The following is a 60948-nucleotide window of genomic DNA, read 5'->3' on the forward strand; positions in this document are numbered from 1 at the left end:
CGTTGAAGAGGGACAGGGGGGGGGGGGGGTCCTTTCTTCCCTTCGTCGCGTCTGCAAGGCATGAACATACAAAGAAGGAAGAATGCCCTTACACCGCCGTGTTCTGAATGTGCCAAGACTCGAGTAGTAGCCTTTTCCGCCAGTTTGTCTCTGTTGAAGGATTTGGGTTTCTTGGAAAGAAATCTTGTTGTCGGCGTCTTCGGAATGTTCGGCGACGGCGCTGCGTATTCGGTTGAATGTTCTGACGTCGTTTTCATGTTGTCTGATTCTTTCTTTTAGATTTTTGGTTTCCCCGTTGTACGACGCCGGACAGTCGGCACAGCTGATTTTATAGACGACGCCTTTTCCTTTGGTGGACGGTCTTTTGGTTTAGGAATGAGGATATTCAAGGTGTTCATCGGTTTATGCGCGACTTTGAGGCCTTTTTTCAATATTCGGCTGAGAGCATCGCTGGTACCTTTGACGTATGGGATGGACACTCATTTCTGTGGTCGAGGGGGAGTCAACGGTTGAAGGTCTCGTAGCTTGTTTTTTCTTTTTTGTTGTCGGGTTATATTTTCAATGAATTCCGTTGTATTGAAAAAACAACCCGACAACAAAAAAGAAAAAAAAACTACGAGACCTTCAACCGTTGACTCCGTTGAACACAGCCGTTGAATTGGTTCCGAAACGTCGGGCTAATAAATTTCCTTATTTGGTTGGAGTCAATCTCTAAGTCTTAATCAATTTTCCCAACCAGACAGGTAATTCTGTCAAAATGTTTAGCTTCATTGTATCTGTGTATGCACTTGTATGTCCTTGTGTGTTGCAGCATTCTGTGTGGGTTATAGATTGATCAGTGTGCTGCTTCCTTTTTGACATTGACAGTTGTTCTTTAAGCATGTTTACGAAATGTGCTTTATTGCCGGACCGTTTGTTTTTATTGTCACCTCATATCATCCTTTGCTCATTAGACAATATATTGTTTGTAGTGAAGCCGGTGACGCAACAGTTGCCAACGTTTCTGTAGTCATCAATATAAATCACTCACTCACCCTGCGCTGCGATATGTTGGAGAAATATAATCGGCCCTGCTAAACCAATACACCAACAGAGATCTTCCACGATATTCCTGATCTGATACTAAAAAAAAAAAAACTTTTTTTTTTCCTTAAAGAGCGAGCACACGCCTGGCCACGATGGCAGGCTCCAGCATCGAAGCTAATGAGCCAATGAAGAGAACGGTCTTGAAACGAGCTCCTGGTACCAATCCCATAAACTTTTACAGCGAAGCTGTATATGGCTAAGTCCTGGCGGATCGCGTCCGCGGACAAAACGACGCGTAGAACAATTTTCGGCTCCATGTGCGTGGCGGTTTGGCTCCATGTGTGTGGTGGTTTTCCGCCAGTTGTGCCTTAACACAGGTGTCAAAACGGATGATGGATGGACCATTGTTCTGCCCCTCACCCCCGCCGATGCCCCTTTACCGAGTGTCGCGATACTCGGCGGCGGCACGTCCCACCAATCGGTGTGCCCATTTGTCTCGTGACGTAGTAGAGATCGCGCTAGCGCTGTTATGAGCAGTTGCCCTTTGGACTCGCTATTGGACGGACGCTCGTTTAACCACATCTTCCGGGATCCTGACGTCAGGATACTGACGATTCCGTGCAGTGCGCCGCGGCTATGAACGCTGTGGCTCATAAGCAAGCCTATGACGATGGGGCGGACTTGGCGCAGCAGTTGCACTACTTGGCCATCGCGCCGGGCGAAAACAAGACGCCGGAGTCCTTGCTTTTTGACGAACATGCCGAAGACGCTCAATACAGTCAATAATGATAATATATAAATTCACTATAGCAGACCCACCATAGTCACAGCTTCGCTGGCTTCCATCTTCACAGCAGTGGAAGTGCTCTGAATTTTTCCTGTTAAAGAGGCTAACTATATAAACAGTCATATTTTCTCGGCATGACAGCGATTCGCGAGATATAAAACGCAAAAGGTTTGGTACTACGATTTAGGAGTTCAGTTCAACAAACTTATGCACGAAGATACATATGAACTTGGTTTCAAATACAAGAGAAAAGCCCGCAATGTTTACACCAAAACAGAGTCGTGCCATCGCATTGTTGTTCGTTGCTTATTCTCACAACCTCCGCAAAATAGCCCTGGGAGTTTGTTGAAGTTTGACAAAGATTAATTTTATCATGACAAGTACCACATCCAAAGCTCACAAGCTTGTGAGAACTACGTTAGCACTCGTAGTCTTTTAAATCAGACATACCTTATGCAAGCGTCCTTTGCTTCGGCGCCTTCGTACAGGCGGTGAAAATCCGACCACGAAGACGGGTGAAAAATACAAAGAAAGCTGTTCGTTTTAAAACAACTAAAGAAACCAAGACCATCCTTTAGAACTTTCAAAATCCATAAAAGCATGTGTGCTTCTGGCACTTCTTACACCACAACGAGGATGCAAGGATGCTCAAGGTCAACTCTGACTCTCCGATTCAAATATGTAAAACGCTGAAGTGCTTTTATGAGACAACCTCCGCACATGCAATATGTTGCATCTGCGAGAGAAGGGCAAATTCTGTAGTGACTCGAAGAAGTAGAATGTTGGCTTAGGCCGAAAATCCTCGGAAACTGCTGAGTTTTAAAAATATCAGTGGGGGGTTTAGCCGTAAATGCTAGAGAAATGCGTTGGGCATTACGCCGCATTTCTTTGAAGTCCCGGATTCATGACTTAAACCGCGTTCACCACTCTGCAAAGCGTTGTTCAGGATCTCTCTCGACACACGTCCCGGCTCTTCGAGGAGCGAAGGGCAACTGTCGGCGTTGCGGCGAAGACCACCGTCAGTCGCGCAGTGTGTGTCCTCCGCACTGAAGACATCATGCTGAGTGTGCGCACGCTCGCCGCGTTCTTGTGCGCATGCGCTCTCTTTACGCGTCAACATTGGTCAGCCCTTTCCTTTCCGTAATGCGAGCAGGGAAAATTGAGCTTCCGGCAGTGCCGTACTGAGGAACCTTACAGAAAGAGCGTTTTGATGCGAAAGCATCAAATGGCCCGTTGAGCGAAAAAGCCGGCGTCTGTCGTCTGGAGCAGCGAAACGGCACCTAAATTCCCATTGGCGGCGACACCACGTCACGTGCGCGCCTCGACGGAGCAGAGCGGGCGAAAGGGGAGACCAGCTGCCGCGCCAAGTCTTTCATGAGGGCAGAGCGCATCGCCGCGACATCCTCGAAAGCCTGGGTTATTTGTGCAAGCTCTCGCCTGCGTTTTAACTTCGCCTCGGTAATCGCTATAAAGAAATTAATGCATAAAAGGACAGAATAAATTAGAAACGAACAAAAGTTGGCGGTAGTGAGTGTCGAACCTTCGACCCCACGTTCAGAAGCCGAGTGTCTTGCCCACTGGGCTAAACCAGTGCCTCCTAGATAGTATACCTGTGCACTCTGCTTTGACATCATGCTACTTGGACCAAAATTCCATTGCCAAGCCAGGCGTGACGAAAGCGGTGACTTCAATATCACCGCGGCTTAATTACTCGGGAGCGTCCCATTAGATTCTATCAATCCGGCCACTAACTCTACCCCCGCCCGTGTAGAGGCCTCAAAAAGGAGGAGGAGTGTCTCCTCCTCCGCCTCATTACGAACACTATATGCTGTGCCCGGCGCCTCTTAAACATTTCGATCCGGCCTTTACTGGAGCTTGCCCGCACTGTGCGGAGGAGTCCTCGGACCTTTACCACATGGTGTGGGCTTGCCCATCCAACCCTGCCCTTTCCCCCTTACCCAACTCTACCCGGGAGGACTGGCAGGCTGCCCTGCTTGGCTGCTCAGACCTAGGGGCCCAAAAGGCCCTAATTGAGCGCGCCCAGGCGGCGGCTACCGCCACTGGGGTCCCGTACTAGGGACTCCACCTAGTGTTTGTAAGGAGCGGCCTCTTCAGGGTCGTCCCGAGCATACCTCCTCGTACTTTTTGTAATAAAATTCAAAGTTTTTCACCACCACCACCACCACCCATGAGATGCTGGGGTAGCATGACGTCGCGGATCGAAGTGCACCGGTCGCGTGCTATGCCAAGTGTGTCGACGCGCTCACCAATTGCCCGCAAGGAGTTCATAACTCGAAGGACAGCTCAGCGGCGTTCAGTTGGCCATTAATGCTTTCGCATTCACTACTCATAAGAACAGCTTAGGTGTGCCCGGATATTTTTTTTTCGTTTTTTCAGATTTTTTTTTCAACATTGGTGAAATATGTACTATCGTGAGCAATATGAGCTCGAACACGCGAGCGCGTGGAAAATAGCCTCGAACCCTACATCGGCCGATTTGCAGCGGCCGCTTTTGGAAACAAATCGGAAAGGGCGCCGCGCTTCCGCTGGCTGTTCACACTCCCGCCTCGATATCATTGCTGCAAAACGGTAGCTTGTAGCATGTCACTGGCCGCTAGCGGTGATATCAATTCACATCAACGCGCACAGCTACATCAAATGACCCATCAAGCTCTGCAGCTGCTGAGATATCGGCTGTGACGTAGACTTCCATAATGCACAGGTCATGCTTGTATTAAATCTAGGCGGTGTTGGCTGAGCGTTCGGATACGCCACTTTTATCATTTTTTTTTGTACGCTAGCGAAGCGGGAGTGCCAGCAGTTAGCGGAAGAGCGCCCCTCCTTTCCCCTCCGGTTTCGGCAGCGCCATCCACGTATGACGCTATCTAGGTTTTGAGGCTATTTTCCACGCGCTCCCGTGTTCGAGCTCATATTGCTCACGATAGTACTATTACGTTTTGGTAAACTAGGTAACTTGCAGCATAGCAATGTAGCACGTTCTGTAAAGCTGCACTCGGTAGTGCTTAATTTGCCTCTAGCTTTGTATAAGGTATACCGACGCAAGTTAAAAGCATTTGGTGTGTAAGTGCATGTAGCAACTGAGTGTTTTCATTGAATAAACTTCCCTTTTCGGGCTGTGCAAGAATTCATTTCATCTAAAAAAGCTTCGCCTTTAAGAGTGGAACGCGATAGCATTCAAAGATCGCTGACTGCTTCTCACGCTTCCGGCAACTGCAACTTACGCAAGCATAATGTTTACCTGCAAACGCTGACGGCGAAGGCTATGCACGAAGGCGAGCTTTCTGTTTCTTTTTATTTTCTTTCCCCCGCACGGCGGGCGCCGCCGCTGCCGCGGAAGCGCGGAGGCGAGCGCCATCTACATAGTGTTGCAAGGAACCGAGCGGGGTGCGCCACTTCCAGTGAGACCGACCTCAAATGGCAGCTGGAAAAGGGGATTGTGTTTGATCTTCCGCGTAACATAATTCATAATTATGATTTCTCGTATATTCCAATTACAATTCGACGCTATCGTGTCTGTAGGTTGTGTGCAAGTTGTACTTTACGAATTTTCTGATGCATTTTACTTTGAGAACTTCAATTGGTTTAGTAACGCCTATGCGCCACGCGGAGGGCCTGCGTTGTTCGGGATGGTTATTCTCTAACGGACGACGCCTACGCTGACAGCGGATTTTCTGCGACATGGGGCCCCTTAATTAACGCTATCGCGTTAATAATGTTATTCGCAATTACCTGGACAGTCATTGTAGATGAGCTCTGCCCCACTTTCTTTTTTTAATTTACAGCTTGCGGGGAAGTGTTATAATGTTCACGAGTGTTTTTCAAAAGCCCGATTCACAAAATAGTGGTATATTTAAGAGCGGTGTATGATACATCAATTTTGTGCGATTTAGATCTATTATTAGATGTAGTTAAGAGAATTGGGAAATCGTGTGTTATTTTTATTGTTACGAAGTTGTAAATATGACTTTTTTTTTCAATTTTTCAATTTTTACCCTTTTTGTAAAAAATTCATGGCCTAAATAAAAACTCCGCTTTCTACAGACACTAAAAAACTTTTTATTTGAAATACAACAAATCTCATTAAATTCGGTGCAGTGGTTTACGAGATAAATACGAAACTTTCTCCGTTCCCATGCATCTAGATTAAAGCCTCTTAAGAGTGTAAAAGAGCGATTACGATGCTGTTTACACCCTTAAGGATGCATTTGGTTTGTCCAATGACTGCCGCCCTTACCTTTAAGGACGTAAAAATATGTCTGGGCACCCATTTCCTATTTGTATTGCGTTTCCGCGGAGCTAATCGCACGTACTTAAAAGGGAAAATTGTTATCGTCTACAGGATAGACGCCATCTTTGGGTTCAATGTCTCACGTTGCCCAGCCGTTAAATCTTCCGATATCATAAATAAACCATCCGATCGAGTGTCGTTATACTCACATACTGTACAAACTTCGCACTATAAATACTAGATTAGAGTGCGTCCAGTTTCATTGAGAGAGAGAGAGAGAAGAAAGGGTAAAGGTAGGGATGTTAACCAGAGGGGAAGATCCGGTTTGCTACCCTACAGTTTCACTGAGTCTTTCATACGCCATTACCTGCATAGGCATACGCCCGATAGGTAGTCTGTTTTCTAACCATTCACAGTGAGCTCGAGCGCAGGCTCTTGTAACGATTTTGCGATTAGAGCAACTTCCGTTTGTTTCTCGCTCTCGCGTTTTCTCGCTCACAAACCGAAACAACGCGAGAGTACACCCCGCGCGGTCATCTCCTAATTCCCTTTCCTGCTCCTCGACGTCACGGGAGCGCCAATTGTTTTGTTCAGTTCTTTTTTCTGTTCTGTTTTTTTTTTTTTTCGCTCGCTAATTGTGAGCCGGCACTTGGAGAGACACACGCACGTCGTGTGCTGCTTTGCGAGCGCGCCTCTGAGAACACTTCAATAAAACTTGCTCATCGCGGCGTAAAAACGTAGCCTTGCGTTGAGCTGACAGCTGCGCCCTCAGTAACCCTCTTCCACTCGTTCTGCTCGCTCACACACACAAGCTTTATCTCTCTCTCTGCTCGCATGCTCAACAAGACCGTGCAGCAAGAAATCTTAAGATTTCCAGGTGTTGGCCCAATCAAACAGAAGAGATAAAAAATAAAGTTGTCTGGCTTGCCAACTCCAGGTGTGAAAGCTGACAAGAAAAATGATTAAAGGACGAGAGAGAGAGAGATAGAATAAAATATTTCAATGATGGCTCGGGGCTTATTTTGGGGAAGTGGGAAGTGGGCAATGGAAAGAGTGATAGCGCTGAGCGTGGCCCACTATAGAAGGTTCAGACACGAGGCTTCATAGTGAGTTACAGTGAAACCTCGTTATAACGAAACTGGATATAACTAAATAATGAATACAATGAAGTGCAACTCCCCTTGAAATCCCCATATTGCAGTATACGAGGTCTGTTAGAAAAGTATTCGACCTTATTTTTGTTTCGAACACCTTATGGATATGAAACAAGCGCGCTTGCATGAGCCCACCTTCAACCTTCGTGCGCATGCGCGAATATTTTCCCGCCTGCCGATAGTGTCAATCGCTGGGACGCAGCGTTTTAGTGAGGTAGTGCGCAGTGCCCTCGTCGGGTTTTTTTTTATTATTATTATTGCAAGGAAAATGACGGAGCGACTGGAGCAGCGCTACTGCATCAAATTTTGCCAGAAACTGGGCGACAGCCAAGTGGAAACAATTTGCATTATTGCCGTCACAGTCGAATCCCAGTCGTCACAGTGGAAGCATTCCACGTCACCAAGACCAAAAAAGGCCCGCCAAGTGCGCAGCAACGTCAAAGTGATGCTGACTGCTTACTTTGACTCCCGCGGTGTAGTACACCACGAGTACGCACCACAGGGTCAAGCAACCACCAAAGAGTACTACAGGGATGACCTCCGTCGCCTACGTGATGCTGTGCGGCGCAAGAGACCGGAGTTGTCAACAGGAAATTGGCGCATCCATCACGACAATGCTCCTCGCGACACGCCGATTTTTTACGTCTGCGAATCTTGGCCCTTGACATTGGGAAGGAGAATCTGCGGTTCTTCGTCCAGACGCGGCCAAGATTGTTGGGAGCAAAGAGCCGTCCTGTAGTTCCCTACATAGGGAACTAGGGAAAGGAGAGGCTATTTAAGCGCAGGTTTTGGGCCCTGCTGATTAGTCTAGAAGCTGAACCTATGCGCTGCTGAGAAGCCGTTGGGGGCTAGTGCCGTCCAGTATCGCCTGGGCCGCCTGGCCACGTCGGAACTCCGAGGAACTGTTGACGTACGAGACGTCAAACCAGCGTCTGCAACGAAGCTCACGGTAGTTCGCCTCAAGTTAGCTCAACCTGCTTGAGGGAAGTCCCAGACTCCCGGGAAACCCAGCCCAGCAATTCGCATTCACCTCGACAAGATCGGACCGCCAGCATTCTTCGGGAAAGGTCATTGAACTTGCTGCTGCTGCCCGGCCAGGAGCGTTTGTTTTCTTTTGAACTTGACTTTTTTTGCGAAAAAACCAGACTCCTGTAGTTCAACAAGCTCCTTACTCTCCTGATATGGCCCCCTGCGACTTCTGGCTGTTTCCCAAAAACCAAGAGGTCATTGAAAGGAGCGCGATTTCAGACAGAAGAGGACATTATGGCTGCAACAACAGCTGAGCTAAACTCTATTCCGAAAGAGGCCTTCTCGGAATGCTTCCAACAATGGCAGCACCGCTGGGTGAAGTGTGTGGAGTCCCACGGAGACTACTTTGAGGGTGATTAGGTTTCTAACGCTCCAGTTATGCCATTTTTTTTTCTTCGGCCAACGGTCGGATACTTTTCTAACAGACATCGGATACAGCTGGATATAAAGAAGAAATGGAAGTATTTCTGGCTCCCCCTTCAGCTTCATTATAACGAGGTTTTACTGTAATTGTCCGTGACGTTAGCCCGTGGCCGGCCGGCCCATTTCTCGAGCGACGCCACCGCCTTAGGCCAGTTATACTTCTCAGAGAGGGTCTTCAGTCCTTCGCTTTCCCGCACGAGCTGATGAACACTCAGACCCCTTTAATAATTGCAAATCTAACTTTCCCTGCGATGCGGTTCGCCCAACTAATGGCAACCTAGTCATTCTTGCAAACATTGCGTACAAGCCCAGTTTGCTTGTATGGAAAATGTCGACATGGAAAATGTAGACGAGGCTCTCGTAATGGCAGCATGTTCAAGCGACAAGACCCAGCATCCACATGCTAGAACTTTGTCTTCATTTTAACAACGACCTCTACCGCCATTAGTTTGGCAGATGTGCGGTGCTGAGAAGCGCACTTGCGATTTATGAAAATGGTCTATTCTACATTGCTCATGAATAGCATTTCACTTGCGGGCGTGGACTGTGGGCTGTCGCCATCTCAGAAGGGTAGCAGATCGGGCTAGTTGGTTTTCCATTATGTTGCAAATGTGTATAGCGCGAAGTATAGTAACAACAGGACGCGCGCATGTTCGTCCAAATATATTTGCGGAAACAGACGACTAATGCTCTACTGAGAGTCTGTTGATATTCTTTTTTCTTTAGGGGGGGGGGGGGGGGGGGGGGGATTGGAAGGCAGAGCGTCACGATAAATCAAACAGAAAAGCAAGCAAGCATTCAAGAAAAACAAAGGATTGAACGAGTAAGGGAGGAAGGGGTTGAGGTATGTTATAAAATAGAGCAACGTTTCTTTCGAGGCGTGATGACTCGCAAACAACGAGCCCAAAAGGAGCGGGATTCAAGGCGCGGCTGGCGGCACTGACACAGAGCCAGCCGCGCTGAAATGCGCGTTAACAGCGCGGCGAAGGCTCGTGACGGTGTCGAAAAGCGCGCTAAACACGCGACCACCGCGGCGAGCACTTTTTTTTTTTTTTTCGAAGCGAGCGCGTCGGGCGAAGCTTCGCCTGAGCAGGCTTGTTAAGCAAAGTGTTTGCGTGGAACCGCCCCCAAGTTCTCTCGATGAAAAAAAGAAAAGAGAGATAGAGAACCGTTTCAGGAGCAACTAGCTCGCAAGAGCGCGCAGCTGAGACCCCCAGCGGCATGCCCGACATCTGGAGCTTATCACGCAGCTTAGCTCGTGGCTCCAAGTGGCGAGGCATTCACGACTGTCCCGCATTCAAGATGAAGCGAGCGAGCGAGCTTTTCGCCAAACCATACACGTGTGTGTGTGCGACCTCGTAGTTCAACTTCTCACAACGGCGTTAGGGCGAAGCGCTCCGACCGCTTTAATCTTCACGAAAGCAGGAGTTCTTTCAAGGAAAGAAACTATTACCGCCGCTATGAGACGCCCGTGCTTAAAGTGGAACCGCTCCGAGACGCGTTTCTAACGGACTCCGAGCGGCCATTGAGTTCGGCATGAATCGACAGAAGCTACCCTAATTAGCGCAATTAGAAGCCGAAAGCAGGGTGTATACGAACCAATGCGAGGTTCTTCTCGACGGAAGCTGAGTGGACACTGAAGATGGAAGCAAGCTATAACGGAAGCTGAATGCAGTAATTGGGCTTACTTAGAAACGAGCCAAACTGTGTATATACAGACGTCAGCGTTTAAGACGGGACACTCTGCTTTCTTTCTTCGCGGTGTGCATAGTACAGGACAGGTTGGATGGCGCGCACCACGTTCGAAGTGATTGTGGTTTTTCTGGCCCGTGGAAAGTGTAACGGTGTTTGTTGGCTCGTGGAAGACAGCTCGTTGGCACCGCAGTGGGAAGTGGATACTACCTTTCCCGGAGGAGTGTGCGATTTCGAGAAGGTGGGTTTTTCGCACGTTTGTCCGCTTCGTGTCGTAGGGATTTTTCTTCGAATTGTCGTCTTGCTCGGCGCAGCCCTGAACCAGAATCGTGAGCCAGTTGATTGACGGTGCATTCATAATCTTGTCCCACTTAGGTTCTAGCTAGTAAGCGGAACATTTTTTCCCCACTCAGCCATTGTAACTGGCGTTCCACATATTAAATACGTGGAAATGTGTTCCATATATTTCAGACCCACGCTTTTAAATAAACGTGGAACGTATTTCTGGGGAACGTAATATGTGGACGTGTTCCAGTAAACGAGCCAGGTCATATGGAACTTTGTTCTCGATATATCTGTAGCTACCCGCCGGGGTAGCCAAGGCACGCTTCGCTGCTGTGCTCGAGGTGGCGGGATCGAATCCCGGCCGCAGCGTCCACATTTCTTTGGGGTCGAAATGCCGAAAGCGCTCGTGTACTTAGATTTAGGTGCACAACCCCGGTTGGTCAAAATCAATCCCGAGTCTCCCACTACGGCGTGCCTCATAATCGGAATCGTGGGTTCTGGCACATAAAATATCAGAATTAAATCTTTAATCACATCTGTACCTAATATCCGGAACCGTGTTTCACAAGGACACACCTGGAATCATGTTTTCAGTGTGTACAAAGGAAAAACAAGACAAATGATAGCAACTTGAATCGATGAGCAGACGTGAATGGTGTCGTCTGCTGCTATCTGATGTTGTGTTTTATCTGTTGCGCTGTTCGATGCCGTTGCACCTTATTGTCGCTCGGCTCGTCGTCACAAACATTGGCGTGCTGGAAGAAAAAAATTCTCAGGCGGATGGGGCTGACGGCAGGCGTTGACGAGGTTAACCGGTGTGGACCAAGCACCAGTGTCATCGTTGTAGCATATCTGGATTGATCGCTCTTGCGATGCTTATATATGTAGAGCCAGAACGTGCATTATGGCACTCGCGTCTCAGTATTGGCGATTACTGATTATAATCTTGAGTCATGTTAGTCGATGGCAGAAAACAAGGAACGCGATGAATATACCGAGTGTTTTGTTTTCACGTTAACAGAATTTTTAAAAATCAAATATGGCATTTATCACAAATCTACTTGTTGAGCTCGAATACTCGAAGACGTATACATAACTTATGCATAATTAACTTATCAAAATCTATAACTAATCAAATTTTCAACCAATTCGTTTAATGTACATATTGCAATACATGATTTGAAGCCAGGTATTTCACCAGGCACGTCCATTTGGAACGAATTTTTAACTAGCACCAGTTTTGAGAAAGCGCAGTTACACTTTCCGTAAAAGGCACTGTTTTTCCACGTACTTTTTAACAAAACACATTTTTATGCATTGAAGCTCGAAAGTTACTGGAACACTAGTGCACTTCGTCGCAAACTTTGGGAACGCCTATCTCGAAACTGGTGTCATACTCGGAATTCGTTCGAAAAGGATATGACTTTCGAAATCGCCAACTAAAATTCGTAAGTTGCCACATATGGCGTAAGTTAATTAGTTTAAAAGTGAATTAGAAAAAAACTTGTTAGTTTGTAAAACATTCACTTTCATTTTTGTGCAAATAATGTCTGCCTCTGAGAGTAATTAAGCTCAAGGAATAGAATTGTGCTACATGTCACGAGTGTTTACTGAAATATCTGGTAGCGATACAATAAGTTATACCTCGTGCAAGTTTGTCTCGTACAATTGCTAAATGAGTGAATTTTCCAGTACGTAATTCAAGTATACTCGGCACGGCATTCAAATCAAAACCGTAAATGTAATTGTTTTGATATTACTCGTTCAGTCTGAGTGCATTTCTGTATATATTTCCTGTGCATTTCCTATGTACTTACGCTGCGTATTGTTTCACACAACCTCATTTATACACGATTGTTTACGCTAAGACCAGAAGCATTTGTATCGTTTTCACGCTCGTGATGTATGAATCTCGTTTCGCATTCAATAGTTCCGTCATTCGGTTCGATTCCTTAAAAAACAGAAGAAAAAAAATCAGTTCTGTTTCCTCTTTTCTGTTTTCTCCAGTGCGTGCTATCCATTGTTCAAAATCGCGCATATCGCCACGTTTTCTCAGAATCCGTCTCCTTATTTTAAATTCTAGCGTGTCTGCCATGCAGAACACGTCTTGCCTCAAAAACTTGTCTTCTCAGCCACCTCAACCAGAGAGCAGTTCTGGTTTCTTTCCCACGAAACTGTCATCAGAAAGCGTTTACGCTAGACGAGTGTTTCTAGGATTTGCCCTCCTTTGTCATGTGCCAGTTTTCCTGTCGCTCGTCTGTTTTGGCGACTCTATTCCGTCGCCATAATGACTGGTCCTTTCTTCTGAACAGACAGGAAAAAAAATGATCTGACAATTTTCTTTTCTTTTTCAACCACCCATACGACGTTTTCGGAAACGATAGCAATTAGTCTTTCGTCTTCTTTTAATTTTTTTATTTCCTTTCATTTATAATGGCTTCTGCGTTGATGACAACTTTAGCGAAAATTCCTGCGAACGACCGACCGAAACCGACTCACAGGACTACGCAACCACTGTAAGTACAGCTGCCTGCGTATAACTGCACTCGCGTATGAAATATGAAATAGTCAATAACGCGCGCACTAATGTGCAGTTTCTTCTTCTTTTCTTTCTTACTTATCGCATTGTCAGACAATCGCTGACTAGATGTCAGTTAATTATCGTGTATGTTGTGTAACACAGTGATATTTCCTGCGCCTGCTCTTGTGTCGTCCGTGACGTAGCTCGACGTCGATAATGTCTGGATCCGCTATCGGAAACCGTGGACGGCATTAGCGATTCCGTTCGATTGATTTTATGTCTTTCGTATTGTCGACCACCTCTCCTGAGCAGTCTACCCTCCTGGTCAGAAGAGCCAATAGGCTTGCGGAAGCCAGCGGAGCCCTGAAATAGGAGCCTCGACCATAAATGAGTCTCACATGAGGCCAGCTCAATAACCAATCATTCAATAAAGTTTATTCACTCGCTCACTCCAGGTGATAATGTCGACGGAGCGCCGTAAAAAAAAATTATGGGGTTTTACGTGTCGAAACCACGATCTGATTATGAGGCACGCCGTAGTGGGGGACTCCGGAAATTTGGACCACCTGGGGTTCCTTAACGTGCACCTAAATCTAAGTACATGGCTGTTCTCGCCCCCATCGAAATAGGGCCGCCGTGGCCGGGATTCGATCCCGCGACCTCGTGCTCAGCCGCCCAACACCATAGCCACTGAGCAACCACAGCGGGTGACGGAGCGCCGTTCGGACCGATGGCAACGCGCGAAATGAGAAAGAATTGGAACAGGCTCGTTGCATTACGTTAGGCCACCAGTTTGTTGGCAGCCACTGGACATTGAAAATCAAGTTATCCCGATGGGGGGGGGGGGGGGGGGGGGGGGGGGGAATGGAAAAACGCCGGTGCGCCGTGCATTGGGTGAGAGAGAGAGAGAGGGGGGGGGGGAGGTATAAAGAAGGCAGGGATGTTAAACAGTCAAGAGTCCGGTTGGCTACCCTACGCTGGGGGAAGGGAGAAGGGGATGAGAAAGAAGCACGGACCGTACTGCAGAGTCAACGGCTGCACGCTAATGAACCCTAAGTGGTCAAAATTCGTCCGGAATCACCTACTATGGCGTGCCTCGATTAGATCTCGGTTGTTTAAACGTGAAATTCTAAAATGTGTTTTTTTTAAGCATCGAAGGAAATCGCAAGCGGTCGGGAAAGTCTGAACAGTATGGCGACGGCCGCAGGAGATTGGGGACATTGAACAAGTCTTTCTCTTTCTTTCTTTTTTTTTTTGATATTCAAGTACAGCCCTGCTTATCGTATCCACGTCGTGTATAAAACACGAGCAACTCGCTCGTGGTTTAGACTTTTGGGCTAGTTGGCTTGATATAGTGTTTGGGACTATAGCGCTTAGGTGACGCGGACGAGGAAGAACGACAAAGACGGGAGCTAACTTTCCACTGATTCTTTATTTCCGTTAGTGACATATTTATAACGACAAACTGCTACCACACGGATACAGAGGTTACCAATCACCGCACGTGCATCCCTGTAATTTCGAGATAGTCCATTGCCCTTCCACTCAGAGCTACAGACGGAGCCCACGCGCACATGCTCTTGCTGTCAAATTCGCTTCCACGATTTCTCGCGTGTCTTTATCCGCATTTCTGTGCGGCACGGAACATTCCTTAAACAACGATTCATAACCACAATCGTCACAGTGCACAGATAACATGCCCATCCCGATATCGGCTCAATTTGTTTGCCCGTGCTCCCTTAATCTGTCGTTTTGGCATCTTCCGGTCTGCCCTATGCATACTTCACCACACAAGAACGGAATGCGATAAACGACACCCTGTGCGCAGGGTACTAAAGGAGACTGGTGCTTCTTTACACAACCTCAGTGCTTCTTTACAAACTGATGTGTAGCATTAAAAATTCGGCAGAGACACCTAAGACTGCTTATGTGTGGGAATGCGAAAGCATTGTACCGTTTGTAGACATCGGAACGTCGTGAACGCGCTCATTTGATACTCATTACGTGGCTCTCCTCCTCTGCATTTTCTGCGCCGTCACGTCCGTGGCGTCGGTTGAATATCAAGTCCATCATAAACATGTTTTAGGTGCACAGTAATTCGAATGAAATTCACTCTTGGAGGTACAACCGGTTCTGCGTTATATGGTCCATCACTCGCGCCTTCCACAAACTGCATTCCCACAAAAAAAAAAAAAAAAAAAAAACATGTCGAAAGGTACGTTGTCATCAGAGGTCGGCAGCAGGTATCGCACAGTATGAGGATTGATTTCAATTTCTTTCTTTAGAGTTCGTTGGAGGACATCCCAATATAGGATGGCGTCTTTGCAACCAATAAAACAATGTTCAGTTGTCTCTGCCGCATCACAAAGACTATAGTTAACAGAAGACACAAAGATACCCTTTTTCTATAGCCATGTTTTTACCGGTAAGGTTTCACTATGAAGTTTATAAAAGAATGCTTTGCAGCAAGGGGATATATACATATACATCTTACGAACTCGCTTTAGTACATCGTGGCCTGGCCATTCAATATATAGTGATCGGTAAAGCGGAGGCGGAATTAGCATTGACAGTAAATCTTTGTATAACGTACACTGTTCATGCCATTTACAGTAAATCTGTCCATGTTATACAGTAACATGGACAGACAGTAACAGTAACTGTGTTACATACAGTAACATGGACAGCTGTGCTGGCGCTGTAATCGGGAGGCTCGCCCCCACTGGGAGACAAGAATGTTTCATTAGGTGCGTTTCGCTGTGGGGTCAAGCCAGTCACTCGCCGCCATTAGCGACTCGCGTTCGTGTTTTCCTGCCAGCGACAAGGCTCCCGACACTTATTAGCCCTGGCGCCGAAACGGACATGATACCAGCAGTAGCCGGCACAGTTGCTTCTAGTGCGGTAACGAGAACGCGAACGTGAGTTGCCGTGAGAGCGACCATCGGTCGAAGTCCACATCGCGGCGATGGAGGCAGCGAGCTGCTCTATCTTTTCTTCGAGGCGTTCGAGGCGAGAGTGCCGCGCTTGTGTATCCGGTGTCACGCCGGTCGCTGCCGCAACCGTGCACGGGCCAGCGCGGGAGTATTCTGCAACGCGATCCGCGAGCTCGGCTAGCTTCTCCAACGGCATGTCGCCTGCAGCAGCCAGGACAGGAAGAAGGTTTTGCGGCAGACGCTGCAGAAATGACTCACGAAGTAGAGGACTCTCGGAATCTTGCATGCTGTCGCCGAGTAGCTGGCGCATTCGGTGCAGCAGCTGAGATGGTCGTCGGTCTCCCAGCTCCTCCGTGTTGAGAAGTTGCTGCAAGCGGCTGCGTTCCGAGAGCGCTTTGCGCGTCAGAACAATGGTCTTGAAATGGTCGTATGGTCGCGTTGCGTGTGGAAGGCTCAGCACGTCGTCGAATTCGTCCGCAACTTCAGATGGCAGTGTAGAGACGACGTGAAGGTACTTGGCGCGCTGTGCAGTGATGCGGCGCAAATCGAAGAGCGCTTCCACTTGAGTAAACCATACTGCCGGATTCTTCGGCCAAAATGGCGGGAGACGCACGTTTGAGACTGCTTCCATGTCGATGGCGAGGGAATGGTTCTCGTTGCTCACCGTTGACTGCGGTCGCTGTTGAGTACCGTTGTCCGCCGACATGGGACTTGTGTTCGTAGCCATCATGTACGTACGTCCGGGTCACCAAGCTATAGTGGTCGAGATATACGACGCCTATCGAACGCCGTGCGGAACGCACGTCAGCACGCAACGAACGCAGAGGTGCAATCTGTGTTTGTTTCGCGCGTCTTGCGCAAGGCTGTGCTGGCGCTGCAATCGGGAGCGCGCTTAGGGCGCGCCCCTGCGCGGAGTACGAATATTCAGTAGAAAACTTAACTGTCGGAAAACGAACTGCCAAGTAAACCTCTTGCATGAACCCCCACAAGCATAAACGCGAAGAAAAATTTGAAGAAACAACTTCAAGCGACTTGCATGAAGGGCCGAATTATAGGATGCGAAGTATCGCGAAAAAAAAAAGAAAGAAGAAACGAGACACTATTTGCCGCACGTAAAGATGCACTAAGCCCATCCCACTCTCACTAACTGGTCTAAAAGTATTGTCTCGCCTCATGGGCTCAAACCATACGTGGAAGACCATACGAAAGTTGCAAAAATTCGGTTAAAGCGTAGGACGTAGAGCCTTGCACAGTGAATTACTCAATTACGTAGTAAATTTTTGTTGCCAAAAACTTATTACAGGCTTCAGCTTTTCCGAGAATAGAAAGTCGATGTGGAACAAATGTCTCAGCGTAACTTTGCAAAGCGGAAACCCGTTCTTTCCAATAGTGCGCGCTTAATTTATATGCGTCTAGCGGCACGCCAAGATACTTTGGCGGAACATCAGTCCACTTAATGCCTGCATACTGTTCTGGCTTATAACACCACGAGCCGAACCATAAGCCTAAGCTTTTCTATGAGTTCATTCGTGCTCCTGATACGCTGCCAAATTTCGCTATTGTAGACACAACCCTTTCAACACTGGGCTTATCCGTGCACAAGAACGCTAGACCATCTGCGTAAGCTAACATCTTTACCTCATTACCCAGTAGGCTGAAGCCATGGATGCAACTCGACTGAATTACGCTTAAGCATAGCGGTTCTAGGTAAAGGGCGAATAGTAGTGGGGACATGGGGCATCCTTGTTTTACTGAAGAGCAGATAGAAACGGGTTCGGAGAGAGGGCCATTGTTAACTAAACGAGTAGAACAGCAGGTGTAGCAAAGCGTCACGACTATAAGCGCAATGGAGCCAACATTGGCGTGTTCCAGAAGAGAAAATGAATAGGAATGACTGGTACTCCATTTTGGTGAGGTGCTTGGTGCTTATCCTTACCGCCCTTCTAAAGCGGAATCAGCATTCCCACTTAAAAGAATGAACAGTGTCACGTCTGTGTGGGAGTGTCTTGCGCCCGCAATTCTGTGACTGTGCACATCTGGTGAATGTTTTATTGGATCACATGTTAATGTAACAAACACCATGAACGAAAAAAAAAAAGGAAAGCCGCCGTGGCGTCGGGATAGCTTGCTCGTCTCGCACCCGGTGTCCCGGGTTCGATTCCCACCCGGATCGAAATGTACCAAATTTTATTTTCAAAGTCGTTAATTTACTTCGTTTGCACGAACCTCCCTGAGAAATTTGACGTCAATCCGAGCATTTTTTGACGCGTTTTTACTATTTGCGCCGTCGGCCACTTTTGGTACCATCTTTCGGTCACGCCGACGGATTTTCGCGCGATGGGGCAAATGATGCTTTCGCATTAAAATATTTGTCAGTTTTTGAGGAGAAGAAAACACCACGTCGACTTGTACCTTAGGGCTACTTTCTCTAGCCCATGTGACACATCATGGTTATGTGGCACAACTACCTTCTATTTGCGTCACTCTGTTCGCACGTGCCAATGGGCTTCGATCCTTAGCCTTCACAGAGCATTTTCCGCCACTGACACAAGAAGATGCATGGTCAGAGTACCCCTGCGTCCAACGGACGCTCTTTTTACCTTGCAAAGCTCCCGAACATCGCATCAGGGCACGATTTGCGGAGGGCATTGACAAGACAAAGATTTGCGATTGCTCGCTCGTGGTGTCGCGTATGCCTTCTTTTAGCGTGTAGGCAGACGTGCGACGAGCAGCATTCGTCAGGCGTCGGTTACGCTGATCGATAACGAAATAAATCATCCACGCCAGCACCTGCCTGTGATCCCACGTGACGTTGAACGTGCTGCAGTCTTTTATTCTTCTATGCTGATCACATGCGTGCCTTCTGTCGTTGGACGTAATCGTTGGTTTTCTCCTTCCTTGGTCTGTGTTGCTTGCCTTTCACTACTTGCTGTAAAATATCCTCCTGAGACCCGAACACAAATATGTGATATAATCGCTCTTCAACGTGGTTTTTATTGTCTACTGTTATGTTATGAACTCGAAAAAAAACTTTTTTTTTATTTATGTACCACGGTTAGATTTCAAAAACTGCGTCTCTATGTACGTGAACATCTCCTCATGTTTGCTATTTTAAAAACTGCATTTCATTGCTCAAACGTAGAGATGAAGATGGAACTACGTGTAGTACATTGCCATGTTGCTGGCGCGTCCGGTATTTTCACGCAATCTCAGTGATTTCGAAGCACACCTCAAAGTTACTTTCGGCCGTCTGGGATGACACAGAGGATTAGATCAGTTGAGTCTCAAGTTCCTCGAAAGCGGATGACAAGAATATGAGTAAAACACTTATTTACAGTTACGCATGCACCGTAATTTATACCCAGAATGAATATTTTGCGTAATCACTTCCGAACGAATTTATAAAAAAATGTAGAAGGCAATGTGCAATATATTGTACAATGGGTCTTAGGATATAGCGCTCACTAGGCGATTCCCTTGTTGTTGTTGTTGTTGTCGTTGTTGTAGTTTTATGAAAAATTTTTGCGTTTTACCTGTTTTGTTAGCTTGCATAGCAATGTACAAAAAGAGCAGCAGTCTTCGAATCGTCATATTTCCGCACCGAATCATTGAATACAGATGTTCGAGAAAAACAGCCTTCTCATATCGATTCGAATACCGTCTATTTATTAAATATTAAGTCGAGCTAGATTAAACGATTAGGCCTCTGTAATAACGAATTCGCAATTCGTAACGCAAACAGAGCTTTTGTCGTCGAGGAAATGACGCAGATTGAAAGTCGGAGTGGCGCCTTCTATCGTGAACTATGGTACTTCTCGTGCGACGTCGGCACTGGCTGATTAACGGAAAGGGAGTACATACGTGGCGATTGCGTCAACTCGCCCGTTTTGGCGCGGGCAGTTCAAATCGAGGAGCAGCAGCGGCACCTTCGGCGGCAATTTTCTACGGAACGAAGTGACATATTGGTTCAAAAGGACGGCACGTTGGCAATTCATGTCTATGGATAGTCAGCGCTTGTCCGTGTGTCTTTTCTGTGTCGATCGTGTCGCTTCGCACTGTCTATAGTTTTCAGTATGATATATTGGTACACAGTAAAAGGACCATATACTTCTAGATGAACAATCTATTGATCTAGCTCGACTTAACATTTTCCTTTAGTGTCTCTTGAATTGACCACGGAGGCCATCCTCCGGTCGACATTCTTCTTAAGTCCCGTGTCTTGCGCTGGTACTCGTGTTTGTTTTTCTCTCCCTCTTTTTTTTTCTTTTTTCCCTTTTTTAAGCACATTCGTGAGTGTTTGTGTATGGTGTACCCCTGGAACGGGGTGAGGATGATATGGTGTGTTAGCGAGTGCCACTCACGGACATGGCGACGGATTGTAGTGCCACTGGGTATGGGCCACTAAGCATGTGTTATTTTTATTGCGATAGCAATTATATGGACACTTCAACCGGATTTCTGCCGTCGCCGTCGCCGTGAGGTTCCGTATAGATTCCAAGGGCGATAAGATCGTCGCCGCGCGCCGTATGCGCGAGCGAAAGAGCGCAAAACATCACGGAGGGCGAATTCCCCCGCGCGCTATCACGGAGAGCGAACGCACGGCGGAAAGCAAACGCGACCGTCGCGCGAAAGGCCGTGGGGGTATGGGAGGGAGGGAGGCGGGGCGACGCTGTGCTCCGGCACCAAAGGCGTAAGGGGAACTGGCCACTTAATCTCCCACGCGAAAGCAAGTGAGCGGGAAGGCAGCGCGAGAAGGAGGGGGGAGGCAGCTTCTCCTCTGCCAACAACTTCTCCTCTGCACAACTCCTCTGCACTTTGCCCGGCGTTGGCGGTCGCCCGCACCGTCTCTTATCTCCACACGGCTCTGACCTTTGTATGCGCTGTGCATTCGCCGCTCAGTTTCCGTTGAAGCGATGACCGCGCGAGCCTTCGCCCGCTGGGGCGGCTGCGCTTGCTGCCAGTGTTTTGACAGTTGTTGTCTGCGGTAATTTAGTGTGATCTATTCATGTGTGCTTGTGCGCGCTGACACCACGATTGTTAATTCAGTTAGTAAGCGAATGTGTCCAAGTTTATGCAGCCGATAAAACCACTATCCTTACTCCGAATAGCTCTCTACTAATTTGCTATCGCAATCGATGCTTCGCCTTTCGGGCGAAACTGCGACATTTTTTTATGCAGCCTTACGGCTACTATATCACCTTCGTGCGGACATTCGTCGTTGCTTATTCGGTGTAACCTGATGCGGCCTCTGTTACAGGTAGCGACAGGGTGTCAGTTTGACTCCCTGATACGAGCCGTGCGATATTTTGCCCGATCCCTTCATAAGCCACCATATCATCCCTGCATATACAGAGACGTTTTCAACGCGCCCAGCACAACCGCACGAAGCAAAGAGACAGGAAAGTCAGGTAAAGCATATAGTGGGGTTTAGGTTGAACACAGTCATCCATTGCAGAAAGAGTTCTGCACGCTCTTGTGGTTGTATTATGATTAGGGTGGTATTCACTATTACGCCTACACACCACATGCAGTCTAGTGCTCCCAGCGCGTCGTCTTGAGCTGGGACGGAATCATTCGCGCTCTCCCGCCAGCACGCGAAGCCGCAGCTGCGGTCAATAAATGCTTGCCACGCTTTGCTGAAAGGGACGCGTCTCAGGACCGCGTTTTGACACTCTCCTTAAGTCGTGCTGTAAAGAAGATAGAAGAAAAAAATTTATTTAAAAGGGGAAGGCGTGGAGCATTATGGGTGGACTGGCGTTAGCCGCCCGCCGGACTTGATCCAGATGTGCTAGCCGCACCTCTGGGTCCCAGCTGGCGAATTGAGCCGCCAACTCCTCCGTCTTAGAATTTATCTCATTCCCTAGGAAATACGCTAGGTTTTCTGGCTTTTTTTTAGTGCACCCCTACGAGATGTGGTATAATGTCCGTCTATCACCACACCACGGTCAAATGTCGGCTTTTTTTTTTTTGTGTGCACCCCTACGAGATGTGGTCTAATGTCCGTCTATCACCACACCACGGTCAAATGTCCGGGTAGAGTGTCGGATAAATTTTGTTTAGCCCTATAGTAAATTGGCGTGCTCGGCTCGTGCATCTCTTGAGGAAGGGCACGCGCGCATGTCTTCGTTGCTGTTGTTAATGTTCTCCTTTTTTCGGTGCTGAAGTAGACATGCTATTTCCAATATGCATACCCTTGCTATTGATTGCCTAATTAACTTCTAGCTGTTACAGGCGGACACAATGACGCGGGTTTAACGTTCGTGTGATTGATTGACTGACTGACGGACTGTGATGAATTTGGAACAATTCGCGACAAACAGACTCTCGAATGAATGAAAGCCTCGTGTGAGGTGAAATGAACACTCACAGTAATAAAGTAGTGACCCAGCAATAGCTCGCGGTGCAGTCATCTGTAAGGAACTACAAAAGAAGAAATATAAATAATGGCGTAATGTACAAGGGTGGGGGATACAGTAGCAGTACGTCTGCAAGCGATCGAAAGAGGCCCGGAACCAGCAGTCCTTGCCTTGGCGTCATCAACCCGAGCTCGAGTCTTTGAAATATGAGAATACGAATAGACCTCGTGATATTCACCCGAGCCGCACCCCTCCCCCTTTCTTTCTTTCTTTCTTTTTTTTGCGTCAGACGCTTTCGTAATGCACGTAAGAAGTATTTGGTTATGTAGGAGGCAACCGGATACAGCTGTCGGTTGACAGACGTCGATCTACGACAACATAAATATAAACAAAGGCCAATGGGGCCACGCACGAACGTGAGACAATTCTTTTTGTATTGCGATAGCAGTTATACGGACGCTCAACCATACCCCCCCCCCCCCTCCCCGCTTCCAAGAGAAACAAAGCGTCGTTGACGTCGCCGTGCTGTCGCGCTCGACGGCGCGTGCGAGGCTGACGCGCGGTAGGACTAGAGGGTCTGCACGCTTCGTACGCTTGGGCTGCACAAACGACACAGCGAAGTCGACCAAGAGGATGCTGGAACACCCCGAGCCGACGCCCTGCCAACTCTTGTAATATGTTCAATCGACTCGGTGGTGGCTCTATAAGGCAGCCATCTGCCTTCCAATGCCGGCGCGAGCATTGTGCGCACACCACCAATAAGCACAACAGTGTTCCTGCTGAGCTGGTGTGTGTATGCAGTGCTCCGAGTGGAACAGGTAGTAAATGTCAGGCTACGTACGTTATCTATGCTATTTCACTGGGCGCTGACCACAATGTGATATATATATATATATATATGTTAGGGTAGGTTAGGTGCTGACTAACCCCGACGGTTTCCCGTCTGTCTCATCTATAGTGCCCTATGAAGGTGCAATACCTGTAACGCCTGCAATGCCATTGGCGCCGCTCCTCACTGCGCCAGCGTTGTGGGGCATATGCTGAATGCAGGGCGCTGGTTCTTCTACACTGTAAAATAATTTACACCGTTTAGAGGTGAAGAAGGGTCTAAATCTGTCTATAACTCGCACCCTTACGCCCAAAAAGGGTGTAAAGATTTGAGTTACAGACATATTTAGATCCTTATTTACTTTTAAGGGCGTCAATTATTTGACAGTGTATACACAGGAAGGATTGCATTGCGTGCTGTGTCGCGCCAGCGTAGTTAGAACACCGTCAAACATTGTAAGAACGTAGAACACAGAAACATTTTTATTGCTGTCAATACTTCGCTCTTTTGGCGAAACTTGAATTTTTTTAAACAGCGGAGCTGTTCTTAGTCGACCCTTCGTCGTCTGTCCAGCGTCACGCTGGTCCCGTGACCAGGAGAGGATGAGAGCCGCGCCGGTGGAGGGCAGGTCACGTGACCAGCAGAGGAGAGGCGCGCTGGGGGAGGAGGCGGCCAATGAGAGGCCGCGCTGGACGCGAGGAGGAGAGGCGAGGATAAGGTGTTTCTTTGTGGTGCGCCCTTTCGGATAACGCGCAGAGCTGCTGCCGACGCCGTCCGCGTTTCCCCGCGTTGGCGCCCAACGCGCGCGGTGTCCATGACTGCAGCCGATGGCTCTGGCGGCGGCTCGGCACGTTTCGACCAGAGAACTGGACACTCGTCGAGTAGCGTCGGAAGTCGCTGCCTGTTCTCGCCTCGCAACGTTTCAGTATAAGTTCCTGTTGTAGATCTGTGTTTACTTGTGTTTGCGCAATTGCATCACGTGCAACACATGCACACGTAACACTCGTAACAATCGGTGTAACGACACAGCTTCGCTGTTCGACCATCTTCACGGAGTGGAAGGGGCGGTGATTCTTTTTTTCTTGTAATGCGTTTAATGAATGCTAATTCAATATTGCAATATGAGTGTGAAAAATAAATGTCCAGAATACATATTCGCAACTTAGTCAAGTCCTTTGCTTGAACTCAGCAAGAGTTGCATCTCTATGTTGGTGCCTGACAGACGAACCCGTTTTTCAAGCGAAGCCTGTATTGCCTCACAAGTGTTGGCGGCGGTGGTGGTGTCACGCTGTGGTGTTGTCAAACCTGTTGAAATCTCGCGTCTCGTTTGCTTGGTATATACCAAAATTGGCATGGAAAGGTACGAATGTATGACTAACATGACTGATAGGCCATGACATAAATAACATCACATGCTAGTCAGCTACGTCACGATTAATGATAATAATATCACCAGTGGCGCATACCCGCATTCGATATGCGTGTATGAGCCTGGTACAAGAATGAAAAGAAATAAATAAAGAAATCACGTGTGGCTCCTACCGGGGCCGCAAATTTGAGCTCCGCTCCCAGAGTAGAACAGGTGCGGGTAAAGCTGCGCCGGCGCCGGACACGTGACGCACTCGACCAATCAGGACCGTTTGGTGTGTCACGGGGAGGGAAAGAAAAAGGACTTGACACGCGCTCCGCCGGGCTTCCCTCGCCTCAGATCAGTTTCGGCGTCCTAATGGGAAAGCCCGCGCGTGGTGCGTTCCGTCGAGGAACAGGCTGCGTTTGAGCAACGGCGCCGGGAACTCGCTCGGGTACAGTGTACTAGAAGGGGTAGCTCGGGAAAGGGTTCGTCTAGACGTGTCGATTTTAGCGTGAGGGCTTCCGAAGCCCATGACAGCGTGCGCTTTCACTTCTTTATATCTATATATTTTTTTCCGCCTCAGAGCCATGTTGAAAGTCACTCTGCGCAGTCACCGGCGGCGGCGCGAGCCCGGCCTGAAAGCTTCAACGTGGACATTCTAGGGGCGCCACCGTCGACTTTCTTTCGCAAGCAAAAAGTAAAGAAAAAAATGCCAGGCCTGCGCGGCACACGCAGCACAGTCACAGCGTAAGCTAGACGAGCTTTTCGACAGTACTACCAGAGTCTTTCAAGTATTGAAGGACCCTGGTACTACCTAGTAACTTGAGTGAATGCGTCAGGAACGCGCTTAGGACGCCGTCGCGCGTGCAAGCCGACGCGTTCCATCGCCGATGGCTACCGCTGTTCGGCCCAGCCAAGCGGCCGACAATGCAACTACGGCTGTCATTGCAACGCGCCCGACGCGGCCTGCTTTGGACGCCGTCGCGCGTGGAAGCCGACGCGTTCCATCGCCGATGGCTAGCGCCTTTCCCGATCTCGGTTAGTAAGCGCTTGCGTGGCTCAGTGGTAGAGTATCCGCCTCCCACGCAGTGGGCCTGGCCAGCTTTGATCCCGGCGGAGAGCGGGTACTTTTTATTGCGATAGCAATTATATGGACACTTCAACCGGATTTCTGCCGTCGGCGTCGCCGTCGCCGTGAGGTTCCGTATAGATAAAATCTTCGCCGCGCGCCGTATGCCCCAGCGGAAGCGTGCGGGGACGCGCGCTATCACGGATAGCGAACGCACTCAATCTCCCACGCGCAAGCACGGAGGCCGGAAGCCAGCGCCGGAGGGAACGGGGCGGGGGGGGGGGGGGGGGGGGGTCGCACTTCTACTCTGCCAACAACCGCGCTCGTCGCTCGCCCGCACCGTCTCTTATCTCCACATGGCTCTGACCTTTATGCGCTGTGCATTCGCCGCTCAGTTTCCGTTGAAGCGATAGACCACACGTACCTTCGCCCGCTGCAGCGTATGCGCTTGCTGCCAGCGTTTTGACAGTCGTCTGCAGTCATTCAGTGTGATCTATTCATGTTTGTTTGTGCGCGCTCACACCACGCTTGTTCATTCAGTTATTAATAGTCGGGCCACATTTTCCAACGCACGCTACACATGCAATGCTGCCCGGATCGGCAGTGCAGCGCTACAGGTGTGTCCCCTTCGCACGCACTGCTCACGGGAAGCGCATCTCATCAACACCACCGTTTCACACGCGCCTTCTCGTGGTAATCGAGTCTCTCTTCATGTCGGTCTACTTACGCCGCAGCACACCTGCTTATTAATCAGCTCATGTTTACTACAATTCCTATTGCTACCAAAGCCGCTCACCTTACTTCGTATGACATTGCTGTGTTGATATCGCATTCATTGCTTCGCCCTTAGGGAGAAACTGTGACATTTTTTTTTTTCGCATGCGATAGCGACTACGGGACGGCGGTGGCGGCATCATCGCGACCCGAAACGGCTATTGGAATGAGCCCATAACAGCTGACGCTGTAAAAACAAGCGCTTTAGAGACAATACCTTTACTATATAGGGACTTTAGACGTCATGGTTGCTTTGCGGCAGGCCGGCGGCATGGAGGAAAGAAACTACGGGAGGGAGCGTCACGTGGCAACCTTGAAGCTAAGCAATAAAAGCATACAACAGAGGTCTCACAAAAAAATGTCCCACAGTCACGTGACAGGCGAGCGGTAGTTCTTTGCGCCTCCCGTGGTCGCCCATCCGCCCTGCGTGACGTGCTGCGTACGTGCGTGCGTCTGTTCTGTGCTGTGGACGCTGGAACGTTTACCGAAGGAACGCCGTTCCATCTGCCGTTCCTTCATAAACGTAATGAGTTACCGTTACAGTTCCGCCGACCCTTATTGGAACCGTGGCGTTACTTCGTTCCTACCAAAAGTAACTAGTTCCAGTAACGCCGCTCCTTGGAACGCCGTTCCATACAACACTGCTTTAGCTTGACTTAGTATTTGCCTTTAGTGTCCCTTTAAGCTCTCAGTTAGGCCGCATAGGGCCAAGAATAAAACTGCACCTGTCGATGACGTCACCGCGCGTTGCCTAGCAACCACCTGGCTGAGTGGTGAGTACTTCGCCTTCTCTCCGTGCCGTGCAATGTTGCCTGACATGGGACGTTCAGAAGAGGGAAGGTGAGCATACGCGCGGTGCGCGCTATGCTCGGGAGAGAGAAAGAAAATGAGAGCGAGAGAGAAATTGTAGCAGCACCAACGAGGCAACGCGCAGAGCTGCTGCCCACGCCGGCCGCCTTTCCCAGCGTCCGCGCCGAACGCGCGTGGTGTCCGTGACTGCAGCGGACGGCAGATCGAAACCTGCCGAGCCGCCTCTGGCGGCAGGTTTCGACCAGCCCCGCCCCGGCAAGTGGGGAGGCGCAGCTATGCCGTGACCTCAGCGGGGAGATAAAGCTCGGAGAACTCTCGTTGCGGCAGAACTCTCGTTGATTCTGTGGCGAGTACATGTAGCCTTGACATGGGGCGACCAAAGATCCGGACACCCGAAGAAGCCGCTCATCTTGAAGCGCGTCGCGTGGCCAAGCGATAATCTGCGCGTCAGCGGCGAGCCGATTCGGAATACCGTGCCTAGCAGCACTTAGCATTTCCTAGCAAAACTTAGCCAAGCTATAGTAAAACCTGGAAGAAGGCTAGGTCGATCACCATCTCCGCTGTTTACCCCAGCCTAGGGAGCCTACATGCAAGCGCTGTTTTATTGTGGTGACAATACCAAAATTTTGACCACTATTTACCGCCAAATTTGGTGGGCACAGGCATTTTAACGCGATAGCGTTTAGGGCCCCGTGTCGCAGAAAATCCGGCGTCGGCAACCACCGTGTGATCGCGGGTGGCGGAGAAAATCATCCAACCACATCGACCGCGCAGGCCCTCCACTTGGTGCAAGGTTTTGGTGAACAATAATTGAATTTCTCACGGTGAAATCCGTCAGAAACATGGTAAAGTACGACTTTACTATTCGGCATCGGATTCGCCGTTGGATTGTTTACCAATCGGCGTCGGATTGTAATTTGAATGTACGAGAAAACCTAATTCTGCTACGAGGAAACTCACAAAGACCCCTTTTCTAGCATTTCTACCAGACCTGTGCGCGTCGGGGCAATAGCAAACAATTAATAAAATAATAAAAAAGATGCTAGGGCCTTCGCATTTTAAATAAGACCACTTATATTGCCCTAGAAAAACGTCTTTCCGGCAATGCATTTCAGTTTAAAAATGGAGCCGACTTTAAGGGGATCGGTGTAAGCTTGGTCTTTCTAAGCTGGCTTTCCCACGTTGAGTTGGCAGTGAATGAAGCCTACTTGCCGTGTGCGAACGATGCGATGCGAACGGGTCCCAATAACGCTATCGCGTTCTACTCTTAAAGGCGAAGCTTAAGCGTCAACCAATTTTGATTCCCAATCGCACTAGAAGTCGCGGCACATGCCTGCTTTTTTTGTCATGCTCTGGTGTACCAATGTTTGCACGCGATCTATTAAATTTCTTTAATTTAGTTTTGCACCAATGCGCACATGAAACTTGCATGCATCTTTAATATACTAGTTGCCTTTTTCTTTTATTTTAGCACATCGAACTTAATTTTTTTCTATAGCACATAAAGCAACAAGTTATAAGGCACAGTGGCGTGTTCGTAGTAGTATTATCTCACGCCAAGAATGAACTGCATTAAGCACTGTCGTTGCCTTCTCCTTGTACACACAAAATTTTCGTTGTTTTTCGAAGTGTGCTGCAATAAAGACTGCACTTACAAGCTGTTTAACTAAAACGTAAACGTGCCATGTACTGCTCTCAAATTAAATTAAATTATACGGTTTTACGTGCCAAAACCACGATCTCATTATAAGGCATGCCGTAGTGGGGGACTCCGAAAATTTGGACCACCTGGGGTTCTTTAACGTGCACATATACTGCTCTCAGACACGATATATGTGTCTCTGGCTGCTGAGGCAAAAATTTATTTTAAAAAGTGAATTAGTTTCACGTCACCAAGGGTTGCGGGAAACGTAGTCTGTCGGCGGGTCTTTCGCCATTTTTATTTCCCACATCCTATATTTGGCGAAAAATTTTACCCGCCAATTTATCTGGCGGCTGCAAGTACCCTTACAAAGGTTGTCGCTATCCTAAAACAGCGTCTGCATGTAGGCTCCCCACTCCAGCCTTGCACCACTAGTGCAAGTTGCCCACATATTTTTCCGATACGACGTTAAATAAGCACTTACAACTTATAACTTACAACCTTTAAACACAAGCAAACACTTACAGTGACTGCGTTCAAGGTAATCAAATAGAAGGCATACGCCGCCTACGAAATTCATCTGTAGTTTCCTGCATATTAATGTTTGCGCGACGTCTTATTGAAATAACAATGAAATTTTGCGTGTAATACCTGGAAAACTAGGCGGAATGTGTATGGTGACAACGATTCGGCTGTTCGAAGCAACTGGTCCCATTGAAAAGCAGTGCAACTACTACAGTCCCGAGCAAAAGCTTGTGCACCAAAGGTGTCACGATTTTTTTTTTTTTTAATTTTCTTCGCAGCCCGGGCATTCCGGCTGACATCAAGAGCGCACGCCTACGTGCACGTGTTTGACCAATACAATGAATTAAGCCAATTCGAGGCCGCGAAGCTGCGCTTGATTATATATATATATTTTTTTTTTTTGCTGATGCCATGGTCTCCAAACTTTTGCTCGTACATTGCGAGCGTACACGCAGGTCCTGTTTGCCATGAATACGTTAAATTATTCGTGAGGAAACAACCCCGGTTTATATCAAATAGTGTTTTGCATGTTTTGAGAGGTCATTTGTGACACTATGGGTGGCGCTTGCCTTACCACCGTGTTTACGCGTACGTGGGAGCCCACCGGTACTTCTGGCGCCACTCCCCCAAGGACGTACCAATTCGTAACCCCGGCCAGCCACCGCGATCGCCTCTGGTCACCGGAGGAGCAGTGTGTCAAACGACGGCAGCTGCGCCTTTCACCAATACCACCTAGATTAGTTATCCAGGTGGTGTTGCTTTCACTAGAGGCGCAGCGCCTCAACAACGGCGTCTCAAAAATGCTAGTTGTCACGAGCGAAGAATGCGAAGACGCTGTCCTAACCATCGGTAACATCGCACGATGGTACCGCACCTTCGGTACCGCGCTCATCGCGCGCGCACCGAAGGGCCTCAATAAAGTTATTCGTCCATCCATCTATCCCTCGTACTGCGTGTCGGGGTCCGACTTGCTGCATACGACGATTTGGGACACATGGCACGAACTAACGTTTTAAAAACTGGGCCAGAACTTAGCACCACTATGCGACAACATAACTACAATGTGATGATTGCGACATCTCGACAACTGCGCGCACGCACGTCACCGATGGCCTTACACACTCCTGGCTATCAGTGACCTGTTTATATGCATCGCCTCTCTTACAAACTTGCGATTTCAAAGTCGTTCTTTGAAACGTCTGGCGCATGGCGTCACACGCCAGCTCCTCGCTTGCTTAATGTCATCGGGACAGCTGGCGTTTTGAGACGCGACGTTATACTGCACTGTCTTCGAGATCGGCCCACCTTAATGCGAAAGCATTATACGTCCCACGAGGCTGGAAATCCGCCGTTGTATGCAACACGTGATAACAAAGATCACCATCAGCGTCTTGTAAGCTAGAACAAGTTAGAGTAACGTGGCTTAAGGTGGAGTAAATTGAATGAAGTTGAATTAAGGTGGAATAAAGTTGATTAAGGTTGGTGCGAATCAAAGCAGAGTTATGTAGGACACGTGACAATGTATGACGTCAGGTGTCACGGACGTAACCAATTAATTATAGGAGTCGGAATGCTTTCGCATTCAAATCACGTCAGGATACTTAAGTGACTGTCAATTTTTCAGGACGGTGCTATGAACGCTGACGTGTCGGGATGTCGCGAGACTCGTGCGGGTCAATATATATATATATATATATATATATATATATATATATATATATATATATATATATGCAAAACCTTGAGTAAGCGGAAAGGAGTAAATGCACACCATGACGCGTAGACGAGTGTTCATCGTGTTCGTTGTATTGTTCGTGCTATTCAGTTTTATGCAGAGAAGAGATTACGATAGCCAACTCTGAGAGGATGGCTGGAGTTATAGCCGGTGACAACACCCTAAAAATGTTTTGCGCTCTTAAGGGTGTACAGTGTATTGGGTGACCCCAGGGGGTCGAAGTTCATCCAGAGGCCTCCACTACGGTGTGCCTCTTAATGAAACGTAAACCGCCAGAATTTAGTTTAATTTTATTTTTTGACATTGTTAGCCATTGGACAAGCCCAGCGCCCTTCATACACCCATAAGTGTGTTAAAAAGTTTAGTGCTGACCTAAACAAAGAGTGATAGACACGCCAACCGGTTCGATAAGGTCCCTGAATTTACGACGGAGGCGAACTTCTTGACTGAATGCAAAAGCTGCCCTTGTATCGTTGCATTTGGTGCAAGTTAAAGATCCTTAAGTGGGTCAAAATTAATCCCGAGGCCGCCCACTGAGGCGTGCCTCATAGTCATGTCATGTTTTTTTTTTTTTTAGAATTCTTTTTTGCAGAAACTGCAGAATTTTCTTTATTTAGTTTTAGATGCGATGCGCTTTTGTAGGCGGAGCTTTGAGAGAGGGGAGGGCATCATAAAGAAGAGAGAGAGGATGTTGAGGTGGTCGCAGAGTCCTCGGCCGTCAGCGGTAGCCGGCCGGCGCATTTACCAGTCACACACCAGTCACGTGTCCTCTACACATGAACGTAAACAGCGCACATATGGCGAATCGGCTTGCACCTATACTACCGCTACAGATGGGCTGGTGAACGGCTCTTTTCTCTAGGTGATTTACGCAATGAAGCAACAAACGCCACCTGAATATTATCACTGCAAAGAACATACGCCTTCGCACGCGTAATTCCTTTAGTACAGCGAATAGATTTCAAAAAGCGTTCGGCAGTTCGTTCTGCATCACTGTTTTTTTTTTTTTAATTGGCTAACTCAGTACGCCGCTACACACCGAGTGCAAACTACCTCGCGGTACTGAACACGTGATGTGTCATAATTGCCGCCGCGGTACCAACGCGCAGTTAGCAACAAAGACTTATCTTGATATGCGACGACAAAATGCACACTAGCGAATTTCCTGGTCCCTGCGCTGCCGTGATATTGAAATAAAGTTCCCGATGGTTGCAATGTGGGCTTGTTGGTAACGCATCTTGAACAGGTTTATGGTCGCGCGATTAGAAGACAGGACAAAAGAAGACAGTGTGTCCTTGTGTGTCCCATGTGTGTGTCTTCTTTTGTCCTGTCTTCTAATCACGCCACCGTAAGCCTGTTCAAGTTATACTGAACTTCAACTATAGACGAGATTTACGCCTTACGTTCTGTCTTCCTTGCCTGCTTCGATCCTTTTGTTCATTCTTTTGTTCAGTTCATTGTAATTTCAAAACAACCCATTGGAAGTAGCAAGCCCTGCATGTATAGAACGGCTGGAATGGTCAACTCCTCATTAAACTGTCTCTCCTTCTCTTTTACCTTTCGAACTTTACTGTTGCTCGATAAATCAATTGTTCGCGCGCGCGCGGCATGTCAGACCCGTTTGTCACCTTATCGTTGTCCCGGAGAGTATACACAGCTCATTTAGCGGGAGGAAGGCGGGGGTCGACAGCTGACACGGCAGGCGCCGTCCCGGCCGGCAGATGGCGCGACGGTAAAGCGGAGTTCACGGAGTTCGTGATGACAGCAAAATCGTAGCGCGCGTAGGCGCGATGCGGTGAAGATGGCTCGGAGCACTCGAGGGCGACTGAAAGGGGAGCACGAGGCACGCGAACGGAATAACGACCGTCGCACTGTCACCGCCTGTCGGCAGCGCCGGATATGAATACGAAGGGTCTGTAACTCGCGTCGCTCCCATTCGCGCTTTTTTTTTTTTTTTTTCGTTCTTGCGTCTGTCGCTTTTCCCGACACTGAGCATGAGTTCGGTGGAAGTTAAAGAGAGCCGTGATTACGACTCTTCATCACGGCTTGCGTGAAAAACATTAGCGAGGAACATCGCGCCTTGTTAGCTGCAGGCGCGCAACATCAGCGATAAATTGAAACGCGCACCGAAAGTGACTGATAAGAATGCCCGTTACCGCGTGATTACATGTAATTGAGACTTGCAGTCGCTCTGCAGCCGTTTTCTAACCGCGCAGTAGTCCCGAGTGTACTTTTAAGCATGAAATGCTTTTAGCTCCCGTTCTCGGCGACCTTCAAGAGACCTTGAGCCAAAATCAGAGCCGTTATCCGGGCACTCAAACGATAACATCCGGACAACCAGTCAAAACTTAAGAAAATGCAGTCTCTGGCCCCCAACCCTTTGTACAGGACCGCATTACACACGCTAGTTACTGCCCAAACAAGTTACAAAAAAAAATATTGCTTCTGATCTCTCCCTTATGTTTGTTCACAATATCACCCAAGCTGTAACTTCCAGTACGCTGAAGTTTAATTTGTCATTTCGAATAGCGACGTTCAAAAGGCAGATACAGTGCATCATACACTTGATTGTCATCTTTTGGCGCTGAGACAGGGTTGCCTGTGCTCTTTTCAATGCCAGCGGTCCGTGAGTTCCGCGGCGCGGGTCTTGCGCCGCCTCCTTCGAGAGATGGCGCCACGCTGCGTGACCAGGCCGGCAGCGTCCGGCGCGCCGCGGATGGTTGTTTGGCCGAGACGAGACTTGCAACGCGGTTCAGTTCAAAACAGGTTCGTTTCGGCTCAGTAAGCTTTCAGGCCTGCACCGCGGCACCAAACTGCTTTGCCGGTAGCCATTTCATGCTTACATCAACTCTCGATTACGGGAGAGCCAGCATTTTTTTTTCTATGCAGAAATGCTCAAACTTGAGCAACTAATTTCAAATTTATGACGCCACACTGACTTGGCGGAGCTGTGGTTGGAGCGCGATTTTCAAAATAAAGGAATCCTCTTATTTTCGCAGCTTATTTAAGCAGTATAGCGCACCCAGGATCTCTGCAGGGGGGGTGACAGTTTGCCTTAGTTTGCCAATACCATCTAAACAGCACTAATTTCAATTTCAAAATGCGCTTTGTGCGCAAGTTTGCGAGTGTGCAGACGATTGCGCGTCTTACATCTTAGATGCAGTACTTAAAGGCGCAAGGAAAGAAAAGCGGTTAAACAAAAGGGGGGGGGGGGGTTACAACCCCCAACCTCCCCCCCCCCCCCTCCCCGTCGGTGCGCCACTGTATTTAGGGCAACATGTCTTTTGTTTTCTAAAAATAAATGAAAATGCTATCTGTAAAAAATTATTCGCGTGGCTAAATTAATTTAGCAGGTTATACGTTTGGGTTTGACACCCTAATGTACCGCACTGACTGTGAGGGGCACCGTCCACTTTGACCACTTTGGGTTCTTTAACGTGCTCCTAAATTTAAGTACGTGAGCGTTTTTGCATTCCGCTCCACATCGCTATGGGGCCGCCGGGCCCGGGAGTCGCAAGCGCGACCTCGTGCTTTGCAGAAGAGCGCCGTAGCCAATAAAGCCACCTCGGCGGGCACCTGCTCTCAACCGATTTTAATGGGACACTAATTAAAGAGCAACACGAAGATAGTTAATAAAGACTGGTAAAATAGTCCTTCGAAACTCTATTTTTAATTTATTTGGAATAAAAGAGGTTGATTAGTGGTGGGAAAAGAATAACGGCCGAATTTCCTGTTTAAACATCGCGCCGAAGCTTCAACTCCGGAACATTAAAAAAAAAACATTAAATTATGTGGTTCTAAAGATCTAATTATGAGGCACGCCAAAGTGGGGGGACTCCGGAATAATTTTTACCACCTGGTTTTTTTTTTTTTAACGGGCACCTAAATCTAAATAAGTGCAACGAGCGATTTTGCATTTCTGCCCCGTCGAAATGCGGCCGCCGCGGCCGAGATCCAACCCGGGACCTCGAGTTCAGCAGCGCAACGCCTTAGCCACTGGTCCACCGCGGCGGGTCCGGAAGATCAGTTTGACGTCACAGATTTCACATTTTTCCTCGATTTTCCCCCTCGCCCATCCCTCTTGGCCCTGAAAGTTCTCGAATCACGCTGGCTTGAGCATCTGGTTCCACTGCAACGCCACGTAGTCCTCCATTACCGACTAACAGTTGACCGGAAGTGAACAGCTACGTCAGTGACGTCATGTCGAGTTAACCGGAAGTCAGCGACGTCATGGCGAGCTGGTGCGGGAACTTCGAGGCGGCGTCGCCACCAGTATTTTCTTCTCTTTTTTTCGTATTTGCTGGCTTATCAATAATCTGTGTCCTGTGTGATCGAGTAGCCGCTTTGCTATAGCAGAAGCGCCATCTATACTTACACGGCTTAACACAATATTTATATTTAGCGTCATTTTCAAGAAAAACTGACGCAGAATTATCCATGTTGTAGAGACTCAACAACACGCTTCTGTCGCGTGAAAGGATGACACTTGACGAGTACTAATGCTTCAATTTTGCACTATGGTTGGTCTTGAAATGCTGCACCCCGTAACTGACATTACCGTAACGTCATGACAAAGAGTAAAATTTGCTGACGTTATGTATGTTATACAGAATACATGTCGCAGAGAGAACAAAGGACAGGTCGAGACAGGACAAGCGTTGTCCTGTCTCGATCTGTCCTTTGTTCTTACTGCGCTTTGTATTCTGTATAACGATGAATTACCAACATGCCCAAACCTATGCCCTTCTTATGTATGTGTACGCTACAGGTATGATGACGTTGCTCATAAAATCAACTAGAGTACGGCGCGCGTTTCTTCTGGCTGTGTTCGCGTGTGGCAGTCACGGCCATCGGAGAGCAGATTGAGCCAGTGTACCATGACATTGTGACGCATCCACAAACTGTGTAGCGATGCCGAAATTGGTTCGTAGAAATAAGTATAATAATAAAAAATTGAGTGCGTTCTGGAAGCTTGCAAGTGTTTTTCATAGGGTTTTGAGAGTTAGGACTTTCATTGACATGGAAAAAGAAAATGACCGGTCGAAAATGTCATGTAAGTGCCTCTTTCGGCATACAAGTGCAAATATTCAATTTTATTTTTGTTGTGCTTGTACGTTTTGTCCTACACATATGCAAAACAATGTTTAGACGCGTAGCCAAAGGCTATAGCATAGCCTCCGATATTTTTAAGAGGCTATGGCTATAGTAACGGGTCCATTGAAAAATAACACATTACAGAATACGACACAGTTATTGTTTTGTAGATACTACAATTCAGTTCCCAGTAAACACGCAATTTTATTGTCTAACCAAAAAAATTAATCCATCGAGTGAAGGACCGAGGTCGCAAAAACATTTGAGGTTACTACACGAGCGTACAACAAAAGAGATGAGCAATGGTATCCTATAAACATCGAGTTTTCCTTTTCTTTTTTTTTTCTTTTTTTTCACAAAAAAAGAAAATAACTAAGAAGCATAGGATCATACGAGCAATGAAATTTGCTGAGCTCGCGGCAAGGACTCCACCATGCACCCTCAGGGTTGAGTTTTCATGCCTCAGCCGAGAGCAATCAGCGGCTGCTGGCTAAGTGCCTTGCTTTCTGCCTCATTCAGGCGTCCTTTACGCCGCCTGTTTGCTTTTGTCTCTCGCCGCTAACGAGCCTTCTGCCGCCACTCGAGCCTCCCTCTTCGCCCATGCGCGACGAAAGGCAGCTGGCGTGACGTGCGAACGTTGTGGCCGCCCGCACGTCTCTCTCTCCACACAGTATGGTTGCGAAGCGTGGAGTTTCCCACTAAAATCACCAGGGGAAAATCTGGAGCTGCTATTGTTATAACGAACGATGGTAATAGTAGGATACAACTTTAAAAAAAACAGCAGTTGGCAACAAAGGCACACGGACCGCGCGGGGTTGTGTTACTCCGCCAGCCAATCAGAGGAGCAAACAAAATCGTCGTCATGCGACCCTTTCAAAATGGCGTCGTAGTTGATACGACTGTGCTTGTCGTACTTGTACGTTCCACTATAATAGACGAGAGTGAAAACGTATAGAATTACGCGATTATAACTTTATTTTTGTGGTTAACCGCCTTATTTAGGTAACAGGGAAAGTTTGACGTACGAACTATTTGCAGCCTCGCGGAGGAACAGCGGCTCGCGGTTATAAGGGCGTGGGCGGGGCTTAATTCACTGCAGACTTAAGTTGTATCCAACTATAGTACGTGTATTTGTTTAATGTTCGTGCTTGTGGTTTCAGACGTCTCTGTGATGTTACTTATTACGCGTTATCTCTGTATGAATTTCCAAGCTAGCGCTCGTAATTTTCTAAACGCAATAAGACAATCTGTGCGGCGTACACGCGTATTCATTGCCAATTGTTGCATTCGTAACGCAGTGCATTGTTTAAAATGAGTAAGTCACGCAAAGCCGTCTGAAGCCAGAAGCACGAAGTTAAGGCAAATCCACTTACTAACCATGATTCCCTTGCTGTCTGAACTGCCACGCTTGCCACCCTCTCTACCCGTGGGCCGTGGCGGAGGTGGGAGAGGGAGCCTGCAGTGGGAGAGGAGGAACGGCAATGGTCTTCTTAGCCGGTGCTCGGGCCACTGGCAACAATACACATGTGACGAATCGGGTTATACGCGTAGCCACCTATAATGCCGCTACAGAGGTGCATGGTTAAAGGCACTGTCATCTACGGAAATACGCAATGAATCAACAAACGCTACATAAATATCCTCGCTGCAGCAAATACACGCCTTCAAGCGCATGATTCCTTTAATAAAGCTAATAGCTTTCTAGAAGCGTTCGGCTATTCGCCAACACGTCGATAGTCGATGGTTTCTCCTCAATTCTTTTTGAAATCGATGTTTTCCTTGGAGAGCTACCGCCACTTTTCCTTATCGGGTATTGTAGAACAACCACCACTGCTAACTCATCTTTCTCGCGAAGAATACGGCAGGTGGAATAAGTTTCCTTCAATGGCCACTTCTGAAGAATTTTTTTTTTTTTTTTTTTTGGGGGGGGGGGGGCTTCTTTCAGAGACCATCCACGATCTGCTGCGACACTATACTAAGCGCGCGAAATCTTTTCATCCTCTTCCCAGTTGTCGATAATAATGATGATGATGACCTCAAAGACGTTGGCACATGCCCACTCACGGGGACTAGTCAAGAGTCGGACAGATTTTACATATGTGCCAAGTGAATAAATTTAGAAATACATAATTTTGATGATTAAATGAAAGCGAGTAAAATACAAGATGATTTAGTAAACAATCATGCTAATAGAACACAGAAAAGTTGTTCCCTTTTCCTGTCTTTTGTACTTTTTTTTCTAAGCTCGTGGTAGCACACTATAGTTTCATTTTTTACGTCAGAAGTTGTAACCACGAAACCCTATTTCTTATTTTTTTAGGCAGTGTTTGCGCTATGTGTACGTTGTGATTTTTTACGCAAAATGTGCTGAACGTGTAAATCTGTTTCTCTTCTTATTGTTACGCTCTGTGTACGCCTCTAAATAAGTGCACTCGATATAGTTGTGTATGTAAACCCCATATCATATGTCATGTTTACCTGCTTTAAATTCCTGTCTGTAAACGACGACGAGGACGATGATAAAATGGCAAAAATTTGGAAGAAGATTTGACTTCTAGTTGACGTCGATCCAGCGCTCTTAAAATAAATTATATGCTTCATACACCCTTTCTCACCCGAACTCACCAAGAAAGACATTGTTTTTCGACGTCTTCAGCTGGAACTTGACTCGCCATCCAACATTTCTTTCTTTCTTTTTTTTTTTTTCATAAAATGCTTCAGCTTCCCTTCAAGTGAAGCTGTATTAGTAAAATTGCACCCCTGAAATGGTAATTCCACCCCTCTTACAATGAGTGTAGGCCTAGACCTAGCACACGTGATACTCAAAAAGGTGGATGTGAAAACGGCGCCGCGGGAGCCCATTTGACAAGAGCATCGCATGCGCAATGCGAAGACGTGGTTTCGTATCGCAACCGTGGCCAGTTGTTTTTTCGGCTACTTTCATTCCTCTTTATTTATTATTTCTACACTTCAAGTAAAACAAGTAATTCGCCCTATGCTTTCTTTGATGTCATTGTCTGTTGGCTTCATATTATTGTGCCTTACGAAAATTTGGCCCCTCTGTATATAGGTATATATTTATGCACGCACACACGCCTGAAGGAAAGATCCTATATAGGTCGGGGTATTGTCGTACTGGAAAAATACGCAGACGGCATACATTTGACGAGAAACGTTTCTTTACTAACGTTTTAGCCATGGCACGACCTTCGTCAGAGTGAACGATCGAGGGATTACAATGCAGCCGCTTTTATGTGCTCACGTGTAGGCACTATCAATTAGGCAATTCATTCGAAGATCATTATAGTCAATAGTAATATTTCAGCGACAATAAGTGTGTGTATGTATATATACAACTGAAGTCACGATAAGGCAATGAGGAGAGTGAACGGTGGCTCTAAAAAGTTACATATGAGGAAGAAACGCATCACTATATCCAAGCTTAGTGCTACTGAACTCCGATATATTAAAACGATTGGAGACTCGGTTATAGAGAAAGCATTGCACCTGATCATCGTGAAGCGTTTGCAACACCCTTGATTAGATTTTGGGCAGAAGCACACTCTTACACAATTCTGTGTCTTTGAGGCATGCATTTTCTCGAATGCGCATACATCTGCGAGTATTGTTTTATTGCGATAGCAATTATATGGACACTCCAAGCGGATTTCTGTCGTAGGCGTCGCCGTCGCCGTGAGGTTCCGTATGAAGTCCAAGGGCGATAAAATAGTCGCCGCGCGCCGTATGCTGTATGTGCGAGTAAAAGCGCGCTGAGGGACGCGCGCTTTCACGCAGAGCACACGCGATCGTCGCGCGAAAGGCCATGGGGGGATGAAATTGAGGGAGAGAGGGAGGGCGATGTTGTGCAGCGGCACCAACGGCGCAAGGGGAACTGGTGACTCAGTCTCGCAGCGCGAAAGGAGGAAAGCGGGAAGGCAGCGTGGGAGGGAGGGCGTGTGGCTTCTACTCTGCCCGCAACTGCGTACTTCTACTTTGCACGGTGATGGGCGCCCGCCCGCACCGTATCTTGAAAGCGATCTACAGACGGCTCATAGCTTTGTATGCGCTGTGCTTTCGCCGCTCAGTTTCCGTTGAAGCGATAGACTGCACGAACATTCGCTCACTGCTGCTGCTGCGCTTGCTCACGCCAGCGTTTGGACAGCGGTTGTCTGCGATCGTCGAGAGGGATCTATTCATGTTTGCTTGTGCGCGCTGACACCATGCTTGTTAATTCGGTTAGTAAGCGAATGTATCCACGTTTATACAGCCGATAAAACTACTACCCTTCCTCCGTATAGCTCTCTACTAATTTACTATCGCAATTGAAGCTTCGCATTTTGGGCGAAACTGCGACTTTATTGTTTACCTATCTCCTTCTCGTGATGCAAGTTCTTTAATCTGAGGTTAAACGCTTGGCGCGCCCCTCACGCGCAGACGCAGCAGCGCCAACGAGGACAGCGGATGCCACGGGATGCCAGCCTCTGCCGGCAGCGCTGCTGACGGGGCGAGCGGCGGCGCGCCCAGCTGCGCGCGCATCGTGCCGGCGCTGGTGGCAGCGGCCGCGCTGCTCGGCTGCGTCCTGGCGGACGCGGACCTCGACGTGGTGGCGTCGTTCGAGGAAGGCCGCTCGATGGTCGGCACGGTCCACAACCTGGCCGTGTTCAAGCCCCGTGCCAAGCACTGCATCAAGAACGTCATCAACTATCGGGACGCCCCGCCGGACAGGAGAGGGCGCTTCCACATACTGCTGGGCCGTAAGCGCGCTCTTTGCCTACCTGTCAATTACTGTTTTTACTGCGGTAGCAATAATACGGCACGTTTTCGCCGTCGCCGTGCTGTCTCGAGTAAATTCCGAGTGTGAGGATAAACGGCCCGCGCGTCGTATGTCTGTGTCCACGTTATGCGCCGTGGGTGCGAGGGTAACTACAGTCGAACCCCTATATATTGAACCCACATATAACGAATTATTGTGTATATGGAGCAGCTTTAAAATCCTCTTGAAAACTTCTGCATAAAATATTTATTTTATATATCTAATTACCTATATATCGAACTTTTTTGTGATCCCCTTCAGATTCGATATATCCGGTTCGACTGTATACGAGGGCGAACAAAGATGGATGGTGGCTTGATGCGCGCCATCTTCCCCGCGGCCAATGTTGGAGGTCTCGCGATACAGCCCCCGCTGCTCTACGGCCGGACTAGAGAAGGAGAGCACGCGTCTCCACCTCTAGCCCAGCCGTGGCTGCGCGTGGCTGCCCGCGCTGCATATATTTGAGGTCTTCTGCTGCGGGTACCAGGGAGAAAGGCGGACATGGTTAGATGGCGCGCTCCTGCGCGCCTCTTGTTGGACGTCGTGTAATCCGAGTTTTGGAGATGATGCAGACTTCGTGCTGCCGCTCGCTTCACCATTTGAAGCGTCCGCTTTGGGACAAGCACGCGCGGCTTCCCGCTGCGGCGTCCCTCATCGCGCCAACGTTGTGACTGCGAATGCTTGCGGTGATCGAGTGAGATGTGATAACTACTGTGATAACTGTGGCAGCTCAGAGACAGTAGAGCACATACTACTTGAATGCCCCGCGTACCGCGACGAGAGACAATTTTTTGAGCGACAAACGGACATGATTTGCCGCGATCCGTTAACGTTACCCAGCATCTCAGGTTCAATGCCGGGCTCTTCAAAACAGCCACGGGTTTTGGATTTACGTTTCAAATTCTTGTCAGAAATTGGTCTAATCGAAAAGCTTTAGAGATTCACCATTTCACATAGAAAGGCCTATACATTTACCCGCCATCTCACCTGTAAATATTAGTACTAAGTCCATGCACTTGCGCATTTCATATGTATTTTTAATCTCTTTTTTTTCACTCTCCTTTGAAATTGTTTAATCCCATTCCTCATCCCTATACAGAGTGGTATGCGAGCGGTTGTATACGCGCCGGCGAAAATCTTTTTCTAATAATGAGCCTCTCTCTCTCTCTCTCTCTCTCTCTCTCTCTATCTTTTTGTTTGTTCACGTGTCACACCATGCTTGTTTAGTTAGTAAGCGAATGTTTACTGCAATTTATACGACCTATGGAACTACGAACATTATTACTTCGTGTATGTCTAATGCTTTGCTATCGTTATCGACGCTTTGCGTTTTTTCTCTCTCTGCCCCATTTATTGATACTTGTGGTGAAATTCAATTATAAGGTGGAAGCTGCCACATTAGTTTGTAGTGTTACAGCCCGAAAAGGACACGCACTAGAACAGACGGTAATGACACGTGTCGTTTTCGCGGTGCAACAGCGTCAAAGTACGCCTACTCTCCTACATAGTATTCGATCCTTCTGCGCCTTTTCTCACTCTTGACGTGTAACTTCTCAGCAGAAGTCGCGGGAGCAGTGGTTATAACTGTTTCACTTATACAGTTGCACCGACCAAAGTGAACGTTGCGTGTCCACTTCTGGTTTGTTGGGACTCCAGCCAGCAGGTATTCGACCTGACCTTACGTATCTCTCACCTTTGCCATTCAGGTATGGTGGAGTACGTCGACCAGATGACGGAGCGCAACTACAACGCCAAGATCAGGCTGCTGGCCAGGAGCGGTAGCATGCTCCACAAGAAATTCAGCGATGGTGAGTACGTAAGCCTGCCGCAAGCGCAAACCCGTTTTGGTTGCGAAGCATCAAGTTGACAGTGCCGAATCCTCCCTATCAGCCATAGATGACGCGGTGATCTCCTTCATTGCACCTGCTGGATGTAATGATCTATAGTACGGTTAAGAGCTGTGGCTAAAACTCTGACACAACCTCCCTCTGGTTACACTATGTGCCACGAGACGTCGCTAACACTTTGAGGGCGCAACTGCTTAGGCGCCCGTTTCTGTGGCGAGCGTCGGTGTCCTCAGCGTAACCGAGCGAACGATCACAGCGAACGATAAAAAACGAACGCTGAAAGCAGCAGGGGATGAAAGACAGCGATAGCGAAAAGAGCGCGAGGAGCGAAGCGGAGGAGGAGGGTATGGCGAAAGCGTGAGAAGAAAAGTGTAGTGCCACGCAAGACGGGCTCTGCGGTGACGATGGCTACGATATGGCGCCAGAGTAGAGCGCGTCGTCTGTTCACCGATGACGCCACCGATACCATATATGGAAACAAAGCGCTGCATGAGCGGAGGTCTGTCTTCGGCGGCTGTTGTGAATCGCGCCCACGCGCCACCCACGCGCTGCCTCTCGCGATCTCCCAATTAGCGAGGCAGTTGAGCCACACTTCACTTCGTTTGCAATGTGCCACACGGGAAAGATGGTCGGCGCCAACCAATCTATCGCGAAATGAAAACACGTATAGAGCTGCGCTCAAATTTCGCATTAGGAAGTATCGCAATAGCCGGTGAATTAAATGCGAAGCATTTCTTGGCGAACATTTGCACTTTGACAGTATCTATCTATCTGTCTATCTATCTATCTAGCCGCCTACGTCTTGGTGCTCTCATCGTCGTATCGTTACCTTGGTATGTGCCAAATTGACATAGTATGAGAAGAGGGTATGAGGAACATAAATGATAGGTCATGACTCATGACATGTGTGTCATGTAGGTCATGAAACAACCGCCTACGTCTTGGTGCTCTCATGGTCGTTTCGTTAACTTGGTAGGTACCTAAATTGGCATAGTATGACAAGAGTGTATGATTAACATAAATCATAGGTCATGACATGAATACATCGATGGAGAAACTAACCCCCGTATTCTCAAACGATCCTCGGACTCGAAGATTTTCCTCCACTGCATGGATGGATTGATGCTATGTGCGTCCCCTGTGAGTTGCGCCACCAAGCTCCATCGAGTTGGGCACAGTGCCGCCCTTCGGCTGGAAAAGAAGGTTACGCTTAAGAATTGCAGTGGGAGTTTAAATAAAGCGCAGTGCCTACCTTTGACGAGGGGCAGCGCTGCCGTCGACCTTTTTGAGTCGATGTGGAGGGCTGAGTGGAGGGACGTTCTATCTATGACGCAAAATTTGTTATGGGATACTTAAGAGGAAGCTTTATCTCGTGGCAAACTCAGATGCCGCCTATTCAAATACATGTAAAACGCAGAAATACTCCTATGAGAAAACCGTCGGCCTATTTGAATGGGAGTTCTTGCACTTGGGAGAGAACGTTAAGTTCTAGTGACTGTATAGAGCATCATTGAGATTTAGGGTCTGACATACTTTTTAGAATAATTCCGAAAAATAGGAAAGTTTCGAAAAAAATCGAAGCACGAAGTTCACAAACCCGTAACTCTGCACCATAATATACATCGTTGTCCTTAAATTGCATCTGTTGGAGCATCTAAAGCGGACAAATTTGATATATAAATTTAAAACTTGCGTGGAATTGTTTCAATGTGTACGAGGGTTCTGGAAAAGTTCCTACTCACAAATTAGTGTTATATTTCAGAGCCGTGTATAATACATCAATTTTGTCCGCTTTAGATGTACGATTATGTGCAGTTTACAGAACTGTGATATCGTTTTTATTGCTGAGTTACGGAGTTGCATTCTTGGTAGTTTCGTTTTTGGAAATGCTGCAATTTCAACATTTTTGCTAAAACACTGGCAGCCTACCAAAAAAAATGCTTCCTACAGTGACTATATTTTAACTTTGCTGCTTTTAAATGTAAAAAAAACATCATGAAATTCAGTGCAATGGTTGCCGAGAAACATGATTTCTCCGTTCAATGCGTCATGTACTTATGCAAATAAACATCATTGTCATTGTCATATGTATTTATATAGGAGCCTCCGAGCTAAAGCTTCCTCCTGAGACTATTTGAGAAGGTTTCATCGTAAGAAAGTTTTATATGCGCAGATGCAGCCATGTTTTAAGACAAGTCACGTTCAAGGCAAGCCGATCCACTAATACCGCGGCATCTCCATGGGGACACAGGGCCCGTTAGGAAAACTTGTATAGACGGGGTGACGCCAGATTCATTTCCTGTGGCACGGCCGTGTCTCTGGATAATATTGTGAAGAAACTCCGTGCATCAGAGGATATAGACCTTTTTTGCCCGTGCGAGATAGCACTGTATTTGTGACGCCATAAAACTATCAGTCGAATGTTCTTGGCACTAAAGTTTGCCAAAAGAAAGAGTATGCTGTGTCACGTAGCCAACTGGACCTACGAGTTCTTAGAGTGTTCAAACTAAAAAAACACGTATTATGCATTAAACACAAGTATGTACATAACTTTCTTGTACGTTTCAGAGTAAAATTTACTTATCAAACAGCGTTTCAGCTGGTCAGCGAAAAAAATTGGTGTCAGCTGGAAGGTTCAATATGGAGTTTCTTAGACCATAATTTTTAAAATTGCCTATGCCAAATAGCGTAATTGTTCCTTGATGATGCTTGAGGTGAACTATACTCGAAGCTCGCCCGAGTTCAATTACTCGCCGGAGAGATCAAAATGCATAATTGATAAATTAAAAAATTTACTAATTACCTTTATAATTAATTACTTTCCGGCACATATTGCAATTGTACCCGATGAGTTTGCAAGTTTGCAAAGTATATCCACTTTGAACGAATTCTAAGGATCGCGCGGGTTTCAAGATATGCGCCGTGAAACTTGCAGGAAAAATTCACTATTGTTCCACTTACTTTTTCAACAAACTGCTGTTTTGTTCATTGAAGCACAAAAGTTGGTGGAACGCCTATGTCTTTCGTCGCACACTTTGCGAATGAACATATCGAAACTGGTGTCATCCTGAAAATTCATTCCACGTGGATCTTCAGAACTCACCGGCTGCAATACGTAAATTACAATATGTGCCGTAAAATAATTAATTAAACATTTAATTAGCGAATTTTTAATTTGTCAAATATGGATCTCGATTTCCCGTGCAAGTAATATCCGCCTCTTTGAGTAATCCAGGTCAATGACTAGAATCACGCTACCTGCCACAGGCGATTTCTCGAAAATTCCGTATGGTCTAAAAAAAATGAGCACCCATATTAGAGACCATGCAACTCGTAAATTTAGCGGCTGTTCCAGAGAGTGCAACCGTAAGTCTTCTGGGACCTGCGTGTGTGAACATTAGAAACGATAACAATTTTAATAGTTAAAGGGGCATTAAAGAGAAAAATAATTAGAGCTGTGTGAGAAAATTACCCTTTTACAATAAAAAAAGAAAACAAATCTCTTTTACCGCTACAACAAGCTCGATAAGCCAGAAAAAAACGCAAGGATGATGGGTGGTGAGGCTTTAGCTCGGCGTGACGTCACAGATTTTGGCGGTGTTTGTTTGGGCCTGTTTATTGGTAACTACATCGTTTTATATGGGAACTGCAGTAGACTGATCTAAGCGAGTTTTGATAACTTCTACGGTTTCACTACGACCCGATGCCGCGACGTCGCAGCGCTGACGTACCGGCGTCGAGATTTTCGGCGCGGAATTCAAAACATGCAACTTTGAGCCTTTTATTTTGCACGTCCGTACAACGTCACACAGTTTCCGCGTAGGGTGAGCTGTTACGAGGAAAGTACTGGGGAAAAGTGGGCCGGTCCCGGAGATAGTGCAGTCTGACAGGGCGCCTCAAAGCGCGAGCTTGTCGCAACGAAATAAGACGAGAGAAAGTGGGCACGACGAGCACGCGTCGAGTGTTTCAAAGAGCTGGCCGCGTTTGAACGAGAGAAGTATGTGTGAGATTGTGGTCAAGATCGCTGCGATAAATACCACGCATGAAAGGAAAAAAGCAAAGATAAAAAAAAAGAGATCGCAATTGTTTTGAGCACCGGCCTTCCGTGCCCAACGGCAGAGGTTCGATTCCACCATCATTCACGCGTTATTACGGTTTTTATTAAAGCGAGCGGAGACAGGAACCAATCTACCTGCCCACCTACCTGCCCACGTACCTACTCACCTACCTACTCACCTACCTACCCACCTACCTACCCACCTACCTACCCACCTACCTACCCACCTACCTACTGCGAAGTGCCAAGAATGAGGAAAAGAATGCGTCGCATTAATATTGAATCAGCCTAGAACTGATGTAGTGTTTCCCTTCAGTGGCCCTTTAACGCATTAAAAGGAGACAACGCGGAGTCCGACCCTCCGTGTCCGTGCCTGCGCTGCTCGTTGTGCCAGAAACGCGGAGTTTCGCACTCCGCGGAGTCCATCCATGGGCGACCATAAATCACGCGCGAACCGCCGGCCCCGGATCGTCGGTTCACGGAACCGAGCACGCGCTCTCTCTATCCCATCTCGGTGGGTGGGTGGGGTGGGTAGGGGGAGTTTCCTTGCTTGCCGCATTCCTCGGAGCACGCGCTATCCGTCGCAGCTGTTGCTGCAGTTACTTCGTCCGCGTGGTCTGGATCGTGCGATGCACCTCTGTGGTCACGCTTATGCGTATGTATGTGTACGTATACATCGTATTACGAAACGGATGGCGCGTGACTCAACCTTTGCTTTTTCGTACCTCGGCTTGCTCGCTCTGAGGTCGTCGCTCCGTGGATGCGCTGTATTGGGAGGACAGCGGCGGGATCGACAAGGTTCCCCTTTGAATGTGCGGAGTACAGTTAACAACCACGAAAGAACACACCCGTCAAGGATGACAGAATATTTATTGTCATTCATTTTATATTCTAGTAATCCAACTCTTAGTTCTAAATTAACAAACAAGTTCTGAAACAATAAGTTATCAGTCTGTATTAATGCTATTTTCTCTAGACCTGCGTAACCGTAAAATTTTGGCGTGGGACTATTAAGGGGAAAAATAATCATGGTGGCGTCCGCAATAGCTTTCCGTCGATTGCCCTCACGGCCGACATCGGTTGAACGTGGACAGGTTTCCAGCAGCGATGAGTCCTAATGTAGAAATATAGTTCCAGGGTGTTTCTTTTACAAAGTCGGCTAATTGTTGTGACCTCTGCAGCGATGTCATTAAACGACGGCATTAAACGAGATTCCGCGTGTAGACACCGCCATTGCTATTATCGGCCCCCCGGATCACCGCGAGGTTTGATTTTTTTTATGCTAAAGCGTCAAATGGCCCATTAAGTGAAAAAAACGGCGTCTGTCGTCTGGAGCAGCGAATAGGCTCCTAAACTGCCATTGGCTGCGACGCCACGTCACGAGCGCACCTCGACGGAGCAGAGCGGGCGATAGGGAACACATGCTTGCAACGCTAGCGCGCCAGCTTTCGCGTGAGGGGAGAGGGCATCGCCGCGACATCACCTTTGTTCTCGCTTTCGGCAGCCGGCGCGCGGTCCGTATCTCTCTCTCTCTCTCTCTCACCCACTGGGCTTAGCTGCTGTGCGCGCCTGCCGGCCTTGGTGGCCGCTGCTCCGAATTAATTTTCACCACCTAAGGTGCTTCGTCGTCTATCCAATCTGAGTGCACGAGTACAGCCGGGAGTCAAAACCGCTACCTCGGGCGCAGCAGCAGAACGTCAAAACCACTGAGTCATCGCGGCGGGTCATGGTTACTCGCATACAAAAACTCTGTCAGGGATATTTGTCGACAATTCCGCATGGATAATTTGACACAGTACATTGCATATTCTTTCGTTGCTATTTCCATTTCAATTGCGTACCGCTCAAACGTCACAGCATTTTTTTGGAGCTGCAAGTGTCATACGTTTGCAATAATTTGAAATTAGGTGCGAAATTTTTTCAACGCATCAATAAATTGCGACACTTTAGACCTTTCGCGATCGGCTGGTACGAGGTGCTATCCCGATCTGCGAGGCCATGATGATTCTAACGTGAGGGGCGATGGTTATTCAAACATACACAAAAAATTGCTGGGAGCCCGATGAAGGAAGTTTAGTCAAATCAAAGTACGTCCCACTTCCCATCAACACCATGACCGTTCAAACGCCGCTGAAGAAACAAGGGATGCCACGATTTCGAATATCGCCACATTGTCGAACTCCGCCATGTTTTCATCTTGAACCAATCAGTGAGGTTGTAGACGCCACGTGAACCATTCAGAGGTCATAACAGCGAATTCGACGATATGGCTGGATTTGAGTATCCAGCATCCCTGCATAGACGTGCGCTAACGAGGGATTTGCATCTGGAATATTTATGTACACCATGGAGGAAGGAAATGAAGGAGGGAGCATCACGTCAACGCAGCCAGCCTTGGCAAGCGAACTTTCCGTGAAGCCATTTCCTTGGCTTCCACCCTCGCAGTGTCAACACAACTAGTGATTAGTGACCTCTTAGACTTGGCGTAGTGACTGAGAATGAGTGCAAGACAGGGGTAATTGGAGATCACAGGGAGGGGCCTTCGTCCTGCAGTGGACATAAATATAGGCTGATGAGGATGATGAGTGTTTAATCGATGCGCACTTGTTAGGCTACCCCTTTGCCTGCAGGGCGGGAGCACTAAGACCTACCGCGCGCTCTGACGTGACGATCACATGTTGGGCAGATACGTCTGGCTTCGATCGTGTTGCGCAATGATCTCTCCTATTGCTTCGTCCATAACGTACATATTCTAAAGTTATATCATGGCCTCCGAGCTCGGGAAGTACCCTCCGATCTCGGAGGTGCTACCGCGATCGAGACGATGATGATTGATCGGAGGACATGGCTGTAGAAACGTGGCGCGCCCCTTCTCTCGTTGCAGCGTTCACGCGGTGCGTCCAGGACCCGTGCTCGCAGCCGCCGGAGCCTGGCTGGTGCCTTCAGAACATGGTGATGTTCTACTATGACCCGGACAGGGGATCCTGCAACGAGTTCACCTACACCGGCTGCGGCCGGAACTTCAACAACTTCCTCACTAAGCAGGAGTGCCGCAAGATTTGCATCGAAGGCACGTGCGAACCGCGAACTCGTCTCTGTGACCCGTTTATATTAGCATGTCGACAGAGCGTTGGCGAAAGCAGAGATGTGTGTGGTGTTAAAACGGCACTCAAAAAGTTTGTACCCATTGGGGCTTATCGCGACCCCAAGTATAGTAATCGCCAGCTATGCTGCGTGCCTTTCTCTGACGCTGCACGCGCAGTACTTCCAGGTCACGAAAGACATGTGCGTTATCGGCGTGACATAGCATTACCATGGCCGCTCCATAGCATCCAGTGGCCGTGGCATTACTGACAGGTAAGTAGAGTGCGCAGAGTTTTCGAAAAAGTAAATGCAAGCACGGCAGATGGCGATTACTGTTTGCGGACAAGATATGCCCCAAAGGGTGTAAACTGTTAAAGTGGACTGAAACTTGGAGTGCCCCTAGCAGAAAAAGTACAAGTAAACGTGTACGACCAAATTACAGTAGCTCCACTTACGCGCCTCATGCTGGAACGCGTCGCGGTTGATTTTTCGCCTTCTGTGGCGATCGCTGGAACTTGAGTGTTCGGGGCCTGGTACAATAACACAGGAACAGATTGGTAGGAGTGTCTTACATAAGGGCGTTGCGGGCTTTCTTGTGGGCTTCTGCAGCACTGATTTGCCATTAGGGCGTTGCAGACCAAACAGAGATTAAATTAAATTGTGGGGTTTTACGTGCCAAACCTACGATCTGATTATGAGGCACGCCGTAGTGGGGAACTCCGGAATAATTTGGACTACCTGTGGTTCTCTAATGTGCACTTAAATCTAAGTACTACACGGGTGTTTTCGCATTTGATATATTAAGTGAGTGTAAATGCTCGTTGACGGGTGGAACACCGTCCGACCTTTCGTTACACTGTCGCGATGGAAAGTGTACCCCCATAATTTTCAGGCAGTGTAGGGGACGTGCATTGAGGTCATTGAAGCAGTCATATTGTTGTACAGCCACCTAAGTGATAATCGGGGTTTTATATCGATCCGCTTATCTTCAGCAGCTCAGTGGAATCTGTGAAGAGGACAACAAAATGGTGCGCCTCATAATTATATCGTGGTTACGGCACGTAAAACAACAGTATTTACCAAAAAATGGGGTACGTACGTCCCGTTACGTGAATGCATTGACGTCATTGAGACCGCCCTATTGCCATACAGACAGCGCGGTGAAAAGCTGCGCTTTATCTCGACCCGCTTGTCCCGAGCAGCACAACGGAAGCTGTGGGTAGGACAACAAAATGGCGGCCGTGACATCACGTGATTACTTCATATAGTTTTGTTGAAGCACAAGAACGAAGAAGTGCGCCTAATAATCGAGGCATGATATATAATTAATAGCAGTTGCACGTACGTAAGTCGGCCCTCGATTACATCACACAGTGAATTGTCATGCCTCAGCGGTTGTCTTTCGCGAGTTCCCGCACGTATCCGTGATGAACGGGTCGGCGTTGCCTTCTCTTGAGCAGGCGCCGATAAGTATAACAATCGGTGCTATCACTTGCCTGGTTATTCAAGATAACAAAATAGCTGTCAATTTGACTTCCTCTGAGTCCCCTGTGATACCCATATTGCACCTCCCACCACTAATGCGTAATAGAAACCAATCTCGAAGGTCATTGATAGAAATCAATCTGCAGACGCCGGAAGCGACTAGGCAACATAATAGCCGCTGTTCTTGGACGCAATATATGGGGACGTGCGCTGACGAAGGAAACTTCGCTTTTATTGCGATAGCAATTATATAGACACTCCAGGCGCATTTCTGCTATAGTTGGCGGCGTCGCCGTGATGTTCCGTATAAAGTCCAAGGGCGATAACATCGTCGCCGCGCGCCGTGTGCTGTATGTGCGCGTGAAAGCGTGCAAGGGTGAGCCGACAATGCTGGCTCAATCTCGCGCGCGCAAGAGAGGAAAGCGGGGAGGAAGCGTGCCGTCTTTGGTCGCGCAGAAGGCACCGGGGAGAGGGGAAAAAGGGGGTGGGGTTCTGATCTGGCGGCGGCTGCGTATGGCGCGGCCGCGCGAACCCTGTCATGAAAGCGATCTGCGACAGGGACAGAGTACGCCGAGTGCTGATAGCTTTGCGTGTGCTGTGTTCTCGCCGCTCAGTTTTCGTTAAAGCGATAGACAGCACGAAGGTCAATTCGCTCGCTGCTGCTGCCGCGCTTCCTCACTCCAGCGTTTTGACAGCGAGTGTGCGCGGTAATCGAGTGAGATGTGTTCATGTTTGCTCTTGCGCGCGTGACACCATGCTTGTTAATTTAGTTAGTAAGCGAATGTTTACAAGTTCATACGACCGACAAAACTACTATCCTTCTTTTGTGTAGCTAATAATTTGCTGTCGCAATCGATGCTTCGCCTTTCGGGCGAAGCTTCGACTTTTCTCTCTCTCTGCGCACTTTGCAATGCCTGTTTTTCTACCGAATAAATATTCATATAATGACACCTACAACTTGTTAATCGTGAGTATGTATGTATGTATGTATGTATGTATGTATGTATGTATGTATGTATGTATGTATGTATGTATGTATGTATGTGCGTGTGTGTGTGCGCGCGTGCATTTCCACGCCTAACGTGTTTTACGCCCACTTGGGTTACTGGGTGGCCCAAAGTCAAATGGGTAGAGCATCGGGTTGGGGAGGTATTCTGTAAGAGTCCACCTCGGGGACATGTCCATTTCGTCTGCTGCTGAAGTGCTGATTGGCTGTGGCGTGTGACTTATGTTGAAGCGCACCCCAGCTCAGCCAATCAGAGCTTCAACAGCAGACGAAATGGGCATGTCCCCTATGTAGACTCTTACAGAATACCTCCCCCGCTGTGCTGAGGGAACTTGGTTGGCGACCACCAACCCTGTCTGAGCCAGGAGCCGCCAGTCTGTGTGCGTAACGAAATTAAACAGAAATTTTAGTCTGATCGTGTCTCTGTTCACGACAAGAAAGGCTCTACGGCCACGTCTCTCCCAACTTGTGGTCTCCTAGTTCTCCATATTTAAATCCTCTCGATTACTATGTCTGGGGCGTCGTTGAGAAAGAAGCCAACAAACATCCACGTAATACAAAAGAGTCGCTGAAGGCCGTCATTGCTGACTCAATGGCCAACATCTCTAAGGACCACCTGATCCGTGCATGTAGCCGTTTCCGAAGTCGAATTTAATCGGTTATTGCAGCAGATGGCGGATTCATTGAGTAATTGCGGAAATAAGCCGTAAAAGAAGTATTTCCCAACGTTTGGTGAAAATATTATTAATATATCATCTAGAGATGCTCAAGAGACGAGCCGCCGCGAGAAAGACGATGAAGTGTGTCTGGGTTTTTGGCGCGAGCAAGGTGTTGTTCCGGGTTTTTGGCACGAACAAGGTTCCAGTGTAAATATATTGTAAATAGCCTCTTTCGTGTGTGTCTTTCCACACGCAACATTCTGGTGGAGGATTGCGATCCGCGTCCTCGCCACGTAACTCCGAAGTGGTCGGTACATCGAGCTTGTCACCATGCCTCCCGGTGACGAGACCGCATCTGCAACGGCTTCGGCTCGTCCGCCTGCTCCAGTCATCACGGTTGCCCAACATCGCGACCCTGGTGTGTTCTCTGGCCTGGAGGGACAGAACGTTGACGACGGGATCAAGCTCTATGAATACGCCAGTGCTAACAACAGGTGGGACCCAACGATTATGCTCGCCAATGTCATCTTTTATCTCAGCGGCACCCCACACGTGTGGCACCAAACGCATGAAGATTGAGTTAATCAGTTGGGACAGTTTCAAAGAAAAGCTGCGGGAACTGTTCGACGACCCCATTTGGCGCAAGGTTGCCTCGAGGAAGGCTCTTGCGTCTCGTGTTCAAACATCTACGGAGCCCTACGTTTCATACATCCTCAACGTTTTGGCTCTATGCCGCAAAGCTGACGACACTGTCTGAAGCAGATAAAGTGGCACATGTGCTATAGGGCATCGCCGACGACGCTTTCAATTTGCTTGTTTTCGGCAACGTCTCGACTATCGACGCCATCATAAAAGAATGCCGTCGCCTAGAACAGGCTAAGAGCCGCCGTATCACACACCACATCACGCGGCTACCAAACACTGCTGCTACGTCGACATGTGAGGGTCGACTGCGTCAGACGACCACCTGTGACGACGTAACGCGTATTGTTCGCCGCGAGCTCGAGGCCACCTGTTCGCCACCCTTCTCCGCGACGCCTCCCGATCTGCCTGCAGCCACGATTGCCATGATTCAGGCCGTCGTCAGACAGGAAATTGAGAACATGGGTCTGAACTCCGTGTGTTCAACGACTCAACCCAGCGTTCACCAGTTCTCTAGCGGCCCTCCTCGTCCCCGGCCGTCCTTTTCTGCTCCATACCGGAACCCGTCTGAATGGCGTACCCCTGATGACAAGCCGATCTGCTTCCACTGCTGTCTCATCGGCCACGTCGCTCGTCACTGCCGCAACCGATGGCCACCACCTGCTCGGACGTACGCTGACGCTTATTCCCGTACCTTTCGACCTACTGTTCCCTACGCTACCCGCCATGAACCCGCTGCCGCTGATGCCCCAGCTCCGAACCTTCGCTACAGCCGCTCGCTCTCAACTCGACGCCATCAGTCTCCTTCGCCCCAACCCCGCCGCTTTTCTTCGCCGCCCATCGCCTCCCGGAACCAGCCGGAAAACTAGCCACTGCAGCTACTGGAGGTGAAGCTGCGTTGTCGACCCTGCCCTCAAATCCTCTGCTCACGTTGCCTACGAACCAAAACCTTCTTGACGTTGACGGCTATCCTGTCACTGCACTGATCGATACAGGAGCCCATATTTCTATTATGAGTGCTGCCTTCCGACGACGACTCAGAAAGCTTCTCACCCCAGCGTCGGCACGCGTCGTCCGCGTTGCGGATGGAGGTACTGTCCCTATCGTCGGCATGTGTACGGCCCGTGTCAGCATCGCCGGCCGCCACACTCCTGTCCTCTTCACCGTGCTTGCTCATTGCCCCCACGACCTAATTCTCGGCCTCGATTTTCTCTCTGCGCATTCTGTTCTTATTGACTGCTCTGCCAGTACCCTTCGCCTTGAGTTGCCTATTCTCGCAGAACCTCCTGATGCACCCCAGTGCCGCTTACGCCCCACCGGCTTTATTCGCCTGCCACCAAAGTCATTAGCCTATATTGAACTGATGTCTTCCCCACCTGTTCCTGATGGCGAGTACCTCGTCACTCCTCTGCCCAACATTCCACTACAGTATGACGTCACCGTGCCTCACAGTATTCTTATTATTACTGACAACTGCACTCGCATGCCTATCTTTAACTTTGGATTGGCAAAGCAAATTCTCCCGCAAGGTATTTGCCTTGTCAACGTTGATTGTCTCGGTGACCATCAAGTGGCAGCTTTATCAACCGATGGTTCTTCCGAACATGGCGGGCCCCTCGCGCCAGCCTCGGGCTCCGATCCCAACATAAAGAAAATGGTTGCGGCAGACCTGTCCTCTACACAGGCTGAAGACCTTTGCCAAGTGTTATCGTCGTACCGAGATATTTTCGACTTCGACGATCGCCCTTTAGGCCAGACGCTCGCGGTCAAGCATCGGATTCCTACTGGCGATGCTACGCCTATTCACCGACGACCATATCGAGTTTCTGCGTCGGAACGCCGAGTAATTCAAAATGAAGTAAACGAAATGCTAGATAAAGACATCATTGAGCCTTCTTCGAGTCCCTGGACGTCACCTGTGGTGTTGGTTAAGACGAAGGACGGCACGTGGCGCTTCTGTGTAGACTACCGTCATTTGAACAAAATTACTAAGAAGGACGTCTAACCGCTCCCACGTATCGACGATGCCCTTGACTGCCTTCATGGTTCCAGCTATTTCTCTTCCATTGATCTTCGCTCTGGATACTGGCAGATTGCTGTTGACGATATGGACAGAGAAAAAACCGCGTTCATTACACCTGATGGCCTATACCAATTTAAAGTAATGCCGTTTGGATTATGCAATGCCCCTGCCACCTTTGAGCGTATGATGGACTCCTTGCTCCAGGGTTTTAAATGGTCCACGTGTCTCTGTTACCTCAACGACGTCATCGTCTTCTCGCCAACGTTCGACACTCACCTTGAGCGTCTAACAACTATACTTGATGTATTTCGAAAGGCGAAGCTGCAACTCAACTCGTCCAAATGTCGTTTTGGCCGTCGCCAAATTACGGTTCTGGGCCATCTCGTCGACGCTTCCGGAGTACAGCCTGATCCCGACAAAACTCGCGCTGTCCGAGACTTCCCGGTTCCGAAGACAGCCGCAAGACGTTCGCAGTTTTGTTGGGCTATGCTCGTACTTTCGTCGTTTTGTTCAAGATTTTGCGGCAATGGCTAGACCCCTCACTAATCTGTTGAAGAAAGGCGTACAATTTTCGTGGGGTACTTCAGAAGCCACCGCCTTCTCTCGTCTCGTCACGTCACTCTTCTCACCACACCACCCATTCTCGCCCACTTCGACCCTGATGCCCCTACAGAATTGCGTACAGATGCCAGCGGTCATGGCGTAGGTGCCGTCTTAGCCCAGCGCCAGCGTGGCCAGGATCGCGATATTGCTTATGCAAGCCGCCTCCTATCACCATCGGAGCGCAACTATTCCATTACGGAAAGGGAATGCCTTGCTGTAGTCTGGGCAGTTGCGAAGTTCCGTCCTTACCTTTACGGTCGTCCTTTCTCCGTAGTCACTGACCATCATGCCCTCTGCTGGCTCTCATCGCTAAAAGATCCTACAGGCCGGCTTGGTCGATGGGCTTTGAGGCTACAAGAGTTCTCATATTCCGTGGTGTACAAGTCTGGCCGCCTGCACCAAGACACTGACAGCTTGTCGCGTTACCCTGTTGACGACTTTGACTCCTCTAATATTGACAGTGCTGCTTGCGTTTACTCAGTATTCAAGCTCCTTAATTTCGCCGACGAGCAACGTCGTGATGCCTACATCAGAGCACTCATCGACCGTTTCGAACACGCTCCGGCCGATGCTACTCTACGCCTCTTCGTCCTCCGCGACGGTGCTCTATACCGTCGTAACCTTCATCCGGATGGCTCTGAATTCCTACTTGTAGTACCTAAACACCTCCGCTCAACCGTTCTAGAAGAGCTTCACGACGCTCCAATGGCAGGACACCTTGGCGTATCTCGAACCTATGACCGAGTACGTCGTCGTTTTTTCTGACCGGGCCTTGCACGTTCTGTACGGCGTTACGTCGCCGCTTGTGAGCTTTGCCAACGACGCAAGAAGCCTTCCCAGCTCCCCGATGGTTACCTGCAGCCGCTCGACATCCCTGCCGAGCCCTTCCATCGTGTCGGCTTAGACCTTCCCGGCCCATTTCCGGAATCTACATCAGGAAACAAGTGGGTTACCGTCGCTGCGGACTGCGCGACCCGCTACGCCATAACACGCGCTCTTCCGACCAGTTGCGCTACTGATGTTACGGACTTCCTCCTACACGATATCATTTTAATGCATGGTGCTCCGCGTCAAATGCTCACCGACCGTGGCCGTACGTTTTTGTCCAAAGCCATTGACGACATCATGCGTGCCAACTCAATACAGCACAAAATTACCACCTCCTACCACCCACAAACGAACGGCCTCACTGAACGTTTGAACCGCACCCTTACAGACATGCTATCGAAATACGTTTCAGCCGACCACCGTGAATGGGACCTGGCTCTACCTTACATTACCTTTGCGTACAACTCTTCCCGTCTTGAAACTGCTGGATTTTCCCCGTTTTACCTCTTGTATGGCCGAGAACCGACGCTACCACTAGACACTGTGCTTCAGTCCACCACAGCTTCAACTAGTGATTATGCCCGTGATGCAATCGCCCGTGCTGACCATGCTCGCCAACTTGCGCGTGCTCGTCTGCAAGTGTCTCAAGACAAACAGAAGCAACGTTACGACCTCCGTCACCGTGATGTGCATTATGCGCCCGGCACCCTCGTGTTGCTTTGGTCACCATCGCGTAAAGTTGGCCTTTGTGAAAAACTGCTCTCCTTTACACAGGCCCATATCGCGTGCTCCGCCAAGTGATCACCTATGAACTCTTTCTACCCACGCCCACTACGTCTTCCGCTGTGACAACCAGTGATATTGTCCACGTCGCCCGACTCAAACCCTACACCTCTCCAAGCGCCTTGGATATTTAACAGCACCGTGACAGCGCTTTTGCCGCCGGGGGGGGGGGGGGGGGGGGGTAGTCTTACGATATCATCTAGAGATGCTCAAGAGACGAGCCGCCGCGAGTAAGACGATGAAATGTGTCTGTTTTTGGCGCGAACAAGGTGTTGGCCTGGCGATTTGGTTCCAGTGTAAATATATTTTAAATAGCCTCTTTCGTGTGTGTGTCTTTCCACACGTAACAATATGTTAATTTTTGCTGAAGATATTCTTCTCTGCCTGAAGCCAACATTGTGTTCTCAAATACATCGCACACCAGGTGTATATATACGGACTCACTGTCAAGTACGTCCGTCTTGCAGGTACAGTTGATGTAATTGCGATATTTGTTTTTTTTTGTTGTTTTTTTTGGCACTGTAAGGAAGAAGATGAACCTCCGTGCCAGTGCCATCGCCACTGCATGGTTCAGGAATAGTAGACGCCCGAGCCGGGAATCCGTTTTTTCCAATAAACCTCTTTGTAATTGGTGGACGTCTGAGGTATCCACATCCTGTGCATCCTTGCTGAAGCTCCGAACTCTACTGCTACCGCGCCTCTCGCCTTTGTTATACGTATTGGTATACTCCATATGACGAAGTACTGTGTACTTCGAAGCTTTTATTCCTAAAATAAATCAAGGCTGGAATCACCTTGCTGCCTCCTCTGCCAGCATCGTTGATTACGATGCGTTCAAATCTGCTGTCTGTGAGCACGTACTGCTTTATTAGTATTGTTTTTGCTTTATTTCCACGCCTCTCCTTACGACCCTGGGAGTAAATAAATGAACTCAAGTGAACTTTCTGATAAGTATATACTTATGACTGTATAACCATTAATGACTGGAATGACTTGCCTCTATAAAACTTGTATTATGATTGTTTGCTTTGCGTATTAGCATTATTGCCGTATTGTTGCAGCATTTTGTTTTATTGACATTGTTTTACTTCTTGTGACTTAATATTGTATTTTATCCACCCTGCATGGACTTCGTGTCCACAGTATGTATTAAATAAATAAAAAATAATATATATATATATATATATATATATATATATATATATATATATATATATATATATATATATTCCTTTCTGCATGTAAAGTTAGCATTACTGCGATATTTAGTTTTTTGGTACGGAGTTAGTTTGAGTACGGCTTGGCCTCGAACCTGAGTATATACATGTTCGCAGCTCAGTTCACTTTCTTATCGTCTCTATTTCTGTCTCTTTGCAGGCCGGACGTGACAAGGCCAGTAAACACGCGAGTTGGGCGACGCCGAGGACGTTATTGTTAAGCGCACGAACGCAGCACGCAAGCTAGTCAGCACGGGAACGCTTTTGCGGAAAATAAAAGAGCAGTCCAAGTGGTCGTTTTCTTAAAAACATTCATTTTTCACGCGCTCATCGAAACAGCAGTGCGCATGCGCCATTGCGATGCGTGCCCGTTTCTTGCAATAATGACGTTCGATACGCGCCATTCACCTGTCCCCAGTCACCTAGAGTTACTGTATATGCTCTCCACGGGAGCAGAGTTGCGCCATGGAGTTTCTCACTATAACACCTAGAGGGTAAACTGGCGTCACCGTCTATGCGAGTTTCTTAAAGGGCGCCCATAGAATAAAGAACCAACTCATGGGAATGACGGGATATGTGTCTGCGAGGATTGTGTTGGCTGCTGTTGAACGAGGCTTCGTCTAAAACGTGGATATGGCTACACAAATAACGCGTTCTTAAAATAAAGTCTACATAAAAGGCTTTCATTCACCCATATTACATCTCTCAATAAAGTTTACTCACCTACAATGCAGCATCAAGCGAAGAAAAGCAAGAACAGACTACAAGTTGTTCCAAAGCGAGCGAGAACCTTGTCGTCTGCCTTCCAACTTTAGCGGCCAGCTGATACTTTTTACGTTTCATAGAATAGTGCATCTAATAGTATGTCCTCAAAATTAGACAAAACATGTTTTTGTGTAATAATAAAGCTAAAGCAGTTTTTTACGTCCTGTTTTAGAAAGAAATGAATCATTGTGACAGACATGAACGGTTGCTAGCCAGGCGCGTCTTCAAGGCGTTCTGGCTCTCCAAGAACGATGCCAATCCGAATCCTCAATATACCGGCATTGCCATGCATACCACAGCGCAGCAGCGCCACATTTCCCACATTTCCCCACGCGCGACTGCTTACGCCGCCACCTACAGTGCTCGCACTCGGATGAGCGTATCGACAGGGATCGTACCTATACATCAATCTATGCCCGTGTGTTAACCCGCCGCTTAAGCTCTCTATAGCTTTTGCTCAAGTTAAGCATCGGGTGCGTTAATGTATAGCAGATCACCAGCATGTGGCAAGCACGTGCACTGAGCCCTTCGTGCCGAACTTGTCGACGCTACAACGAAACGCTCCACCACTTTAATAGAATGCGCAACTTTCAACAACTTTCGCTCGGTGCTGCTGAGCAAGTTCAACCAACTCGATCTTGCTCGAACTGCACTAAACCGAAATAATCTCAGATGGGAGTAAATTCCTCGTGGCCTATAGCGCATTCCCGAATGAGAGTACAATACACTCCATTCATATGAAGTTCTAGTTAATTCCATATCTCACAAGAATATTTATGGTGTTCAAACAGAATTAAATATTTCTTACAGGAGTTTTTTAGGTGTTCCAATGGAAGTAAATATTACGTCATT

General features: G+C 48.2%; 2 protein-coding genes across 2 annotated transcripts; one reads left to right on the plus strand and one right to left on the minus strand.

Annotated features, from left to right (window-relative positions):
* Positions 1 to 10482: 10482 nt before the first annotated feature.
* Positions 10483 to 59702, plus strand: LOC119431311 (BPTI/Kunitz domain-containing protein 3). The gene is made up of 5 exons (XM_049656850.1): positions 10483 to 10601; positions 40719 to 41038; positions 42804 to 42905; positions 49886 to 50071; positions 59492 to 59702. The coding sequence occupies exons 2-5, from the start codon at positions 40756 to 40758 to the stop codon at positions 59500 to 59502; spliced, it is 582 nt and encodes a 193-aa protein (XP_049512807.1). The 5' UTR covers positions 10483 to 10601; positions 40719 to 40755; the 3' UTR covers positions 59503 to 59702.
* LOC119431437 (uncharacterized) lies at positions 15144 to 16837 on the minus strand. Its single transcript, XM_037698925.2, has one exon. It carries the CDS (start codon positions 16827 to 16829, stop codon positions 15954 to 15956), a length of 876 nt encoding a protein of 291 aa, XP_037554853.2. The 5' UTR covers positions 16830 to 16837; the 3' UTR covers positions 15144 to 15953.
* Positions 59703 to 60948: the final 1246 nt, after the last annotated feature.

This window comes from Dermacentor silvarum, chromosome 10 (genome assembly GCF_013339745.2).
Source record: "Dermacentor silvarum isolate Dsil-2018 chromosome 10, BIME_Dsil_1.4, whole genome shotgun sequence".
Taxonomy (NCBI): domain Eukaryota; kingdom Metazoa; phylum Arthropoda; class Arachnida; order Ixodida; family Ixodidae; genus Dermacentor; species Dermacentor silvarum.

Excerpts from the sequence above, each read along its gene's own strand:
- LOC119431437 (XM_037698925.2), bottom strand. The coding sequence starts at position 16,829 with ATGATGGCTACGAACACAAGTCCCATGTCGGCGGACAACGGTACTCAA.
- LOC119431311 (XM_049656850.1), top strand. The coding sequence starts at position 40,756 with ATGCCAGCCTCTGCCGGCAGCGCTGCTGACGGGGCGAGCGGCGGCGCG. Across the intron at positions 41,039-42,803 it reads CTTCCACATACTGCTGGGCC|GTATGGTGGAGTACGTCGAC; the intron begins GTAAGCGCGCTC and ends TTTGCCATTCAG. Across the intron at positions 42,906-49,885 it reads CCACAAGAAATTCAGCGATG|CGTTCACGCGGTGCGTCCAG; the intron begins GTGAGTACGTAA and ends CTCTCGTTGCAG.